Raw genomic sequence first — 71835 nt, 5'->3', positions numbered from 1 at the left:
ATCTCCTTCGTTAGAAGACTCTATTGAATGAGTCTTTTTAGTTCTTTTGAACTTTTTTTGACATTTTTATCTCCCTAAAGGGAACTTATATTTAATATTGATTATGTCTAGCTAAAGCTCATCACCTCATATTAAAATAAAGAAGAAAAGTATTTTATGCATATAAAAAATAATGAATATGATTTTAAATGAGGTTTAGCAAAGAGTGTGAAGCTAAAGCTCAGTAAAGCATATTATTAAAGAAAAGAAAAATAGAGTCGATATATTTAGGGTTGTAAATTCAAAATTATAATTCGACATGCAAGTTTTGTTGTTATTTGCAACCTGAAAAATGTTTTTTTAACATTTTTTGTTCATTCTTCAGGAGAGAATATCTAAGTATCGTGTAATTAAGTGTGAGTGTTCATAAAAAACAGCGAGTAACACTAATAATTTGTCAGGGAGTTATTTTCCATATTTTTAAAGCAAATTGTGTCTCTTTGTCGAGGCCTAATTAACTCAGCAGTGCTAAGTAGTACTGCTAGTATCAATAGAAGGATACATGAGTAAAAGAGATGAAGGGAGCTTAAATAGAATGATGATGTCATCATTATTTGACATTTTCCTAGATATATTATAAGATTTAAAAATAAATTTGAATTATAAAGTTTATGTTGGAATTCAGAGATTCAAAATGTCCTTTGACTAATACAGATCGTTCTGAATTTAAAGATTTAGCAAAATACAAAGAATTATGATAACAAAAAAACGTATTTATTATTTCACCCCGTAATTTTTTTAGGCAAATTTCTCGAATTTATGATTTAAAAACATAAATGTATAAAATATAATTAATTATTGTTTTTTAGATGTATTAGTGACGACTTCAAGCCAGCAATTGTTTGTATAAATGAAACATCCATTGACGATCAAAGCAATGGTAAAATTGTCTTGACTAATTACAACCTTATCTCCCGATAAGATGAGTCAGTGTGAGGGCCTTTTGCTCTGAAGATCTCAGTTATTCTTCAGTTAGAGAGATCTCTGAACTTTACAACCATTGTATAAATTTTATATATTACTCTCCTAGTACCAAGCATTATGAAGACCAAATACCAAAAATAATCCATTAAATAGGTTTGAAAGAGTTGGAAGTGCAGTAAATTTTTGTCTATTTTAATACTTCAATGTGACATTCACTGATTAAAATTTAAGAAATGAATAATCCAAACAGCACGTTAGAATAAATATATGCAGCAGCCATTTATTATATTTGTATATCACAATTTAATTTATATTTGCATAATAATATTTATCTTATCTAATTTTCAAAATGCTACAAAATAAAAAGTAGTTTTTGTTTGTTGGAATGATTTGTTTTTATTTATTGATGACTTCCAAAAAAGGTAAGTATATGATGTTTCAATATTCGTGTTTTCCTTTTTTTCCTCCAGATCATTATCATATCCATCATAACTTTAACTAACCTTATCATAACAACAATGGACTGCCCATCACTTATCTTAAAATATCTTGGATACAATTCTTGAATATGAATATACTTTTGTTTTATAGTAAATGATTGTATGTACATAAAAATAATGGATTGAATTCGGACAATATTTCAAATGGAAAGGTCAAATTGAGTTTTTATAAGGAATATATTACGTAATGAAGAAGTTAAGTAGTAGGAAAGGGATTCGGGACACTTCAAGATTATCAAGGTCCTCTAAAATATATGGGTTTTCAAGTAATCAAAAATTTATAAAAAGGTTATAAAAAAGTTGATAATAACTTATCTCTTAAACCTACCGATGCAACTTTTCGAGGGAAAACTTTTCGATGTGCGTATATTTTTCTAGACAATAATAAACGGTTTGAACTTTTATTATTTTATAAATCATGTTCCTTTTTGTTATGAAAAAGTGCATACTTTTATTTAATATAGCCATTTCGATATCTGTATATCAAAGTTCCTCGATCTGGCACAGAAGATTTGTATCCTTCTTTGTTAAGTACCGCTCAATAAAATCACTTATTTTTCACTTAAAAAAACTCTTTTCTAAATATTGTCTTGCTTTTTTAAAAAAAAAAGTGTGCGCTATATACGGTACAACGATATTTTATTTCTCATTTTATTACAGAAAATAATATTTTAGGAGATAACTATAAAAACAAGCTTGGAAGAATGTTATAAATCTAAAATAGATGTATGTCGGCATAAATTTTAGGTAAAGAGTCTATTATTTTTTAAAAAGAACTATAAAAGTTCAAAATTTTATAGACTGTGCGCAACAACTAAGCAACAATAAACATAAATTTTATTTCTTTATTTATTACCTAGATAAAAAATTTTCACCATGTACATTTGTTGAACCTGTCTAATGTATATGAAAAATTGCAAAACACAATGAAACACTATTCGGATTTATTCATCAATTTAAGGAGTACCTTTGCAATTAATACTTTTTCTAAAAATACATTTTATTTACGTATGTGTATTTTGTATATCAATAAGTTTTAATTTCGAACAAAAGTTGATGATTTATAATTTCTCAAGAATCTTTGTTCCACGTTTCTACAAATAAGCAACTTTAAAATACCATCTAGCCCAGACAATCCTTTTTTTTCTTTATTTGAATTAAATATTTTCTTCTTCGACTAATTGTCGTTAATTTCTAACAAAAAAAGTGAAAGTCACCCATTTGTTCAAAGTAACTTCCAGATCTTGGAAAACAATATTTTAAACTCTAAAAAAGTTGTAACCAAATTTTTGAAACATTGTTAGTACCATGTTATCAATTATGTATGACACACTTGAATAAATATTTAACTGAGTAATAGTGTTGTCACAATTCAACACAGTTTTTTTTGAGTTCTTAATAATATATTTAGTAATTGGAAAAGTCCTAAAATATTAATTTTTGTAATTAATTTATTCTTTTTTTACTAATTATTAGTAAAAGTGACTAATGCAGGGGGGAACTAGAATTATTGTCATTTTTAACAATTTTGAAATCATTTTACTGGCTGGCCTATTTAAGATAAGATTAAGTTGCATTTTACCCCCAAAACAAAATAAATTTGATACCTTTATTTTAAATGAATCGATGCAGTATTTCTTTTTAAAACAAATCCTTGTTATTCCTATAGTTTTTATTTTGAAAATAAACTTTTATGAAATTTTTATTAATTTATGCATTTTTGGGAATATAATTACTTTAGATGAGGTTGTGTGTATTACATAAATTAGTAACTATTATATTATGTCTTTGTAGCTATCCTTGTACGCCTGCTGGGGTAGATTTTTTTAATTAACAAAAAATATATTACAAGACTAGCTACCGTATGTTTTTTTTCAAAAATTTAATTTCACTATTAATGGTCGAGGTGGAGATTGGATAAGAAAGTTAGTCGTGCTCAGTCATCACATTTAAAAAAGAAGAAGACTCCCAGTTTTAACAATTATTAAAAACCTGTCATTTCAACTTATTTTCCTGTAATTTTTGGTAAGCAAATTGAATCAAAAATTACCTTAACTTTTTTAAATTGTGGTCAGCAAGTTAATCTTAAGCTATAGTCGTGTTATTACCAATTTATTTTTATTTGTAATTATGTTTATTTATATAAATGCATATTTACAATAATTTTTCATTGGCTAACATTTATTTCTTGAAGAGAAAAATGTATTTAAAACATTCTTCATTAATAATAAATAATAAAGATTCTTATTGAATACATCAACATTTGTAAGTGGATCCATTTAAGCAGGTTTATTCCTCGTTTAGACGCGAAACTTTATAAATCTGAATAAAATAAATAAAGAAGTGATTTGAAAACGTTGCCGTGTTATCTGTTTTTAACGAGTTGTAAGTAAATAATCGTCTTTTATGAATAGTTGTCAAGACTTTGTATCTTTTTTCTTATTTGATAAAATTTGATTATCAATTGACGACCTTTGCTCGTGTGGCATCATTACAATAACCAGATGATTTGATTTGTTTATTAATACCTTGTATAATAGCATAGAAGCGTTATAAAGCTGAAGCATATAATTTTAAATCTTAGAATAGGATTTGAATAACCCTTTGGCAATCAAAACAAATATTTTTTTGAGATTTAAATAACTTTTTTAAGAAATATAATATCATTTCCTTTATGATGATGTTGTAGGCACATTGCTCCTTCTGTTTACTAATAGTAATAATTTTAATTTATGTTGTTGTCATAAAATCTTCCTACATTTCTTCCATTGCCATAATCATCAAAAAATCCTCTTCCAATAAACTTTTTTAATGAAAAACTAACAGAATTTGTAATGATAATAATGCCGTAACATTTTCACTATTGAAGATAGAATTATAGTCAATATCATAAAGCGTGATTATATTCTTAGATAATGCGGTCCATTCTAACTTTTTTGGGTCTATGACATTTTTAAATAAAAAATTTTAATAGCTATTTTGTTTTTCAATGCCGTTTGTAGAAGAGGGTAAAAAGACTAGACTGATTTTTTACCATGTTATAGTACCAATTTTTACGCAAAAGTTCAATTAAAAAAAATTGATATAGTATATATGATACTAGAATGGACTCTCGCCTAAAACTTCAGTCAGATTTGTTATTGTCCTAAGCAAAAAAAGTATTTGTGCAAAGCGGGAAAAATGTTTACCCACAAATGGGACAGTTTACTTTATTTTTATAAATTTGACTTACTCTAATTTCAACATCAGTAAATGACACAATTCTTAATCAATTATGTTCAAAATCCAATAGTATTAATTTTAAATATTCTCATTCGACTAATTTCAATTTCAAAGTGCTTTAAAATATTATTTAGATAAAGGACCTCTCAAAAAATTGCTTGTAATAATTTCTTACACCAATATTTCAAGCCAATTTCAAGTATGTGGCGGAGCAGTGCAGAAAATTAAAGTTACGAAATTAATATGGTTATTTGTTAGACACAACTTTTCTGGATAAATAAAGAAAAAAACTCATAAGCTCCAGAAACTCAACTATAACATGGTAAAAAATCAGTCTAGTCTTTTTACCCTCTTCTACAAACGGCATTGAAAAACAAAATAGTTATTAAAATTTTTTATTTAAAAATGTCATAGACCCAAAAAAGTTAGAATGGACCGCATTATCTAAGAATATAATCACGCTTTATGATATTGACTATAATTCTATCTTCAATAGTGGAAAGTTTTTCTTTCCACTGAAAAGAGCTGCAATCATTTATCTCACTCCAATTCTGTGGCACTTAAGGATGAATTTTCCCTCCAACTCTGAAGAAAAGACAAATTAAATCTATGATGGATACTTTCCTTTTCTTGAATTTACCTAAAACCTGGAAGAAGAGGATCACGAGTTCCATACCTAAAATCAGGGATGGAAAAATTTACTGTCCAATTTCAAATATAATCGGGTTGTCAATTTTTAAAACCCTCTGTATGAACTATGGTAAAATGTTCAACACTGTTATGCGTGCGTTTGCGAGTTGCCTGGCACTCTAGATCTTGAGAGATTTTATAACACTGAACATTGCTGGAATTACAGATAAATTTATAACGCCTTTAATTTTATTTGGTCTCTCCTTATAAATTCAAACTACAACAACAAAAACAAAAGCTATGCTGTTTGCCTTATCAAGATATAAAAGCATAATTGCAGGGAAGTTGGCAATAGACGAGCCTATCCGAGTCGATTAAATCGCAGCTATTTTGATCGCAGCTTCAGCCCGATATTCTGCCTTCTCTGATACGATTTTAACGGTGCATCAGTATTCATGGAACTATGCTGGGGACATATTGTACTACTACCACTCATTGTCGGATAAAAACTTAAAATTCTTCCGCCGTTTAATGCACAATTATAAGAAATTTAAAAGCTATTCCGGGTCTATATAATAATAATTATTTTATCCTTTTATTTAAATATTATGTAATTATAGCTCATTCTTTTTTATAAAATTTTAGGTATTTTGTGGCCTTTTTTGTTTATTTATTCAATTACTAATTTTATTGAAGGAACTTTTTGTTGAAAATGAATTGTTAACTAATACTATATATAACAACTTCTTTGGATGTCTGAATTTGTTTTAGGGAATTAATTTAAAACTAGAATGTTTAAATTTATGTATATTTTTGTATGAAACTTGTCTATAATAATAAAGTTATAAAAAATCAGTTTGGGAATTCAACCGGTTAAGTATCTATTCAAAATTTCAATGCGTAACCTAGTAAATTCATAACTAAAATTATGAAATGATACTATTTTCTTTTAGAGATAGAATTCAATTTGTTTTGTGTTGTGTAAGGAATTGCCTCAGTACTGAGCCTTAAAATAATGACTACATCATCTATTTAGATAAAAGTTATAAAATATATAATTAATTTATTTACAGCTTCACATTGTGTATATGTTCTAAAGAGAGACTTAAGATAATTTATCTATTCTTAAAATGTTATTTTTTACATAAAAGTTATTTATAAAAAAAAATATTTAAATTCAATATCCATCTGTTACTATCCTACTTTCCCATCCAAACTATATTTTTATAGTTTTCTAAAGCTGTTTCCATTATTATTTCGTTCTTGAAAAGGGGACATATATTTATAGAGTGTAACACAGGTGTGTTTGATCCTGAATGACGTAAAAACACTGAGGAGTTAAAAGTGTACATATGTCCTTGTTAGACTTATAGTATAATTAATGATCGAAAAGGAAGTAATTCCTACTATATCTTTGCTGTATATGGAGTGCGACTGGTGGTCTCTTCATTTCACAGCTCATTGCAGCTAATTTGAATCCTATTTGAATCCTTCATAATTGATTTTTTAATAACTCAGGAACTAATCAATTTTGATACCCGAAATATTTCAATACTAAAAGTATAAGTAGATTTAGAATTTACCTTAAAGGGGAGGCAAAAAAATTTCTTTTGGGTTGATTAAAACTCCAAAAAAGTAAAAGAAGGGGGGTAGATGAATATTTCACTTTTTTAATAGTAAATCCATCCTTTTTTTCTCTGCCAATTTTATACACAGTCATCCAAGTGTGAATATCACTTACGTTGGCGGTAACTACTCTGTGCTATCAATAAATTGTATGGGTAGAGATATTCAAATTGTATTTATTTACGAGCCTTATAAGAATGATCCGCCATTTTATGTTTCTGTCTTCAAAATAATGATGATTTTATTTTAATGGGAGATTTTAATCTGGCTTTAGATCAGGAAAGGGATACATTAAATATAAGAATCCTTATAATAAGAATGCAAACTAATAATTAAAAACTATATTGAGTAAAAAAATCTTGAGAACCTAGCCACAAAGTTTAAAAAAACTACTCAACATTCCTTTTCTATTATAAGTGGGGAGTATGTAAGTAAGAGTTCAAGGGTTGTATTTGAGGATTTATTTCCGATTATATATGATTATAGTCACCGGGATGTCTAATCAATTAAGTAAACTAAGTTACATTACAACATTCCAATAATCATTGGAAATCGAATACGAGCTTACTAAATGATGATATCAATCATTCGAAAATGTAATATATTATCAAAGGTATTCGTTACCAATTAAGCATAAATAGGATAAATCTCCGTCATATGCATTAAAATTATTTCTAAAATGCTCTAGAAGATAATATATTAAATTAGGTCTTAGATTGAGCGAGGAAATGAAAATGAGGCATGATAACCGTACTCCTAGTCAAGGCATGAAATATAGGTAGTGGAGACACAGTTGCGAATAAAGAATTAAAACAAATTATTATAACTTATTCTCAGGGGAATTTTATTAGGTCTTGTCTTAATTGTGTTACAACAGAGTAGGTACTTCTCAATAAGATAAAACAAATTGAACAATGTGGAATGGCCAGAAAAAATGTGAGTGTAGTTTTGGATGTATTTGGTAGAGTGGAAATGAATCCGAGGAAAGTGACCAAAGTGTTAAATAAATATTATCAAGAAATGTATAGGTGCAGAAACAGAAAAGTCATTCTTAAAACGTACTTTCAACTCAGCATACTTTGCTAGTGATTTATATATTTAATGTAACAAAAATGAATGAGTCTTTTAACAAGTCGTTAGAAGAGAACATTGGTGTTGAAGAAATTAGAGACGTCATTACGTTGTATAAAAAGATCCCTTGGAACAGATGGCTTTCCAATGGAATATTATAAGAAATATACTGCGCTTCTTTCCCCATTGTTTGAAAAAATTTTCAACAAAGGTATTTCTAACGGATTTTTCAATAGGAAAACTAATTCTCCAAGATCTATAGAGAAACTTCAAGGCTCAAGGTGTCGTATAAAATTCAATTCCACAAACTTCCTCTATATAAGCAAAAAAAAAAAAAAAAAAAAAAAAAAAAAAAAGGATACTTAGCAAAAGCATGAACATAGTCATTTCAAATTGGGCAGTACATTTCCTGCCATTGGCAATTCCTTTAGCTGAATTTATTATATCGCCTGTCCAATCTTCCTTCAAACGGAGATATTTTCTACAAATCGTGATGGCTTCGGTTAATACTTTTTTAAATGAACCCATTTTCATAGGACAAGGAGTCATCATACAGTGTGTTGCTGTTTTCCTTTGCAAAGGAAATAAAAAATTCCTTTTCGAGAAAATATCATGAATTGAAATAACGTTATTATACAATGCTTCCCTTTCCATGCTTATCGGATTTTCATGTTTTTTTTTTAAAAGAAATACCTCTTTCCCCTATTATTATGTATGAGATCTATTGTCGAGTTCGAGTCAAAAACCACAATGTTTAACCACAAAGTTCTATGAGCTGCTCCAATACTGTCATTAAGTGCCTTGTTTCCTCTTCATGTGGAAAAACGTGTACTTCTTGCCTTCGTAGTTGTTTAAGCTATTTCTACGCTGACTCAGCAGTAAATCGGGGAGTCCTTACGTGTATTTCAAGATAGTTAAATGTTCCAAATTGTGACCAAGAATTTCAAGGAAAAAGTGAACGGCATTAGATTTTAATTACTTCGGCAACAACACAATTGTTTTTAATCAACGCAAATAGTCTGAGTGAGTGAAAATTGACTTTTTTTCAAGCCATAAGGGAAATTCTTGCCCCCTTACTATTGTTGGAGATATGAATGTGGATTTATATATGATTAGTAGACAAACTTGAAAATTTTAAACAAGTTAATGTTGGAGATGAATATGGTTGATCTGTTTAGGAAAATTTCACTGAATGAAAATATTTCATGGAGAACAGGAAACAAGACTTCAAAAATAGAGTTAGTATTGGTTTTATGTAGTTTTATTGATAAAATTACGAATGCAAAATACATCCCAGAGCCCACATCTGACCAAAATATCTTACAATGGGTTTTCAAGTTGAATATAAATTGAACAATTCAAAATGTCTCGCTGAATCTTGGAGGATGAATATTTTAACAAAGTCTTCAACGTAGGCTGACAGTAAATAATTTTTTAAATACATCGATTATGTTTAGTTGACGTATCAATTTAAATAAAATAGAATCATTCGGATAAGATTCCAGTTTGGTGTTTAGGCTAACATTAAGGTCTCCAATTAACATTATTGGATTCGAATCACTTTGAAATTGTTATTGATCGATTGATAAAACGCAAAAGACATTACGTTTGGACCGTAGACATTAATGACATTAAAACATGACGATTTTGAAGTTACCTTTAACCAGTGTTTTATCACTATCACTTTTAGAAGAAGAATTCTTCATAGATTGTGATTTCCCTAAAGATTTGAAAACGAATGTGAATATACACCTACGAAGGTTGGTTCTACTATATTCATGAGATTAATTTGTTGGAATACAAAAGGATAAAGAAATAGTGCAAGAGGACGCGACTATTGCACGTACGTCCTGTAGACAAGTTAATGGTTAATATTTTCTTCATAATAGCTTGCCTGGATTTACGTTCTCTTCCATCTCTGGTATTCAGAGAAACAATTTGTTCATGCCCATGTTTCTCTTGATATCATCTTGCTCTTATGTTCGTGAATATTACCTAATAGACAACTTGGAAAAAATACAATTTGTGATTTGATTGGATTGTAGTCTTGGATAAGAACCCATGGTCGTTGAGGATTGACGTCGTTTCGAACAAATAATTTAATTTACAATTAAATGGGTCTGAATTTAGAATTTAATTATTTGTTTACGTGTTCATTTAATTCACTTTTATTTATTATTATTCTTTATTTGTATATGTATGTGTAGATTATACATCAAAGCTTTACATAAATTATATTCTATTAGGTATTTATTTATTGTATTATGGCTCTGTCTAAAAAGATAGAGGCATGTCTTGCTGTTCTGAGCAAAAATTAGGATGCTTATTTAGAGGCACTTAATAATATAGAAAGTGAAATTAAATCAAAACATGATGATTTCTATCAAATTGGTCTATTAATTGATTTATTATTTCTTACTTATGAAGGTACATATAGTACAATGGAAGAATTGACAAGTACGAAGATTGTTCAGGACGCTGTAGATGAACATATGGAATTGTTTCCGTAATATATATATGAAGTTGCTTAAGGTGTCAAAAAGAGCTATTAAGTTGATTGAAGCAAAATCAATTAAAGATGAACGAGAAGCAGAGTTGAAACATGCATGGGAACTTTCATCTATTCAGTCAACGAATTATCGTAATGAGAGCTCCGTACTTAATTCTGTTGCAAGGTTTCAGTTGGTTTCATTCGATAGAACGTTGACTGAATTTTCGTGTTGGAGATATTCCTTTGAAGTATTACTTAATTCGTGTAATATGGATCCTTTTGAAGGTCTCGTATTTGAAGAGTTTTTTAAAGGGAGAACCTTTGGGAAAATTAGTTTTGCTACTTATCAATAAGAAATGATATGACGAGGCTATGAAGCTATTGGAACATTTGTATGGTAGAAGCAGATCGGTCATCAACCAGTGCATTCACAAATTCACTGATTTACCTCCTTATAAGAATAACTTTAGAGATCTTAGTCAGTTTTATGACAGTGCATCATTTGTAAAAAGATATTTAGAAACAAATGGTATACATGACGTACTCATTGACGAGGAGAACACCAGAAGAATTCTGATTCTAATTATTGAAAAACAACTCCCAAGCACATTAAAAGAAGGGTGGGAGCATTTTTTTTTTATCTCCAATGATTGTTTTTACTGTATCATACATAAACTCATGGAGAATTTGGTAATTGTAGTCAGAGTTGGTGAGACTGAAGCCAAACGTGAAATTTTGTTCAAAAAGAACGTGTTACATGTCAATGTAAATGATAAAGTTTGTTTTTTATGTTTTGGAGGATCTCATATTCTTTGAAAATGTAGTTCATTTAAGAGTAAATTTTAAAAAAGAGCATCTTAAGATTACCCATTCTGGAAATCTTTGTTATAATTGTCTTCATGCAGGTCACAGATATTATGGTTGTAAGTTTGGCTCATGTAAATACTCTAGGAAGAACCATCATTATTTGGTTCTGGTCGTTAATAATCCGAAGTTTTCAAAGGGAGAGTTCTAATTGGTCATAGTCTAGTATGGGAGTTACAAATGAAAATCCTACTTGTTCTTCTATTTTAATGTCAGCCAGAACGATGGTCGTTAAAAAGAGATATTCTGCTTCTGCACGAGTAATCTTTGACGAATGTTCACAGATAAGTTTGATATCTTCTAACATAGCAAGAACATTAAAAACCCAAGGTGTCGAAAAGAGATTTGCAATTATTGGTGTTGAAAAATTGGAGCCATCATCGCCATGACATATCTCTAAGGTTTGACAATTCTTTGATACCCATATCGGCCTTTGAAGTAGAGAGAATATCAGATTACTCTCACCATACACCAGTATATATACTTAAGTTCACCATGCGCAGGGTTTAAAATTGGGGGATAGTGTAAGCTTGGTAGCTAGTTTTGACGTTTTGACTGGCATTGAAATACTTTTTAGATACCATTCTTATCAAACTTGGAAATATCTACTAGCAATTTGCAAAACATACTGGTTGGGCTGCGTAATTCGGGGGAGGGTCAGTGATAAATTTTTTAAGGGAAATAAGGTTCTTGCTATTGCAGTGGTAGAAGAAATAAAAGACATTCCGTAATTTTGGAAAATGTTGAGTATTAGTGCATCAATTCAAACTCATATCTCTAAATCGGAGTCTGAGGCCCATAAGACATTTGATGAGCAAGTTAATAATAACACGAAAGGTTCCACTGAGGCTCCACTACCAACAACACAGTCTCCATTGAATTTATTTTCGACCCGTGATATAGCCTTGAAGAGATTCAAAAATTTGGAAGCTAAACTTCATAAAGATCCTAATTATGGGAGTATGTAAATAAAGTCAATGAAAGATAATTTTATCAATGGTTTTATTGAGAAAGTACCTGAAAATAGAAGTAATACTTGAGAGGATTTATGTTATCTTCCTCCTCATAGATTCTATTAATAGAATCTTCAACTACAACCAAACTTATAATAGTATTTGATGCATCAGAGAAATTTAGTCATTGTAAATCTTTTAAGATTATTTGAATGTGGGGCCAAAACTTCACCATCACCTTCATGACATTTTATAGGCAGTTGGTCTTTTTAAAAAATTGTGATTGAAAAATGTATAATCATGTGTCTGTTCCAGAATATCAGATAAATATTTTATTATTATTGAATGTAGACATAGGTGACAAGTTTTTTTACTTCATGTGCCGCACGTTCCTGAGTCGCTGACCTTCAATGGAATGCCCGATGTCTTGGTGTTTCGAAGTATATCCTTGACCTTATAAATAACAATATGTAGGATGATGATCTTGTGTCACGAGCTAACTCTTAGGAGAATGCTAAATAGTTGGTTCATGAGTTGAACAAGATTAATTTAAAGGGAAACTTTGTACTAACGTTCCTTCATTTGTTATATATGGGACCCCAAGAGTGATTGTATATCCATTTGTGTGAATTTATTGAAAGGAAATACTTATCCTACTAAACCTATTGTTTTGTCTGATTCAGCGAAATGTTTGAATCCTCCCAGATAATTTTCTCAAATATTTTTTCTGGCAAGGGTTATATTTCAGGATATTTGGAAGTTAATGTTAGGATGAGATGAGGCCTTGCCAGAAAAACTTGCATATGGAAGGAAGTGTTGGAGGGAAAATTTGCATACTTCTAGAAATTTTTGTTCTCGCAATAAGTTGTAGGTGTGAGAGATGACGATGTTCAATATGAATTTTGTATTTTTTGTGACTCATCCAACAAAGGATGGGGTGCAGTCCTGTATTTAAGATCCGTTTTTCTTGATGTTGAGATCAAATTAACCTGTCGGTACCACGTACAAAAGTCAAGCCTTTGAAGGATATGATGATCCCTGGAATGGAGCTTGATGCCAAGTTATTAGTGTTACGCATGATTGCCCATTTTATTTCTATTACTCCAGTTGTGATATCAAGAATTCTTGCTTGAACAGATTCTAATAAGGGATGGTATTGGCTACAAAAGGAAAAGTGAGTTGGGAAAATATATGTCGCTAACAGAACTCAGCAGATAAAGGATAACATGCCAATCGTTTTGTGGTTACACATTTCTGGTAAAAAAAACCCAGGCCGATTGGTCTGAGGGACCGAATTGGTTTTGTCAATATCAAAATGAATGCCCCAAAGGTATTTCGGGCTCGTGTGATACATCTTGTTATATTTTTAGTGAAAGAAAAATTGTCTTAAGATGTACAATTATTCTTTCGACAGAGATGTGATATGACTATTATTTTATTTTTCATATAGTAAACTTAAGAGATATGTTGCATGGATCATATGTTTTATTAAATGAAAATATAAGTAGGAGGCAAGAAGTTGAAGGCCCATTGACGGCATTGGAATTACAAAAATCGACCAAGGTTAATAGAAATACATGGTTATACCGGAAAAAAATTCTTACAAATGTTTAATTTCCACCACGCTTTTTAGTAGTGATGTCATAGATAATAAATGTTACGAAGAGTAGCTATATATCACCCTCCTTGTACTGTTAGAATACCGCTCTTAGTCTCTATTTCGTCAAAACCTGTGTGTCTTGCCTAGTGGCCAGTGCAATACATCAAATTGAAAATTCTATCAAGCCCGATTACATGATGGTCTAATTTTGTATTTCTATTAACCTTGAAGGCAACGATTTTCCTATTTTGACATCAAAAAAAGGCAATTTTTTCCTCTTCAATACAAGCTGGTGAAGTCTGGAAAATCTCTGGCCTTCATGGACAGTATTTGCTTATTACATCCAATTGGGGATGATAACGAAGAAGCTATGCGTGGCGGTGGGAGATAACAAGCTGGTCATTACATTCCCTCCAATGTTAAACATCCATTAATTTTATCAAATAAGTATCCCATGAGTTTTTTATTAGTTTACTATGAACACATAAGATTACTCCACGCTGGCTCATCAACAGTTTTGGCTTCTTGTAGAAGTCATTTCAGATTATTTTCGGTAGGAGGGCTGTTTCTTCTCAATTTCCTAAGTGAATAAAATATCGTACTGTACTATCAGGTACAATTCCCCAAAAGATAGGCAATTTACTGGAATGTAGGGCTTCTTTGGAACCAGCTTTTCCTTATGTAATAGTTGATTATGTTGGAACAATTCTAACATACAGCAACAATAGCCTTTCTGTCACTAACAAGACATACATTTGTCTGTTTACAAATATGCCCACTTGAGTTGTCAAGATGATTGAGAGTGGAAATTTTTTGATTACGATTCGCAGATTTATCGGTCTTTGGGGCATTTCTAAGGTATTTTGAAGTGATAATGGTAGAATTTCGTAGGATGTTCATAGATACTTAAGAAATTTATGAAGTCCGAAAAGAGTACATTAATAAAATGGGCTACTGAGAGAGCCATTGAATATAACTTTATTCCCCCCTAAGGCTCCTAATATGGCAGGGCTTGGGAATCTAGGATTAAGTTGACGAAAATCTATTTGATAGGCTATATAGGAATGTAAAGCTTTCGCATGAGCAGTTAGAAACTTGCCTAATTGAGATTGAGTGTGTTATAAATAGTAGACCCCTAGTGTCTTTATCATCTAATATAAGTCTGTTAATTACGTTTTGTCCCCTTCAATGCTGATATCGAGATTCAATAGTATTCCAGATAATTTTGGTCGAGAAGTCTATTATCCTTATAATAGATGGAGAAAAATCAAAACGTTACTCGCATCTATTCAGAAACGATTGATGAGAAAGTATGTTCAAGATCAGGACAGGAGGTCGAAGTGGAGGAATCTTCGTGTATATGATGTAGTGGTAGTAGTAAATAAAGTATTGGGGAAACCAGAGTAGACTCTAGGGATAGTTATTACTGTTAATGTGAGTAAGGATGGGCTTATTAGAACCGTTCTTATCCGAGTCTCTAATGGTCGGACATTTACATGACCAGTTTGGAAGGTCACATTGGTTATGCCTTACGAATTAGTATTGATTTAATGAATTAATAATTGATATGTATATTATAATTAAGTAATTCATAGCTGGAAGTGTTACTTATTATTATGCTATTATCTTCTATGTACCCTACCTTATATATTTGTATTTTCTCGTATCTTCTCGTTGATTTGTATTTTTTGATATTATCTTATTATAAAAAGTAGAGTAATTGTATTGTTGTATTAGAAAAAATAAAGACACTTTGTTTTTTTTTGGCGTATAATTAAATCTAATGTGTAGTTATTTTGTCCCTTATCGTTGGTTATCTTTATGTGGAGGCGACAATTCAAAAGTATCAGTGTTAGCGATTGGTTTTATGAAGGCATTTGTCAGTATATCACACAAATGGATTGTAAAAGTTTTAAAGGCACAGGGGCTGGGAGATAAGTTTATAAGAATGGTGGCAGTAAGTCTTTGTGACCTTATTACCTTTTACAAAAGTGAAGAGTATAATTTCTATGTGAATAACGGTTGCCGTCAAGGAAAACTTATTTCTCCAGCTCTATTTCTTATTGCCTTAAATCTATTATGATTTTGATTTCATTAAAATGATCTTAAACAAAACTATATTATTTTAGAGAAATCAATAAACTTCTGCTCGCATTCACGATGAAAAACTCTGATAGTAATAATAAATATCAATATGTAATTAAAATGTCATCCGTTCTACGTATTTTATATAAGTTTCCATATAATTGGGTAAAAAACAAAATGCATAGTTATAAATTATAACAGTAATTACTATATATCCTAGAACACAACAAAACCTAATAGAAAATATTTACCTAATGGACAATATTATAAGAATTATTTAATTGTTTGTCAGTGTATGACTATAGATAGGGTGAGATCGGGAAACTTGGAAAACTTTTTGTTTAAGGCTCAATTACTTCAAGTTGTTTTTAGTTAGACTTTCAAAATTGAAAGAAACCATATCTACATCAATATGTGCTATTTATTAAATTTTTTTATCAGTCAATAGTTTTGACATAACCGGCATTAGAATACATCTCTTTCAATGTTGCAATTGTCCCGAAAGTCTTGATTGTAACAATTAAGAAACATTAAATTAGAGTTACCCAAATATTATTTTTCAATAAATAAATTACTAGACTTTTCATTATATTGAAGTACGCTATGTAAACGTATTTTCACTCGCCGGCTAAAAATTACTTTGTTTAAGCTATTGAATATGAAAATGACAAATTTTCAATTGCAGTAGGGTTGGCTTTTAAAGCTCCTTTTCTAAATCATGTTTTAAGTATAATTTCGACTTATAACCATATTTGATATGAAATTACTATATACATAAATGAAATTTAAAGAAATAACAATTGATAAAAAAACATTTTAGCTTATTTATTTATCAAGTTATCTTGTATGTTACTCCTGCAAAAATCTGAAGTGACCTTTAAAGTTAAAATTATAGCACACATGTTCTAATGAGGGCAATTTAAGTAAATTAAGTATGATAAGAGTAATAATTTTATTACTGAATTTGCAGAGTTTTATTAATTGCATCTTCAGGAGAAAATGTTTCCATTTGGAAAATGGTGTTTAAGATTTGGACCTTTTACTTCTTTATACCCGGACATCAAAATAGATTTATGATAATTTATTTCATTAATAGATATGACATATACTTAACATCAATACTTTTATGAATGTGATAAGGAAAGTATAAAATCTTTAACAAAGTGCAAAGGACAATTTATGCTTCAAAAAACAATATTTGCCCTATCTGAACGGGGCTTCAAAGTATGTGATTACTTGTCCAGAGGTCTTGATTGATCTCCCTCTACCAAAGTAAGGCTAAGTAATAGCTCAGTGTTTTTTTCCCCTCTATTCTCTATTGACAGAAACTACAACACCAATACCAGTTCATCTTTTAATCCTGTATACAGAATGCCCCTGGCTTGTTCTTCTTTTTAAAGAAAAAAAGGAATAATGATTTGGAATGGGGGAAACCATAAAAAATCAAATAAAAGATGATATTTTATATTAAAAGAAGAATAAAAAAGATTGTTTTTACCCTTGTTGCAGAACGTATATTTGTAATAATTTATTAAATATTATAACCGTTTGGTTACCTTTTTTATTTTTATCATTTTTCATTTGGTTTATGTACTATAAATAACATACATATTTAAATAAACAGGAGCATTTGCGTTGATTATTAATTTTTTTTTTTAAATTAAACATATATTTTGCTTCATATATGTCTATTGCATATTAAATAATGATATGATAACTACAAATTGAGTCAAAAGAAATAAGATATTATGGAAAAGAAATAGCAAGAGAGATAATAACTTACAAAATGATAAAATGGATCCCAGTTGAAAAAAACTCAGTGTTATCATAAAAGGATAATTTAGATAAATTTGCCCATTTCTCCAGGTAAAATGAAGGCAAGCTCATCGTTAAAAATATATATAAATTCATTAATAATAGTAATACATAACCGTGTATATTTATATGAACCTTTGTTTTTTAGAGAATCTAAGTATATTTAAGACTAATTTATATGAAAAGAAAGTATTAAAAGAAAGCATTAAAGAATAAAATATTGAAAAAACATGACAACTACATTAATTCAATTAAAACCCCCATTTTACTATTATATCGTACATAAGTGCGTACCATGAAGGGTGTACCGTGTTTTGTACCAAAACGTGGGTTCAGCTTACCGTCCCAACCCTAATATATACCATCTTGTTGTATTTATTACAAGTCTGTATGTGCATTATAATTAAATAAGAATTAGAAAAAAGAGGAAGCAAGCTTTGTATATCGTTAAAAGATTCTACTTGAACGTACGTTTAATATTTTAGAACTCCAAAACTACTAAATCTAAGAAATAACAATATAGGAACAACGTGTGTATATAAAGCTCACCGCGCCTTACAAAAAGGGAGAATACATTTCTACATTGTTGAAGCAAAGTTTGTATATTCATCGACACCTAATACCTCCAAGCAAACCAGGTTACCCCCCCAACCCCTAGTTACAATAAAAATATCTTAGTCACTCCTGCTGGATCTTGCACGTGACAAAATCAGTGGCTGTTAATGTGTTGTCCGATAGTTCTAAATGATTAGCAGTATTCAATATTATTTCAAATTTTATAATTTTTGGTGGATAAGTCATTAGCAGTGTAAATCACTTTTGCCAAGTCATTTCATTGATTTTAATTTATTAATAAAAACAAATAAGTTGCTAAATTAGTTTACTAATAACTTCATTTATTAACTTTTTTTTCGTCTTTTAATGTTTTTAGTAATATAAATCTACGAAAAAATGCAAAATAATATAAAAGGTATATCATTCTGGTTTTTACACTGGTATTACAAAAATTATTCTTAGATAAAAAATTGAGGTAAGTGTAAAATTTTCCAAAGTACTAAAATGTTTTTCGCAAAAAATAGGTAAATATAAGAGAAAATAAAATTGACAGACAAGAGTACAAGACATTTTAGTACTGCAGTCCAGGTACCCAAATGTTTCCCTTTACCTTCATTGTACTGGACAATCTTGATACTTTGATAATAAAATATATAAAAAGTATTATTCAAAAAGATTTATATATTGGTTTAATGTCTCTTTTGGCATTCAATGGGATGTTTTATCTATACATTTAGTCCAAAAACTTTAAAAAATAATCAAAAATGTATTTTGGAAAAACTTTAAGGCCGATAAGGCAGGGTATAAGACATACTTAGATCCCTAAAAAAATTATTTGCGAGCTTCTCACATCTGTAAGCACATATCAAAATTCAAAAAGTACTTTTTTGGATAGGTCTAAGTGTTCAAAAAAAGGGTTAATGAAGGCTACTGAGTGAAGTGAAGGCGAGGGTCTGGCTTTTCTTGATGTCTCCAGGAGCTGACGAGTGCATGAAGATAGCCACACTTATTACTGGGTTTCTTTTTAATATTTACAGATTTTTGCTTCAAAGTATTGTTTTTGTAAATTATAAATGCCACGGAGTCCAGTTAAACAATTCAGTAATACTGGAATGGCTTAATGAAGAAATGCGTGCACGCACACTGCTACGTCAATCCTGTCACAAGTATTGACAATTTTTTTTTTATCATCATTCAGTGTTCTTCTTCTCTTCTCTTCTGTTTTTTTTTCCCTTTTATATAATAATTAAATAATCTGCTTATCTCCTTAGGAGAAGGAGAGAAGTGAGGGAACAAAAAACCTTATAGAATTTTTACATATAAAGACATGGAATACTTTAGTACTAGAGTGTGAAATATATCTTAGCCAAAAAAATCCAGAAGTTGTTACGATTTTGTTTCAATAATAATTGGTATGATGTATTTAAATTTCAATTTATTAAATATTATGGCCATTTTAAAGTTAGATGAGACGGAGTTAAAATTATTTGTGGGTAAAATGTAGTAGTAAATTCAATAAAGCTTAAACAAATTTTAACTTAATATTCGTGATTTATCTGAAGTTATTTTTAAAATTTCATCGTTTTAATAGTAAATACAGGGCTGCCACATCTTCTAATACATTCCCTATAATGTTGAATAAAAATAAAACAAAACTAATGAATTTTGATTAATTTTTTTATATAAACAAGTTGCTCAATCTACAATTTTACATATCGTATAAACTTATTTTGGCGGTTTTCCAACTTTAGTTATTCCTCATGAAGCAATACACTTTTAAATGGCGATAAATTAATTAATATTGTACAAAATTTTAGGAAAGCAATAAATATCATGTCTTATAAAAGGATCATTAAAGCAATATGTGTAAATCCTTAACATGTTATAAGTACCTTTATTAATATCTTACACGTATTAGATCACACAAACTACTAAATATATACCCATATTCATAACAAAGACAACAACACCCTCGCACCTTTTGAGGAGTCAGTTCTAAATATCTAAGGATTAATAGTAATAATATAATTAAATATATGTGCTTTTTGTCTTCATATAAAAAGGATTTGCATATATTCATCTCTCAATGAAAGGTATAGGGGTCACGCACTGTCTAACCATATATTTTAAGAGTCGAACACACAAAAGTTTTGCGGTAAGATAATATCATTTTTTTTTATTTTCGTGAAACCACACACAAAATTTAAAAAGAACTTTGGTATCATTTTTAAATTAAAAAAAAAAAATCTCTTTCTGCTGGGGTAAAGGTTTATATAAATCTGTATACTTTAAATATATGCTTATATATACAAGTATATATAGCTTTTTTCTTAGAATTTAAAGATTTTTAAAATAAATAATAGAAATAAATGACTATCAATTGTTATATTATTTGAGTTTATTTTTTCTTAAAGAATTCCATTTTAAACATTCTTCTATTTTTAAAGTTTAATATATGTTTTACATGAGTTTCACAGCCTTTTCTGCATTTTTGTTCGATCCGGCAATGTTGTTAAGCGATTTGTCACATTGATAACAGAGTTTGAGGCTTTTTATTGCTTTATCACATAGAATCAAGCGAAGGAAGTTTAACAATTTCATAATTATTGATTTATTTTAATTTTGAATACAAACAAATAATCTGACCAATAATTTGAGATGAAATCACATCTTATAATTAAGAAAGTACAACTGTATGGCAAAAGAAAAAAGAAAAGTTTATAAATTACATGTGAATTCCATCGTGTTTGATGTAAGTTTGAATATTTATTCGATTGGACTCAAATCATAAGTTCTTTTATAAGGACGATAGGTCTAGCATAATTCATTGAATTACTTTAAATTATATCTCCATAGATAATTTTTGGTTATGCTTACATCATCCATTGGAATTTGGTTATAATTTTTTAGAAGGGACGCGTAGTTAACTGATATATTTTAATAAATAAGTAACTCAATTCCGTATGTTCCGTCCCTTCAAATCCTAACCCAAGTACATTTCTGGGTATTTAGGAATACCCTTCATGAAAATGCATATTTAAGTAATATAACATTATATTTGCCTTATTCATGGTTAGAAATGATACATAGGTATGTGAATATTGTCTAAATATCGGTGAGTATATTTTTTTTTCTGCTCCTAGGTTGATTTGACATTTCTTGGTTGTAAAATTCAAATCACTATTTAGTATAAATAAGGAAGTTTTTGAAATAAAAATTGAAACTAATATATTAATTTTTAATTGACTTCCCTTTTTCTGAGCTCTTTATAATATTACATGTATTAAAATATTTCTCAAATACAAACTTACATAAACAAATACTTAATTGTTTTTAATAAAATAATATTTGAAAGTAAGTACTACTTACAAAACATTAGAACAACAACTTAAAATAAAGATACGTAGTCCGTAGTTTATTTCTTGTACGTCTCATACCGAAGTGAAATCGATGTAAAGTATTATATTAATTCTGCGATGAGTATTGTGGTTGAAGAATCATCATGGTTAAAGCTATGCGATGTATTAGTGGTTACCTATATAAGATAGTCATCATATTTCTTCAGTGAATCTCTGTATCTACTGTGTTTATACTCTTCTCTAGGACATGTTTTAGGGTGAGCAGGGCTGAGGGCAAAGATAAATCTGTGAAAACAAAAAAAAAAGATTTAAAAAAAGATTTTTACTTTTTTCAGCATTAAATGCAGGTCCCTTTTTTAGCAATTTTTATTTATTAAAGTAGCTTTTTTTTTTTTTTTTTTTTTTTAATTTTTCGATCATTTTTATATATAATATTTTCTTTTAACTTTTATAACTAGCAATAGTAGGCGTTACTGGGGTAAAGTAAGGTTTCTTATTCTATTATAGCCATGTAGCCAAATTTTTCACACTAAATTTACTTTCATGTTGTCTATTAAAAATTTGAAGCACTTATTTTCATCAAAAACAAAAATATTGAATGTTAGAGGTAGTTTTAATTTTTCCCTTAAAGTAATAAACGTTTATAGATGGCTGTTGTATCTTTAACCAATATCCTTAAAAAATAAATATGAAAAAAAACTTTAGCCTTAATAAATTATATGCTAAGTTATTAGTTCTTTCTAAAAAAATCATTTGAAAGTTGTTTTAAAAGGAAAAAAAAAATCCTCTTCAGGATTTGGAAGACCATTATAATAAAAGATATGATGTATAAATTTTTAAGTTAAACACGATATATATTTCTAAAGAGATAAATTTAATCATATACTTTACGCATCGTTGTTTAATAAGTAATTTTAATTTTATGGTGTGGTTATTGTTTAACAAAAATACTTCTCAACAATTTTTTGTTATTGTATTGAGATGGTGTGCTCCTGATTAGCTGTTCTTAAAAAACATAAAAAATCACATTTGTATCCAAAAAAATATATTTTAACAGAACACAATATTTTAAAGACTATCAATAAATCTTTATATCTTCATAAATATTTTTTCAAGCATCAAATCTTAAATAACTGATTGTATCTACCCCAAATATGAATATGACCCTTTTAACTGACCAAAGTATCTGCTTTTATTGTCTACGAAGAGCAACATTTACTATATTATGATGAACATTTTTACCTTAATAAATATACAAAATATTTTTTCAAGCCACAAATTTTATATAACTTTGAAAATATTTTTTTAGGGATAATATTTTTTGTTATGTTTTTATATTTCAGCTAAATGTAATTGCACTTTTATGGGGATTTACCACATTTATCGTGCGTTTACACGTCTAAGCGTCTATATGTAGGTATATATACGTACATATATATATACATGATATCGAAATATATACAGGAAGAAGTATACACACACAATTGATGTGGTAACCTGCCATATGCAAGAAAATAAATATAAATACGTAATAGAGCGGTAATCTTCATAGAGGAGTTACCCATTCCAAGTTGCGATGATCTTTTTCTTTTGTATGGCTGCTGTTACTTTACAAATTAATAAGCTTTGTAAAATCGTTGTGTCCATTAAAAAGAAAAGAAAATTTTTATTTTTTGGAAATTGAATTAATTAGTTTCTGAGTTATTAACAAATACTGGAATTATTTATCAAAGTTCCAAATAATTTCATATTTTGTATACGTAGAACAGGTTTGTTATAGTATAAAGGGAGCGGGGATCAAATTGTCGCCAAAATATTTTTCTACAAAAAACAACACAAAATATACATTTTTTACCTATTTTATTGAAAATCAAAACTATGACCAGCATATAGGTATAGAGTAGCCATTCATTCGATATAATCACCGTTGGAATCAATAAAAGCCTCAATACGGCCTCAGAACCGGCCGCAGGCTCTTCTGACCATCTCATTGTCCATGTTGCCGAATACCTCCTTGATGGAGTCCATCAGGCTGGCCTTGGTGCTATGGGGATGTCTGTTGGTATGTCTCTCGACATAGCCCCAGACAAAATAGTCCAAAGGATTAAGGTCGGGAGAGTTAGGAGGCCACAAATCCTTGGTTACGGCGTCATAACAGTTCTCGGTTAACCCCTGCATGGAGATTTTTGGACACATGGTAGAGTGCTGAGTCCTGTTGCCACACCCAGGGCCTGTCTCCGGCCTTCATAAACCTGGTAGGGTCATCCTCAACCATCTTTTTCACCTTGTCGACAAAGTCGGTGTCCCTGACCTTCCTGTCGGCGCCTTCCTCCTTGGGTGCCCTCTTTATGGTGGCATCAACATCCCAGGTGTCCTCTAGCTTCTTACGGATACGCTGAACAGTCCGGAAATTCACTCCTAAGGTTGAAACAATTGTTGAATTGGAGATTTCACCTCCATTATTAACCAATGCCATGACTACGGCGGACCTCGAAAGCTCCTCGTTCCACTTATAGCTCTTTATCTCCTCATATGATGATGGCAGGATGCTAACTGAACTACGTATCGTCAGCTGACAAGAATAGCTTTCCTATTTTGTAACCGGATTTTTATTTGATAATGTTGTCTTCAAGTTATTAAGGTTTAAAGTAGGCGCCAATTTGATCCCCGCTCCCTGTAACTTATTTTCTTATAAATATTCATTTTTATCACATCTAAAATAAGACAACATATGGTATTTACTGTCTTAATATATAAAAAACAATTTATAATCACTGTTAATTTAAAATGATAAAATATAATAATAAATTATTAAATAATATTTTGAAATAAAACATGAATAATATTAAATATTAAAAATTCAGTTTTATATAACATTTCGTGTCAAAAAATTGATTCTCATAAGAGAAGAGAACGAAGAAGGGGAAATGTAATGCTCCAACTTTTTTATCCTACGCTTGATAAATAAGTTCTTATTAGTGTAATCTAGTTCTAAGTATTCACACCGGTAAATATAGTTTATTACATTTACTTCCTCTCGCCCTATCCAATATAAATAATGACAAGGTATTTTAAAGAACCTATTTTAATGAAAATTTTATTAATACACAAGTCCAATTCTGTGACGTCAATTATATAAAATATCTAAATTTTTTAAAGATAAATAATCATTTTTAGTTTTTTTCGTAGCAAATTTCACTTTTTAATTATAATTTGATCAGAATACTCCTTATAGCTAATGATTCTATTAATTATTCGCATAAATGACTTTTATGTGGGACTACATCTTATGTGTTCATGAGAAACGTTCATTTGCAAGGAAGGTTTTCGATATTTGTTTTCTTGCCTCTATTTCTTCGTATAGAGTTTGACAATTTTTCTTCTTAATAAAGTCACGATGAATTTAATCATTGAAGTATGATTACTTGATAGCTATTTAACAAATGCAACAACAACAGACAATATCTATTTACACTTTCTCTTCATAAAATTCATAGCAATCATATTAATATGTCTATCAAAACCCTCGGTTCTCTTTCCGATAGAAGGAAATATGAATGTTTCGACAATTTATTGTAAATTTCCAAGCATTCATGAATTATACTAATACTTCTTATCAAACTGATATTTTTTTTTCTTTATAAAATGGGAATATTTTAATACATATATGATGATATTCAGATGATTCTTGAAATCTCCTTCGAGCTATTAAAATAATTTTTTTATATTGAAATTTATTTTAATTTATTACATTTAGTTTAAATTTTTTTCTATTAATTTAGAATTGCTATTATTTATTATTAGATTCCATGGGTTGGGATTTATTTCAAATTAGTTGATTTAAGTTTGTTCATTAACTTTTTTTTAAGTATTACAATATTTTATTAGATTAGGTAGAATTATGTCGCCGTTATATTTGATTTTTACAGTATTTCATAATTTAGCAAAATAAAGTGCATAAAGAAAAGTGATTTTTATGATTCAAGTAGTTATTCAGATTTTTGATAAAAATAACAATAGGATTATTTTGAACCTACGTGACTGGGATGAACTAAATGATAAAAATATTAAAATGATTAACAGAATGACTTACCCACCACGAAAATATGGTTTAGTGTTAGTTCTTATCGTATATTCAACATTCGCAATTTCATAAACAATAAAAAAACAGCTCAAAACAAATATTTTTTTTAATGTTAACTGCAGAATTGTAAGTAGTGCTTAATATCATGAATGAAATAGGAAAGTAATAAAAAGTAGTGAACACTTATAGAACCTTTTATATATATGTGTATTTATGAAAAAGTCCAGACCTAGGGGAGAAAGCTTGTAATTTAGAAATATTTGAAGTATATCCTTGGTTGCACGTTGTTCCCGAAGGTGGCTTAAGGCAACCTTCATACCTACTAATGAAAGCTTATAAAAATTGTGAAAAATTATTTCTATTATTTCACGGAGGGAAAAAAATGAAATCAAAAAACGAAATGATATTTTTACAATCTTTAAATGTAAAACAAAATACTTTCAAATTTCCACCCTACGTTTGACTTAGATAAGCAAGACTAAAAACTTTCACTCGGATAATTAGTAATAATTTTTTTGATTCCCCCATTAATATAATTGATAATGGTATTTTCCACATTGTAAATATATATTAAAAAAGTAAAAGTATGAAGACATTATTATTATTGCCTTATTTTATAGATCGATGTTGAATCCAGTTCCATTGTTATTTGTAAAATAGCTTTTGGGAGGGATGGCCTCTGGATAAAAAGGAGTGGACCAAAAGCTATTTACAATTCATTGACAGACCTACCCATTTCATATATGACATATTAATAAACAGAGAAGTATAAATCATTCTAGAATTATTTGCAGAGGATAATGGATATCGTTCATAAGATTTATAAACTCTTGATGATTATTATTGGTTACCTTACGGCTTTTCATAGTCAACATGAGATGAACCAAAGCTATATCTATATCTTATGAGTCTGAGTGCAAATATTCCACGTTAATATGCTTCCAGATTTCATGACAAATTTCCATTTGAAGTTCTCAAATCCAAATGAACCATTCCTTCCTCATTCAAGGTATTCATCTTCTTATCATTGGAATGAAATATATACATATGAGAGTAGTTATCTTGTGTTAAGAACAAGGACAAACATTTTTCATCCTCATCACACCCTTAATATGACAGAGCAAGGCTAAATCTATCCCCTAAGTAAATAATTTGCAAAAAAAAGGAAGCTTCCTCGTCTACTTAGAAACACTCTTTGGGTTCTCAAACACAGGTAAATATCACAACTTATAAAACTATTGCACATATTTGATATTAGGATATTTCTCTTACACCTATTGACTATTGAAATTATTAGTAACTAAAATTTATATCATTCATGAACTTGTAAATAGCTGACAATATTATCTTTTATTCAGTTAGGGAGCAGTTTTATTCATGGTAGTAGGTAAAAACGTCAACTGACAGAAGGTAAACACTAAATATCTAATGGAGAAAACGTCGAATGGACAAAATGTCGACTGAAGAAAAAGTCGACAGGAAAAAATTACTTTTCAAAATAAGAAAAACGGTATCTAAAACATTTCACCCTTACTGACAGTTTATATAGGAGTGGTGGTGGTTGGGGTATATTTTAAGAGGGTTTATGTCTGAATAGAATATATCGCAACAACATTTGGAGGATACTTTTATTTATATTCTACGGTAGACATTATGTTAGTCGACTTTTTGTTGATCAACACTTAGTCTGGTCGATGTTCTGCCTGTCGACGTTTTGTCCACACAAATTTATTTATCCCTTTGACGTCATATCTGCCTGGTGCGCTTAAAAGAAGGATGACTGACCTCCCTTGACTCTAAGTATCTTGAGCCTATCCTTTAATTACTACAGGGTTGGATGAACAGAAAATATAAAGGTCAACCAAACCTCAGAAGCTTACCTTTTTTATAATACAAATCAGATAACTATGTAAACTCCTTAGTAGTCCTTTGTAAAAACATTGATGATTGAAAAAAAGAAATAGTCCTTTTTATAATTTTCAAACACTTGAATTACCTTAAAGTCTTACATTGAAATACTTTGGATTTAAAAAAATAATATAAATGTAACCAAATCCGTCGCCATAATATGTAGCGGCACTTACAATAAATGACCTCCCCCCTTAGAATGAGGTCTTGTGACTATTAGTATCTGTATTAATCTTCTTAATTAAATTTTTTAAATTAGTAGCTTTTATTAAAGAACTAAATACCATTGTGTGAAACAAGAAAAGTTGCTGGAAAATACGTTAAAGAGCATAAAGAAGCTTCGTTTTATCGATTTTCTTGCAAAAATGGCTAGTTTTCAGCAAAATAGAAATCTATCATATCTCAAAGTTAGATGGTTAGTAAGACTATTTTGATACTTGACTTAATTTTTCTTATAATTAGACTCTTTATATATTATATACATAGAATCGAATTAGATTTAAAAGGCTAATCTTACTTGAAAAAATCCATTAAAAATTCAAGAAACATAACAACTCTAATGAACTTGTAATACAGGTAAATTAATTGGTGATTTTATATATTTTTAATGACCATTATATAAGCATAACACAGTAGTATGAAGTTCAATGTAGTCAAATCTTTACTTTTGTAGTACTTTAAGTAAATTGAATAAAATCAAACAATACAACAACTCAAATGGAAAAAGTTATTATACTTGTTCGTCAATCCATGAGTAATTTCCAATATGAATATCAAATGATAATTAATTGATAACAAAAAAGTGATCCTCCGTCGAGTTGATGTCGTATTTGTTTATTTTTTAATTTACTCAAGTACTACAACAGTAAAGATTCGAACAACATTAAACCAAATACAACTATGTTGTGTTTATAAAGCCCATCCTACTATATATAGTAGTAAATGTCTTTAACCTTGTAGACTAAGCAAAAATCCTTTTTTGATTTGTCTAGAGATACATGTGGCGAGTCAACTAGAAATGATACTAAAAGGGTTTTTTGTATCAAAAAATTTATGAAAAATTTATATTCTTCATCTTCCATCTATTTTTTAAATTATTTTGATTAGCTCAACAGAGGACCCGTTAATCCTACTTCAAGATTACAAAAATTTACTAACATCATAAACTAAAATAAACAAATATATTGTCCCCAATTTAATTTTCTCTTGACATAGAAAAAAATCCTAATTTCTTTTTTTTACTTTAATTTTCATTTTTGATAAACAAATTTATTTATCTTTCTTAATGCAGAGAAATGAACCGCTTAAACAAGCAATATTAAACATAAATCCAAGATAAGGAAAAAAATCCTGGAAATTAATGATCATTTTTGATAAATAATTATATTATCTTACCGAATCAATAGTAGGATTTAATAATGCAGAAATGCCTTGAACCGCTAATCTTCAATGAAACATCTAATATGGAAATGTTTGAAGAATTAATTCCTTCTCATTATTTCATTTGAATTTCGCAGTCGATAGTGAGAAGCTTCTTCGACTATTGTCTACTTCAATTTACAACTTAAAATACAAATAATAATACGAATTCTTGACTTTTTTGTCCCTCTTTTCCCAATGCCCTCCATTATTTCAAATAAATCCTTTGAATTCCTTCATATCAATATCTGTGCTGGCTTTCGACGAATATAATTTTATTATTTATGAGAAGAATATAAAATATGAGTTGGGATCTATGCCATAAATCGCACCTTGGAGGATAAGGAAGAGACCAATTCCTTATTTTAAGAACGTAATAAGTGTTCGATGAACCATTTGAGAGAAATGAAGGAGTGGTCTAATAGTAAAGAAATAATATCGTTAAGGTTATTAAAGAATCGCATTTCATCAATCCTTTCTGCATCCATAATTTTCTTGATGTCCTCAGGGTTGTATAATTCATTATATAATTACAGTTTTTTTATATTAGAGAAAGTTTTTTTCTCACTCCTTATGATACACATAGCTGCCAATATTAAGGACGGAATGAAGTCTAAATTTGGAGTTGAAGGGAAGAAGAAAATGGATGTAACGGGAAGAAAGTGATTTTTGAGCTCCTTTATTTGAGTAATTTCAAGAAATGAACGATTATAATTTGGATTTTATTGGGAAATACTTCTTCGTAATCATACGTTTGATGCTATGTCTTCCTCACTATAAACTTAATGAAATATATATTAGTTGTGAGTCATCGATCTTTTCCTTAATCGAATATGAAAATTAATATTAAACATTCAGATTTTATAGCGTTCAAAGTGATTTGATAAACTTTGCAATAGGATAAGTTATTTGGAGATATTTTGTTTTTGTGTCTCTTTCATCACAATGTATTACACAGATTTTAATTTTGAACAAATAAGAATTCTTTTTAAACAAATAAGAATTCGTTTTAAACAAATAAAATTTAGGATCGAGATAACAGTTATATAACTATTTATTAATGTTTCTGTCAAATCCATGACTGCTTTAAATTTGCTAATGCAAATTAAAAATATCAAATGATAATTAATTGATAACGTTTAAAAAGTGACCTCCAATCGAGTTGATGTCGTATTTGTTTATTTTTTAATTTACTCAAGTTTACAACAGTAAAGATTCGAACAACATTCCAACCAAATACAACTATGTTGTGTTTATACTGCCCATTTAATATATATAGTAGTAAATGATTCAAAATTTAAGGGGCTTGTAGTTAAAAACGTAAGCAAAAATCCTTTTTTGATTTTGTCTAGAGATACAGTTTGTGGCGAGGAAACAGAAATGATACTAAAAGGGTTTTTGTATCAAAAAATTTATGAAAAATTTATATTCTTCATCTTCCATCTATTTTTTAAATTATTTTGATTAGGGAAGAGGACCCGTAGAAATCCTACTTCAAGATTATAAATATTTACTAACATCATAAACTAAAATAAACAAATTATTGTCAATTTAATTTTCAAGGTCTTGACATATTTGGTCGTTCAACAAACAATTTAAACATAAAGGTTAAGATAAGCAAAAAAAGTGCTACTTTCCCTTTTTTTTACTTTAATTAATGATCATTTTTGATAAAGTATAAATATTCGAATATATATATTATCTTACCGAATCAATAGAAAGCGATTTAATAATTAAGAAATTTCTTTACTTGAACCGCTAATCTTCAATGAAACATCTAAAATGAAATGTTTGAAGAATAAATACCTAATCATTATTTCATTTAATATTGCTAAAGTCGATGTCGAAAATATTTTTCCAATTGAACCATTTAACTTCCATCTTATTTTGTCAATTTTGGAGACGTATTATTTACAACTTCAAAATATAAATAAAAATACTTTGTAAATTTTAAAAATTTTTTCAATGCTCTTTTCCCAAGTTTCTCCTCCATTATTTCAAATAAATTTTTATTCCTTCAGTATTGCAATATGCTTTGCATACTTTGCGACGAATATAATTTTATTATTTATGACCAAGAATATAAAATATGAGTTGGGATCTAATGCCAAAATCGCACCTTGAGGATAAGGAAGTAAAAGACCAATTCCTTATTTTAAGAATAATAAGTGTTCGATGAACCATTTGAGAGAAATGAAAAGTGGTCTAAAGTAAAGAAATAATATCGTTAAGGTTATTAATCAAATAAATTTATTAATATAAAGATGCTGAATCGCATTTCATCAATCCTTTCTGCATCCATAATTTTCTTGATCTTCAGGGTCAAATAATTTATTATATAAAGATTTTTATTTTTACTAATTTTTTTTTTCTCTAAATCAGACTGTATGATAACTTTATACCCTTAATATTAAGGCATGTGTACAATTACACTCACATATATTTTGATTGAAAAAGTTGTTCTATTTTTTAATGTTTAAAATTTTTGTTAACGGGAAAAATGATTTTTAGCTCCTTTATTTCGTAATTGAAATGAAGATTATAATTTGGCACATTTTAAAGCGTTGAAATAGACACTTCTGTAATCAACGTTTGATGCAACATTCTTCCTGAAGAATGAAACTGAATAGCTCAAAGATCCAGTTTTAGTTGCAGTCAAGATCGATCTTTCTTTGACAAAAGGTGGAATATTGAGTTCTTGTAATGGTTAAACATTCAGATTTTATAGCGTGCAGTGGAAATAGTCTTGATAAACTATCATACCACTAGGAAGGGTTATTTGGAGAATTTTGTTTTTGTGAACTCTTTCATCACAATGTTACTACACGTGTATGATTTACAGATTTTAATTTTGAACAAATGATTCTTTTTAAACAAATAAAATCGTTTTAAACAAATAAAAAGGCTCGAGATAACAGTTATATAACTATTTATTAATGTAGCAAATGCATTTTTACACGACTGCTTTAAATGTTCTAATGCAAATTAAAAACATCCATATTTTAGCACTTTTCTATTTAAATTTAACGTTTACATCATTAACTTTTCATTTCAATTAATCAAATTAAAAAATTTAAAAAGATGATGATGGAAGAAATGATAGATTTAATATAGGGAGGGCTAGAGGTAGGAAATGGATTCAAAATAGGAGAGGGCCCTGTTTAAAAACGGTTGAAAGGTTGAAAAAGGCTTGAGTCATGAAATTGATTTATGGTAGGAGCTGAGTTTGAAAAAATATTAAACAGACTTTAATAGGTAGGCAACCGTCTGATTAAGGTTAAAATGACTGTTCAAATGGAAAGAAAAACAAAATACTTCAGGTAGTAGTTGAGCTTAGAGTAGGTAGATCACTTGAGGCAGGGCATTATTAAAGAAGGGAAGAGAGCTAGCAGTAGAAACTTGATAAGATGTAGATAACATATTTAAGGTAGGAAAGTTAATTGTAGAGTTTGCAATTTCAATGAAGGTAAGATTAATGATCGAGTTATAAAACGGATTCAAGGTGGAAGGATATTCAGCGCGTAGACAAACATATTTAAAGTAGACAAGGTTAATGTCCTCCCAAAGGGTTTGAAGAGTGCTACTTAAAGTCTTCCAACATTAGGCAATTTTTCCTCTTGTTATCACAATTAGAAAAAAAATGAGCCATATTTCTTTCTACATATTTTTATTTTCTTATATTAGAAGAACTTGCTCACATAAATAATTCTCAAGACTTTTTATTAATTCCTAAGATGAAATGCGATTCTTTAATAACCTTAACGATATTATTGATTTACTATTAGAAAAACTGTTCTTCATTTTTACAATTCCAAAATGATCAGTGGAAAACATAAATACCTAATATTTTTTTATTCATTTAATAATGCTAAAGTATTCGAATAATATTTTTCCAATTGAACCATTTAACTCCATCTTATTTTGTAGACAATTTTGGAGACGTATTATTTACTACTTCAATTACCGTCAAATAAATAAAATCTATACTTTGTAAATCTTTTTTTGTTTTTTATTTCAAAGCTGCAATCAAACAAAGTTTCGATCCATCAGCCAAATTTGATTAAACTCTTCCGCGCCAGTAGGTTTCAGGAGATAATTGACAATGACTATCCAGCACTACTGTATTCAAGGTCCAGAAGCTAGTCAAGGAGGGAAAAGATCTGAAAGACCTGTTCATACCTCTGGAATGACTCAGGATTGGCTCGCTGCCAACATGCCATTTTGGAACAAAAACATTTGGCCACCTCAATCATTTGATTTGAATCCCCTTGACTACAGTGTGTAGTGGCAAATTGAGAAGAAGGCCTGTGCTACCTACCACCCGAATGTGTACTCATTGAAGGTCAGCGTCAATGAACAATTGGCAGCCATGGAAGACCATTACATCATCAATGTGTACAAGGCCTTCCGCGCGCGCTTAGAGGGTGTCATAGCAGCTGATGTCGGTTATATTCAGTAATTATACTAAATTTTATACCAGAATAAATTCTCTATTATATAATTTTCAAAAAATATTCGTCATACGAATTTTATTACACATTTAATCATTTGCCATAAATAGTCCGCGTATTTATGCAACTACCGGTAAGTCGTAACTGGCTAACATACCAAATATAGAAACTACTTTACCTATATGATAAATATAATCTATCAAAAATTATACTTCTTTCGATTATTTTACATAAATTTTACATGATAGAAATACAAAAGTTGGTTTAAAAAAATTGGGCATTAAAGGGGTAAAGAATATAACCCCCCATTTTAAATGGAATTAAAGTATAAAACCCTATAATTATATTAATATACTGGACATCAACAAAATTTCTTTCGGCAAATAGACTTTTGGAAAAAAAAATTTCGCCCAATAATTCACTCACGATAAAATATCCAAGTAAAAAAGTTTTCAATATGATATTAAATTGTACAATATAAAACAACTAATAAAAACAAATATTTTGCTTAAGTATGCATTTTAATGGTTAGCGTTTCTAAAAAACTCTTAAACATTATATGTATATATACATATTTACAATATAATTACTTCCTCAAACAATGTATCTATCAATAAAGCTTAGCAATCAGTAACATATTTGTATTATACTAATATTTCAAAAATATTTAAGTATGTCATATATAAATTATCAAATTTATGAAAATATTTTGTATGTAATAAATAAAAACTTAATAATGTTTAAGTAAGGGATTCTTGAGTGAAGAGGTCTTGCCTTCTTCGACTTGAGTTCTCACTCCTTTGAGTTGTAGTGAGACTCATTTATTGCCTAATCCTTATTGTTGTAGCTAAAGGATGCAAAAGTATGAGAAGTTGGAAAAGATTGGCGAAGGGACGTATGGAACTGTCTTCAAAGCGAAAAGCAAGGAATCTCAGGAGATTGTTGCCCTGAAACGCGTTCGACTGGATGACGATGACGAAGGAGTTCCCTCCTCTGCTCTAAGAGAGATTTGCCTCATAATCTCATTTCATAGATTATGGAAAGCATTGAGACAACTCAATATTCTTTTCTGCAATTACTATTTTAGTATTTGAATTCAAGGGTTTGAAGTATAATAGTTATCAAGTATTCTATTTTCTTACTAATGCTTTTTATATCATATGCATAGGTGTAGTACTTTCCATGGAATCGAACTTTACGTGCACTCAGAACCATATTTATATAAACTTGCAATAGAATCAGGGATATTTGAATTTAAAATCGCAGTCATTTGGCTTTGAAGCTCAAAGTTGCTTTGGAAGAGCTCTCATTATAATACATAAATGTTGTGATGAATTCATTTTTGTATTATTTTTATGCAGTTAGAGTTGTAGTAATTGAGTCTGGATTCTGGCTAGACTTTGAATGGAATAAATTTGGAAAAAAGTGGACTCGGAAGGTGAATATGATCATAACTAACAGTTATTAATGGCAAATTAATTTTCGTATTGCTGAGATATTTATTTAATTATTGGGCTCGTAAAACACAACAGGAAATAATTTCTGTTTGGATTGAAAGAAAAGTGTTGGAACGGTAATGATGATTAATTAAAAAAAAAGTTATTTTGTATTACTCCTAGTTAATACTTTTTCTATCTCATTATTTAACAAAGTTTTAAGTTCAACCCTTCTAGCCTTTATTTTTTGGCTTGAAAATAATATCGTTAGGTGGAAAACGTTTTATAGAAGTTGTATAACGCGAACAAAAGGTTTTCCAATTTTTTTTTCAAATTACTGTTTAATAATTTTCTAAAAACTTAGTGTGTTTTCCGATGCGAATATTAACTTAGAATTAGCAACACTTGCAATTTGACACTTTTTGTTGAATATTATCCAAAAGGCATTTTTTGGTATGCTGCGTATTTGCTACAATAAAAATTTGAGTTTAAACAGTAGGTCTCGGACTGATGTCTTCAAAATTCCAGTCATTGAATAGTTATAGTTAAATAAATACTTAAAATTACACTTTTTTAGTTTTACCAGTTTGTATTAGGAATATATTTTTATATAAAAGTAAATTAATGAGTAATGCCCAAAAAAATCTTAACATATTTCTTTTTGGCTTATACTATATAGATGTGTATGCAATGTCTAAAAAGTGTGGATAACTGCAATGAGGAAAATACTGATTCTTATAGAAGGGAAGGTTTTTAGTTGCAAACCTTGCACCAGAAAACATCTTGGCAAACATTATTGCAGCTTTGTCGTGGAACATTGTTGCAAACTTGCTGAGGAACGTTTTTGCATGACTGTCTTGGAACATTTCTGCATGATTGTCTTGGCACGCTGCGGCATGACTGTCTTGGCACATTGTTACAAACTTGTTCAGGAACATTTCTGCAGGATTGTCTTGGGACATTGTTGCATACTTGTCGTGGAACGTTGTTGCAAACTTCTTGAGGAACGTTTCTGCATGATTGACGAGGTACATTGGTACATTGTTGTCTTGGAACATTTCTGCATTGTTGCTTTGGAACACTTCTGCATGATTGTCTTGGGACATTACTGCATTGTTCCTCTGGTACGTTGCGGCATGATTGTCTGGGAACGGAACGGCATGATTGTCTTGGAACAGATCTGCATTGCTGTTTGGGAACATTTGTACACTGTTGACGTGAGACAGTTCTTGGAACATTGGAGCATTGTTGACGTGGAACATTAGTACATTGCTGTCTTGGAACAGATCTGCATTGTTGCTTAGGAACGCTGCGGCATGATTGTCTTGGTACAGATCGGCATGATTGTCTTGGTACAGAGCGGCATTGTTGTTTTGGAACAGATCGGCATTGTTGCTTGGGGACATTGGAGCATTGTTGACGGGGAATAGTACTGCAAACTTGTCTGGGGTTAGTGCGACAGCTTTGACGTGGGACAGATCTACATTGTTGTCTTGGAACATTTTTGCATTGTTGTCTTGGAACGGAAGTGGCGACATTTCTGCATTGTTGAGATGGTACGTTAACACATTGTTGTCTTGGAACAGATCGGCATCCTCCACGGCCTCCACGACCATAAGTTCTTCCATCTCTTCTGTTTCCTTTATTTTTCTTGCCAAAGAAGATAGGAGATCTCTTGTATCGTCCGTAGCCTCCATTGGAACAAACTGTTTCATAAGTAGTTGAACATTTTTGTTGATTAACTGTGGAACATTGTTGACGGTTGACAGTAGAGTAAGTAGTGGAGCATTGTTGTTCGTTAACAGTGGAGCATTGTTGTTCATTGACAGTGGAACATTGTTGTTCGTTGACAGTTCTGCATTGTTGTTCGTTAACGGTAGAGCATTGTCTTTCGTTTACTGTGGAACATTCTTGGCTTGTGGTGGTGGAGCATTGCTGTTCATTGACAGTGGAGCATTGTTGGTCGGTTGTTGTTGAACACTGTTGTTCCGTCGTTGTTGAGCATTGTTGTTCATTGACAGTAGAGCATTGACGTTCATTGACGGTGGTACACTTGTTCTCATTGACTACTTCATTAACATTCGAGCATTGACGTTCAGTAGTTGTTGAGCATTGTTGTTCGTTAACGGTTGAACATTGTTGTTCGTTGACTGTAGAGCATTGCTGCTTGTTAACTGTGGAGCATTGACGTTCATTGACGGTAGAACATTGTTGTTCAGTTGTCGTTGAGCATTTTTGTTCATTGACAGTAGAGCATTGACGTTCATTGACAGTAGAACACTGTTGTTTATTGACAGTGTTACATTGTCGTTCATTGACAGTGTTACATTTTCGCTCATTGACTGTTGAGCACTGTTGTTTATTGACAGTGGAGCACTGCTGTTCATTGACTGTAGAACACTGGTTCTCATTGACTGTTGAGCATTGTTGCTCATTTACAGTGGAGCACTGTTGTTTATTGACAGTGGAGCACTGTTGTTCATTGACAGTATTACATTGTTGGTTACATTCAGGTTCATTGAAACATTGTCCAGTGTTGGTAGATGATCTAACAATATTACAATTTTTTCCTGGCTCAGCAAATGGATGAGGGATTGCCAATGCAAAGTTGAGCAATAAACAGCTTATAATAGTCACCTAAATTTATAAATAAACGATTCTATATTTCTTTAAGTAAACAAATGACTGAAAATCTTACCCGGAGCATTTTAATACTAAAAAGCTTCAAGAGTATCAAGATTGTAAGAGTCTACAGAAGTTTTTTAAGATATAGAAAATAAAAACTGCTGTTTTATTTTTAAATCTTAAGAAATTGTATTTATATGATGTTGTTGATTAATGTAGACTCTACTTTATAAGTTGAACTCCTTGCTTGACTTGATTTGCTAGATGAATGAGTGATACAACAAAGTTGTTGCCTGGTTTTATAGGTATTTTTTGTCTAAAAAAAATATCATCCCCACATATCTTTGTGTTTTTTTTTATTCAAATACATATAGGGTATAGCATAGGCGCGCTTCTATTGTTGCCTCAATTTTTTTAAGCAACATATTTAAGTCATATATAAAACGGTGATTGGCATGAGAGTGCGTAAATATATTCTTAATTTCCGTTAATTCCACTGTCCGTCCGATAAGATAGAAGAAAAGAAAAATGCAAAACCACTCTCATTTTGTTTATAGTTTGAAGAATGATAATTTTATTTAGTTAGTTATGAGAATCGAAGACTTGAAAATAGATTTATAAACTTCATGAAATGATTTTATCACTTCAAAATTTTTAACTTATTATTATAATGATTCTTACGTGATTATTAACAATATATGTATATGTGATTTGTGAATATTGACTTTCAGAACTAGTTACTTATATCCAAATAATTTTATTATTGACAAAGCCACAATATTTCATTTAATTTTGTACATACTTCATCACTAGATATGTCAAAATTCTCCAAAGCATACATGTAAAAAAGAGTACAGCTGATTAATTTACAACATATTACAGAACATATTAGTTAATTATTCCTCATTAAAGCTTTTAAAAATATAGCAAAGTGCGTTTGTTAGCTTAAGTGGATTCCTTGTCATACTGATACATTTTTTGCTACGTAAGATGTCATTTCTTATGAAACCAGAGATGAAGTCATTTTTTCTAATTTTCCTCATTACTTATTCAACTTGTCAAATCATGCAAGAACTTTGAATAGAATGCTTTTTATTGACCAAAATATGTCAATGAAATATTCAGCTGTATGTAACTTGCAAAAAAAAGTTTGGAACAAAATGGAATTTCTCTTATTTTTCTAACTAACTATGACTTTATCATCAGGTAACACAGTAAATAGGCTATTAAAATGAAGAAAAACTAAGGTTCGACCTGGGAATAAATATTTATTTGCAAAAAATCGAAAGTATTTTTGTTAAAATTTAAACTTCATCAAATAATCCTCCCTTTGCCACTTTAACTACATTACATACTTTTGACATACTTGCCCTTAGTTTTTTCAAGATAGGCAGATGTGATATCACTCCAACAAAATGTTCCACTTACTCATGGGCACTTTTCTCGAACTTTTCTGTAGAGATGTTCCCACAATAGCTCTATTGGGTTCAAATCAGGAGATTGAGCTGGCCATTGCATAACAGATATAATGCGAGAGGATTTTTTTCTTTCCAAATATGTTTTTGCAGAGCTTGGATATTTGTTTTGGGTCGTTGTCTTTTTTTTTTAATCCTTTGAATTAATCTGTGTCCAGAAAGAGTGGATTGCGTCTTCAATATAGAATGATAACCATACTGAAGGAATTAACTACTAATTTCTCATACTTGCCAGAAAAAAACAGTACATATGAAATTAAGCCTGTCCTAAACACCTGGATTTTTATAGACAAATGATATAAAAATATTTAAAAATCTATTTTTATCATAATAATTTTCATCGGTTTTAAAGTAAAAAATATTATTAAAGTCATAAACAGTGATCTTGTGACCCTTTGGAAAATAAAAAGTCCAGTAAGTCCGCTGTCTTTATCAGGGGTTGCCCATCCCATCCAGGCTTCCTCTTGAGACTATTTTAATCGTCCTTCGACTTTATCGATTCGGGAGATCTCGTCATAACGCATTCTTGCGTCAAAAAGCCCTGATGGGACACGCTGTTTGATGTAAACAATAATACAACATTGATACTATTTATTTACAAAATAGAGTGTAGCTATTCAGCGTATTTGTTGCGTCCTCATAAGACTATCATCAACAAAAATCAAGAAAAGGTACAAATCCAAATGTAATTTTTTTCTTATATACTTATAGATACAGCCCAATATTTCTTATACGCATTTGAGTCAATTATAGGATTTGTGTGTTTGATTGTCTAGTAGAACTCATTTTTAATAACAAGCGTGTGTAGCTCAAGGCGTAAAATTAAAAAAGAAAATAAGAATATTTAATTTAGAGTCGTAAATCATAAGCATTTTTTAGCAAATGAGTGTATTATTGTAAATTGGAGAGTAACATTGTGGATTTCTGGGGGAGTTATTTTTTAAATTATAAGTTCTCTAACTATTTCGAGTTTGCCCCTTAAAATAAGTGGCTAGGCAATGGGTGACCCTTACAACTCCCTTTGAGAGATGAATATATAATTTTTAGTGCAGTTTTTGCAAATATATGACTTAAGGGGAATATATTAACACTATAAAATTCTACTTTGATGCAAATAATATAAGTTATTTGGCTATATTGATCAAAAATAAAGATTTTAAATCTACATAGATAGAAAAATATAAAAATACAATCAAGAAATACAGCAATATAAATATTCCTTAGGATCATTTATACATTCTCAATTATCTTTTAACTCAAAATGGATACTCACAAACAAATAGCATTACAAATTGTGGATGTGCAATCAGGATTATACACGAATTGCGGTCTTTATTTGACAGATGTGCACTGTGCATTGATCAAAGATGGTCCATTCTGGCTTTAATTTTGGACACATCAACACGAAAATATCCTCCACGCTAAGCCGTGATCTCTATTTTTTTATATAAGTAAATAAGGAAAAGGTCTTTCCTGATAAATAAGTGGAACCAAATGGTATAGGTAAATCTAAAGCTACTTTAGCCAATAGTGAGTACTCATTCATTGCAGGAATCCATTTCCAGTTATGCTTTGGTGGAGCATTATCTTCTGTGAAATACTTTTTAAAATGATCCAGAAGAGACGCATAAGAAATATGTACATTCATTATATTCAAATTTTGATGCCACTCAAGGTAATGTCAATTTAAACTATGGAAATCATCTTGCAACCCCATATTTGGGAACAACTTTAATATCTGCTTCTAGTTAACTTACCTGTCTCTTTTTCATATTTAGAATTAAATTTCAAGAATAAATGTTATTCAATCTTTGAAACATCGACATTAAATTTCAAAATTTATGTATAGCTCAGTACCAATTGACTTCAACCCTAAAAAAAAGGGATAGAGGAAGTATGTGAAAGTATATACAAAATATCAAGAGACTTAAATATATTTTCAAACATTTCTGCGTATATCAAATAGTAATAATGTCACTATACCAAAATTCCAGTAACAAGATGGGTATTGGTACTTCTGTACTTTTTCGACTAAAAATATATAAGAAAAATGTTGTTAAAATAATTTAGAAAACGTCCCAGATTTTGTTAAGGGGGGCTAGCTCATAAATTCGATGAGTTAATTTATAATAAATAATAATAAAATTTGTCAATATATTAACAATTAATATAAATGACCAAAAAAAAAAAAAACCATATAAAACAAAAGTTCTTTTTTAAAAATAGTAGGGAATATTTTTTCTTAAAAAAACATGAACATTATTGTTGTTAAAAAAAGGCTTCACTTTGACTATAAAAAAGTCAATCTTTGTTTTTACCTCTAAAAAAAAATTTATTAACACCAAATTTAAAAAAAAGAAAAAGAAGGGACTCCATAGATACAAAACTCTTGCGAGAGTTAATTCATTTTTACATAGCAGCTTTTATACTTCATTCAAAGTAAACATATGATGTAAATGCATATAAATTATGATATACATATAAGAGAGAGCAATAACAAAAACAAAACAGAAATTGTGCTCTTTTTATACATTGCACACGCCCGCAATATTTCATTTATAAGCCTACATTGTTATTTCTTAAATATAAATACATCAGGGTGCACTATATGCAATGCACCCGGTGACTTTTTTCAGACATACATAGAGATAAACTTTTCTTTATTTATAAGGTTATTATAGCTGTTTGTTTAATATAATTAAATAAATCCGTATCATTCACAAAATAGACCGCAATAAAATGTTGTTTTGATAAAATAAAAGATTCAAATTATCATAATATTTTAGTTTTAGAGTTTAGGTATCGGTTGTTTTTAATAAAACCTTGCTTATTTTTTGATGATTTTTTATTGTAAAAATTTCATTTGCCCATCTTCTAATCTCTGAAAATGTAGCATTGCATTTAAAAAGATCCTTATGAATTTGCTGAAATAGTGAAGCAAGCACTGTCCAATATAAACATCATAGACACTGTTAAAGATGTCAGGATGTTATGTTATGTTTTTTTTGCATATATAGTAAAGTCCATTATAACAGGCAAAAAATGTCATGAATGTTATAAACTACAATCATTGATTAGCTTCACCTTCAAATATTATTTATTTATCTTGTGTCTTCGCTATAAAACTTTGCATGCAAATTATGAACGATGATCAAACAAGGGCATTATTATTTTTACTCAATTAAATGGCATACCCTCAAACGTATATATATATATCTAATTAAAGAAGAAAAAAGAGTTCAGTTTCATATTAACAATTGTATGTGATGAGAATCATTCTTTTGTAGAATTCTTACATTTTGTCGTCATAAATTTTTAGTATGTCTTTAAATATATCTAGTCAAACTCAATGCATTTTTTAACTCTGGCAACGAAGTTGTACATAAATTATGGTTTTACCTGGATTTAAGAAGTGTAATTTAAGTAATGGCAACTGGGTATCATGTCACAAATTCACTGAGGACAAAGTAAAGGTTTTAAGATATACTGTTTTGTTCAAGTTTGAAGAGAAATTTCCCTAAGGGAAATTATCTATGAACTTTGGATGAGACATCCTTTCAGATATACACCAAAGCCAAAAAGTTTTTTACAAAAAACATTTGCCTCTTTTTTATGGCAAGTCCATCTAGAACCACACTCATATAATTTCAATCTTCTGGTCATAATTTTGGATATATTTAAAAATCTTATGAGAGTTTCAGTATCTGAAGGATATTCTTTGCCTTGTTTGTAGCAAAGTTTATATTGTGATCTGTGTGAGATATATCTATCAAGAGAAGAATCCCCAGGTATCATGGATCTTCCAGTCTTGCAAATGTCATCAAAATGTTTTATAACCCCGTGATTAAAAAATATATAAATATTAAAATTTTAAGGTTCTTAAATTAATATTTTTCCCAAAAAAATTTACATATAAAATTTTGGCATTTTAGGTATTTATTATAAGTGAAGTAAATATTGATTATTTCTAAGCTTATTTTATTTTAAAATAGGATAATATTAATAAATATAATAAAAACTGAATAAAAAATAAACGTGTACACTAGTCATGAACATCAATAAATTAAATTTAACTCAAGTTGTTTTATATCTAAAGTCTAATATTATATTCCATTGACATACAAACACAAAAACATAGCATATACTAACAGTAGGTTTAATTAAACCATTTAATATTGTTACATCTATTTGCATAAAATCAAATCTATAATAAAATATTTAGTGAGCTATAAAAGTGTCTCATAAATTAAATGTTAATTACTTTGCTTATTTTTACAACAAATTTTCACTTTTTTTTGTTGTTAATCTATTGTTATTCTTCTTTTTTATTTTTAATAAACTATATTTCATATTTTAACATGATTCGTCAAATGTGAGTTTTAAATATTTTACAGCTACAGAATATCATCAATTTTACATATTTGAAAAAAAAAAAAAAGAACTCTATTTCACTTTTTATTTTTAAGCAAATGTTCTGTTATTCAAATACATAAAAATTTAAGTTTCAATGTATTTATCGCGATTTGTGTTTGATTTCTTGGGAACAGTAATTCCGAGTGTTTTTTAGTATGGGTTTTTCTTTCAAATATATCTCCCTTAAGATTTTTGAATAACTTAGAGGTAAAATAATAAAAAATATTTGGTTTTTACGCCAAACTACTACAAACTACTATCAAACTTTTGTGAAATAGAATATAAAATAAAAATATTAAATTATATAATAAAAATGAAAAATGAATAATTATTTCATACTTTTTATGGGCACAGCAATGTTTCACCAAAAGGGAAAATTGATAATTTTTTAATTATTTGAAAATCAATTTCACCGAAAAAAATAGGTTTGAAACAGTTAGAAGTACAGTAAATTGTTGTATATTTTAAGAGTTGTATTCACACATTACAATTTAATTAATGAATAATCCAAACAGCACGTTAGAATAGAATAAATATATGCAATGTCCATTAAATATTTTCTTTTATCCGAATTAGTGAACTTAATTTATATTTACACTATAATATTTGTTTTATCTAATTTATAAATAATACAAAATGAAAAGTAGTTTTTGTTTGTTTGGAATGACTTGCTTTTGTTTATTGATGACTTCCAAAATAGGTAAGTATACGATGTTTCAATATTTATGCTTTAATTTTTTCCCTCCTGATCATCCTCCTATTGATCATAATTTTTACTAACATTATCATAACAACAATGAATTGACCATAAATTATCTCAAAAGAGCTTGGAGACAATTCTTGAATAACAATATAAATTTCTTTTTTTGATTGTATGTACATAAAAGTAATGAATGTATATGGGCAATATTTGAAATTGAAAGGTCAAATTGAGTTTTTATCAGGCATATATTAATTAATTAAGAAGTTAAGGTTTAGGAAAGGGATTCTCAACCAGGCACTTCGAAATTACCAAGGTCTTCCAAAAATATCTGTATTTTAGAGTTATCAAAAATTCCCAAAAAATGTCATTTTAAAAAAAAAAGTAATAATAAAAGTATAAAACAATACTTAGACCGAAATATTTGTGCCAAATTGGCTCTTTCAACACCACAATAAACCTACTTAGGGTCTTCACACTAACGAGAAGGTTTGGTATCACTAACGTAGGATATTCAATTATTAAAGGAGAGCAACATCAGTTATCTCTACGGGGAAATTTTTGTAGGAAAAATATACTACTGATAAGTGTACATTTTATTAGTTAATAATAATGGTTTTGCACTTTTAATCTTTAATAAAACCATGTATACTTTTTGTTATATTGTTGTTGTGAAAACATTTTCATCCAAAAGTAGAATTAAAAACTCTTAGAATTAAGATTTAAACTTTTTTGAAGAGTATTTTTCAAATGAAAAAGTGCATACTTTTATTTAATATAGTTTTTTTTATATCAATATATATAAACGTGCGTAGATCTGGCAATGATAAGTAGTATTTCTCATGTTGAAGTACCGCTCAACAAGATAAGAGGCAATACTATAAAACCTTATAAAATATCACCTCTTCTCTTTATATTATATATTACTCGTCTAATGACAAAAAAAAAATACTTCTTTCCATTTTATTATATTATTATTAATATTTTTCTTCTCAAAAAAATACTCTTTTTCACTTTAAAAAAAACTCTTGTCATATTTTTTTTTACTTTTTATAAAAAAGTGACCTCTATTCGCAGTACAACAAAAAATTTCATTTGTCATTTTATCACAAAATAAGAAAATACTATAAAACACTTTTGGAAAGATTGTTATGTATCTAAATTAGTTCTATTTTGCCATAAGTTTCAGATAAATAATCTTTTTTTTTAAAAAGAATTATGAAAGTTCAAAACTTCAAAAGCCGTGCAAAATCTCTAAACAACCATAAAAGCTACTAAAACTTTACATTTCATTATTTTTTACCAAGATAAACAATTTACGGAATGCTCCTGAACATTTCGGGAAAAATCGTTAGAAAAACCAGTCTAATGTATATCAAAAATTAGATGCATACGTCGATGATATTAATCTATATGCTCAAGTAAACTCAGATAGACAACAAATCAGGAGTATTGAAGTTATTCAGAATGTGCTTGGGAATTACTCAGACAGATCTGCCCTAAAAATTAATACAGATGAGATTGTTATCCTCCCGATAAAAAAAATAGATACTGTCCTATTTTTGACCAAAATGTAGTTTTGGGCATTGAATGGCAGAGAAACGGTGAAACACAAGCCAACTAGATGTCACTAAATTCTACTATCTACTAAAAAGTAAAAGAATGGAAAAGTTTTAATATTCTCAGACAGAATGATTTTTACAATATCCACCTTGTTCTCTTGGTCTTATATAAAGATCATTTGTTACCCTTCTTGGCTGAATAAGCAATTAAGGAAGAAAATGTGTGGCTAAAACCCTTTTTCATCATAAATATATCTCCAATCTCGTACAGCTCTCTACACATATTTTATGATGGAAAATATCCACATCATGGGGTGCTACTCATTGTATCCTTTGGTTTGGAACACCATATATGATTCCAATAGAACGATTGACATAATTCCCTGGAAACATCAAAAAAAATATTTTTTCCAAAACATTAAATTTATAGAAACAAATATCAAAAAATAAATTTTCTAGTATAAAGCAAAAAAATTTTAATTTGGGATGGTTTTTTTTTTTTTTTTCATATATTGGAAAAGTAATATATAGTTAAATACCAATTTTAAACAATAAGAATCAAAATGGCACATTAAAAATTTTATTCCAGATGCCATTTCCAGAAAAAAACACCCGATTCTCCGAATCCCGATTCCAATTTATCTTCCCATCACTCATCGTAATCACTTCAATACAGCCGATTCCACATATACATCTCAGTACTTAATTACTTTTCTATTTTTATGAATTTAATTATATCAAGTAGTCGAGAAATAAAAGAAGCTGAGGATTATAGTATATACTAATCTAGTTTTAAGCCGTCATTCTTTATCCAAAATCGCATTTATTTTGTTATTGAAAGTCTTTAACAATAGAATTACAAATTACATTTATTGACAAGAATATTATTTTTACAGGGTTTTTTTTTACCACAGATACCTCTTAGATGTTAAACTAAAAATTGAAGAAAAAATAATATAATCCAGTCCCCTACTTGTAGATCTCATAGACTTAAACATAGACTATGCCTTTCCATCGCGCTCTACAAAATATAACCCCTACCTATATGTTATAAGTGATATGTATAGCTATGAAATTCTTGAGACCTTGATAATCACGCATATTTTTTTATATTTTTTTTAAACATAAGGGTTAAGTGATTTGTTGAAAAAATGTCCGTGTCATTTATTACTTATCCGATTTGATCTAGATGAAATTTAATACAATTGGTCAAATTTATAGTCAAAGTTAATATATATGAGCTTATATAAAAACAAATCCAGAAAAACATTATTTAAGTATTTTTGGTTTTCAGAAATACTTTTGTTGCTTGAAATTGAGTCACAGTTTGAAAGAGTTACAATTATATTGACTTGTCGATTAAGGTGATCCAAAAAATCAATTGGTTATTTTTACTTGTCCTTTCCTGTCATTTTGTCCTCTTCCCATTAAAACTTTTACTGAGTGCAATATTTTTGATTTTAACAAATATTGATTCGTGGTCCTCGCTTCTTAATGTTTTACCCTGTATTGTTTAGTATTTTTTAAAGTTTCAAAATTCAATTTTTTAAAATATCAATTAGAATTAACTAATATTTTTGTAATATAAATTACTTTACCGAACAAAACGAAACATTACTTGGTTCACTCTTCTGTTCTTGATAGTAGTAAAGATTTAATTTATTCTAAGTTTCATTTGTGTTTCAAAATAATAATGGCAGCAAATGTTAAGAAATTTAAAATTTAGTCAACAGTTTAAGAGCCAACAGCTGAATGTCTCTCAAATTTTACCGTTATGATAAAGAAATATCAGTATAATAATAAACTATCAGTAGTACCCATATGACCCCAAGTAATTAGGCGTGGGACACAAGACAAACATTGCTTTAATATCGTAGAATAACTCTCTATTTTTCATCAGCACACCCACACTTAACTACTCAATACAATAATACTTATACAAATTCATAGGAGGTGTTCTCTTCTCAAAAATGATAAATTAAAAGGCAGAGAGTTAAAGAAATTAACACAATATGATCGGAAAACTGATGAGTACTTTAGTTTTTAGAGCACTCACTAACGAAAAAATCATTTTAACATATCAGCGTATATATTTAATTCAAATGTACATGTCTTCAATATTTCATAAATCAAAAATATAAATATCAGGAATCACTATATACAGTGTACCATGTAAATACAAACTTTGCTTTATTAAAAACACAGGGCAACATTCATTTTGTACAAATGAATTCCATCCAAAAAAAAAAAAATTATCTTTGATCGCTGAATCCAAAACTGATCTCAGTTTTTCTCTCAGTAATCTGAATTCTGAAATATCAGGAATTATATTATTTTCGGAATTTTTTTAATTCAGAGTCATATTTAACCCTTTAAACAATCCTTAAATTATTAGTAGGATTTATAAAACTTATTTCAAATTATTTTTTATGATTAAAAAGTGTTTTTATTGATTCTGTATCTTGCTCTGAACTCGATATATTTACATTTTTAGGTTGAAAATGATAAGAAACGACCCTCTTATAAACCTTATAAATTATTCATAATACAGAGTGATGAGGCATATCATAGCTTATAATATAGAAAAATATTCAATCTATAAATTCAAAATATGATCTATTAAAAAACTTTATATCTAAATCTTTTCACCAAAAATAAACATATTAGAAGGCTATAATCAATAAGTAAGAAGCAAATTCTTCCCAACGAGGAAGAATGATTAAAATATTGTTGTACAATGTAGTCAGCAAAACATTAGGTAGTTCAGATTGTTCAGCCAATCAATGTTCAAAACTCTTACAAGGGCAAAATTGACAGAAAAAGAAAGCCAACAACATAATATTGTAATTTATAGTGATGTCACGGTACCAATATTTTTGTACCGTTTCTGTTGCTAAATATAGTATCGCTATTTCGATGCTTATTTGAATAAAAATATCGATCTTGCCCAATCACATGACTTTTCAGTGATGTTCGCAGGATTTTTGGTGCAGGTACGCCATTGGATAGACAATTTGTATATCATGTAATGGCGCTGTAAGGACCGGTTCTAATATCCTTTTAGTTTAGCCGTGTTTTAAAAGCGTCCGTACCCTGGGTATAATGCCAGAAACAGACTCAATCATATATTAAACGCGATGATTAATTTGGATCATTCTCTAATTAAGAATGTCCATGAATTATATATTTTTGCCGTCAAATCTTCATTAAACTATGTATATACTATACCACCTAAATGAACAATTACATATTTCTCTGATGGTTTATTCAATTACGTTATCATTAAAAACCAATAATTTTTTTTCTTCTTCCTTAATTCAATAATGGGTTTGTAATTTATTTAATTAATTGTGTCATTAGTGTCATTAATCCAAGGAATACTCTTCACATAAAATATACACTTTTTTGTGATCAAGCATGGTCTATTTTTTAAAATAGAATAATAATGAAATTAAAGGAATAATTCAATTAAGACAATGGTATAATGAATGAATTAACCTTATAACGGCAACTAGGTTATTGTGCTATAATAGTTCTTTATAAATATATTATTGTCCATTTCTATACACCAAATACCTCTATTTTTTAACCGGCCAAACGTTTTTTTTAAATTTTAGGTTAGAGATTGAGACAATTCTTTTCATATTAAATGACTAATTATTCTTACTGATGCTTATAAAAAATTAATGATTTTCTTAGTATAACATATCTACAATTAGAATTTTTATTATTTTAGACTACTTTTTGTGATGATGGAATAAGTTTGTAGTACTTGGAGGTCATAAGTAAGAAATTTGAAGGATCTTTTCTATACAATGATTATTTAACTATATACATATTTGTAATTACATTCATAAAGTTATTATTCTAAAAAGTTTGTCAAACTACTCAAATTAGTAGTCCAAAGCATTGTATCAAATATGATACGTATGACGTTATAATAGGAAGAAATTAAAATAATTTTATATTGGATTTATTTATTTTATGCTATTACTTCAATAACAAATAAATAAAAATAATTTTATTAAAAAATGTATTTTCTCTCAAAAGTTGCATATTGATATGAAATTATAAAAAAAAATTAGTAATACATATTAAAAAGTGGACTCAAGCCTATAAATAGATTAAAAATATTTAAAAGAAACAACAAATTGACAAAAACCAGATTTTTCATCAGTTAGCTAAGTATTACTAGAAATGAATATTAAGTATAAAATATTTCTTGTTTGTTCATTACCATCAAAAAGGCTGTAATATTCTTTAACCTAATTTATTTATGAGTTAAACTAGGTACTAGGAAAATTTGTCCAAGGAGGAAAATTGCCAAAAGTGGAACACATACAAATTTCTCCAAATATGGCTTTCGAAAAAAAAAAAAAAATCTGAAGAAAGAAAAAAAAAGCATATATTTTGCTTTTTAAAGACGAATATATCTTTGTTTCAAATTTTTCTTCTTTCCAAGGCCCTCTATCGATAAAATTTTTAATTTTTGAAAAAAATAAGAAGAAGTACTTTCATAAATTCTTTTGAAACACAGAAACTTTTTTTAACAAAGAAAGTCTTAGAACTTAAGAACAATTGAGATGCAGGTATTTAGGTATTAGTTTTTCCATTCTATGTATTTTTTAAATAGTCCAAAATATATTAATGAAACTTGATTCTTTTACAAATTTGTGAGTGACAATAGAGGTGAAATTGTTCTTGTCAAAGGTTAATGAAAATGATGAATTGTAACCATTCTCTTTTATTTTTAAACAAACGCTATTCAAAAGGGCAAATACTAAGGAATTAAAAGGATTAATTTTGTAAATTAAGCCTTTTAATTATAAAAGTCAATGAAGCAAGTACTTTTTCAAAAACTAAAATGTCTTTACCACAAAATTTTGCTGAGTTTTAGCGATTTCAAGAGTTTCATAGGTTTAGTTATAAGTGACTTTGTATCTTCAATCCTAATTAAAAAATATGCTTTTTGACGACAATATTTCGCCTTATGCAATTTCTGTTTCGGTCAGTTATCCTTCCGTCATTTTTGGTCCTTGGACAATTTTTGTATATACTTAAATTTATTGCTTTTTGTTTGAAATTGACCATAATGACTGTATAACAAGTGTCTATAATATAACTACAAAATGACACTAATTCGAGTTTCATTTATCTTCATTCCTTCCAAAATTAGAATCAAAAATGCATTTTTAATGTTTAGTGTGACATTTCTTAAAATTTGATCTTACAAAATTATATGAGTTCTCACTGCAAAGAAAGTTTTTTTTTTTTTTTTTTCAAAACCCGTACGTAACTGTTTCTGCAATGTTGCAGACAATATACAAACCAAAGGAAACATAAAAACTTTGTTGGTGAAAGTAAATAGTAACGAAATTTTTTGGCTCAAAAATGTTAAAAAAGATGCAAGGTAAAGTATTCTACAAATTTGACTTATTATATATGAATTATATACAAAAATAGCTAATAAAGTTTATACTAGTTGCATTTACATCCAAAAATTAGTGAAAATGGTTATAATTCGAATTATTTAACTTAATATTGCTTAATTGGGAAGTGGTTTATGGTTTAAAATATTGTGTTTGTCTTAATAGAAGTTATTCTTAAGCAAATTTTGTTATTATTAAATCACAAGAGTTTAAACTATATCAAATACAATACTTTGCAGATGATAACTAAGGAAATTCAATCTGACATGAATATTATAAATTTTCCAGTAAATTTGTACTGAACAACATATGTATATGATCATAAAATTATTATATGCACCTTGCAGTCAAGGAAAATGTAATATACACATCTTTGAAAAAATTTATATTAATTTTTCTATACTTTTAGCCTTCTACATCATAGCTTGCTGAGAAAAATACCGAAAAACCTTATATCATGCTAAAAATATACTGCATATGAACTAATCTTGATATGCCGACGAAGAAGAAGTTAATATAATTTCTGTAAAGTACATTTGTAACATGAAAAAAAACTGCTTCAACAATCCCGACAATTTTTGGTTTATTAGTGGTTAATTGACATTCCATTCGAATTATTGTTGAAGGCTGAAGAGGGATCTTTCCAGACTAAAACACAGACGAAAGTACAAGCTATATAAATCATAGTCATATAAATTATATTATATTTATGTAAATATACAAATATTTATATACATTTACCTGAATTTCTTCAGACTTAAACAAATTTCACCATAAAGCTTAAACGCAGCAACTCAATATAGCCTTTTCACGTGACGTCAACATTGTTATGTCAGCAATTTAGGGGGCTTAAATAGCCAATTATATTCTTTTATAATTATAATAATAAATTCAAATATCAATGTTTATCTTTGGCATCAAGTAGTATTCAATGAAGATATTAAGTTTTTTTATTTTTAAAGCTATTTGATGTAGTTTCATCGAGGTTTATTTGAAATTTATCCATTCTATATAATAAAAGTATCAACTTTGAGCCCTCAAAATGGTATGTCCTTCAATTATGAGGTCAGTGAAAAGGTTCTATAGAAGTTGATATCGAAGTGGATCCTCCAACATTCTTATCTTTATAAGTAAGAGCCGTTCTTAGAAAATTTTGTTATCATATATCAAGGGTTCCTTCTCCCATAATGATTAGATGTCTCCATATTGATATGCTAAAGGAAGTATACGTTACAATTTCCGTAGCATAACTCCATCCATCAGCACAGACCCAAATTTAAACTCAGAAAATAAATTGATCATTTACCCTTTACTCTAAAATTCACTAGTTTGAGTTCATGCATCCTTATTTCAAGCTTCAAACACACAAGGTGACACATTGCAGACCCATAGTGAGTAAGAGATTCCAAAAGAAGGCCTTTCGACAGAGTCTTTGGAGCAGACCCTCAAATATAAAATCATAGCTGCCAGGAACAGTGCACAAAATGTTTTATAGCTTAAATCCAAACTTCTTCATCGATGAATACCGATCAATAATTCGGGATCCTACTCTAAAAAGTGATTTTGTTTCACACTTTAAATCCTCCCCTACTTTTTTTTTCTTTTTTCTCTCTCTCTTTCTTTCAGCTATAACTTGCAAATATATTTACTTTTCTTATGATATCAATTCAAAAATGACTTTTATCCTTGAAATATTGTCGTGGCCTTATCTCAAATTGACAATAATATAGAGTAGTGTTTTTGGGGAGGCTCTTTTTTTAAAAATGAAATACCTTTAAACTTTTTGAATATATTTGTCTTTAAGCTATGAACCTTGAATAAAAAAACCTATTTTCAACTTTAAAAACTAATAACTCAAGTTATAAGTAAGATACGGATATTTTTAAAATAGTTTCAGAATTTTTCAACGTTGGAGTTTAAAATATATTCACATAATGTACCTATATCCTCAACACTAAGCTCTTACAAAAGCTTTGAACCTTAAAAAGGGCAAAAAAAAAAAAAAAAAAGCACTCTTTATGAGGTCCACGAGGCTAGCAAATATAACATATATAGCTAGTAAAATAACGCCATATTTTGAATTAAGGGATCAAACTCTATTAAACTGAGGACATACTGTTTTCGTACTTTTTTTGTTGTTGGACAGTGTAATCCGATGGTCAATACTTCATTAAAATTTATAAACGGAGCATATGTATAACATATTATTTCATTTATTCATCCAAATTAGGAAATAACCAGGACATATTTTAAAAAGACAAAGAAATTCACAGCTGAAAACAAAATACATCTTCTTATATATGTATGTTTTCGCTGCGTAAAGAATCTTCAATTTTTACTTCAATGTTAACTCTATTTCCTTCACATACATTAATTGTCTTAAAAGGAAGGTTTTCAGGTGTTTATGTTAGTTGTTGAACAAAAAGGACCTTCATGTATCATTATACTAATAGGACAAAGAACTATGCCGCGAGATATGGAAATAAAGTGATGAAAACCCCATTTAGATTAAAATCAATGGTAGTTAGGGTGTGCTAGGTAAATAAATATCATCTTACCCAATTCTTATTCCACTAAAGTGACTAATTAAATTATAATACAAATATATGTTACTTCAATACTAGAAGAATAGTTAGTTATAATATCATTTAAATTATTGTTATCAAATGTGCAATTTTTTGCTTGCAAAAAAAAAAAAAAAAAAATAATAAAATATTTTCTAAATTTAGAATAGAAGAAGGTTGGTTGAAAAAATTAATTAATTTATTAAAAAACTTATTTTTAATTGATATTCGGAACATACATATTTAATAGATCTATGGAAGACTGTATTTATTTTATCATGATCAGTAGATTTTCATCTTGGATTGAAATGGTGTTTCCTTCATTGATTTTACCTCTAGACATATGAAAGTTACCTAAAAATTTTATTTTATTTTTACTTTGTGACCTAAAGAGAACAACTTTAATGTAGCATCCATAAATCTTGTTAGTTTAATAAATACACAAAAAAATAATGAACAAAATTTAATTAACATCAATGAAAATCATTTTTTATTTTAGTTATAATTTCTTCAGATAATTCAATTTTTAATTATAAATACTGTGAATCATAAAATATATATTCTAAGAATCAACAAATAACTTGCAATCAAGGTTCCACAACAAAGCTTTGATCTAACACTCATTTCAGCAAAAATAACGTTTATGGAAACTAATAGTTTATTAATATATAAATTATAAATTGTCTTAGACAAAAGTTCAAATTTATATAATATATATATATAAATCGTGTTCCTAACGACTCTAATGATCCAACACTACAGCAGGGAAAAATAGCAAACAATTATAAAGCTAATATTTTAGTCTTAATTATAATTATAAATCATGGAATCAATTTATATAATCATAATTTAATGTAAGGAATTAAATTTGTGCCTTGAGTATGTACCTTAACTTTATATTTGTCACTTTTCTCAAAATATGGGGGTGACATAAAAAGTCATACTTTCATTGTATTTTCTGCGATTGGCAATATCCAGCCTTTAAATTAATTCAAATAAAGTTGGAAAAGTAATAATTCCTCTCAAACAACAGAAGTATTTTATGGACAAAGGATATTTGTCTTTGGATTTGGAAATTTTGATGTGATCAAAAAATTGAAAAAATTTAACCAAAATAAGTCAGAAACTTATTAAAAGATATCTCCGACAAATTCATCGGAGCATCGTTCAATACAATTTCCGCAGGCCTTGAAGTTGATATTATGTAAAGAGGAAAATATCATGAAATTGCAACTCTTGTTCTTTCGTTTGAATATTAAAAGAAAAATATAAATCAATTAGAAGCAATAAATAATTATAAATTATTCTACAAGTTTTATAATTAATGACATTTTTAATATTGAGCAATTTACTTTTAACAAGGAATATGGTTTCTATTCAAAGAAAAGTATAGGATAAATTTGTCAAAATTCATTTTATGAGGAAATGTACTTTATACTTAAATGTTCTCCCTCCAAGAATTAAAGAATAATCACAATAATTTTGGAAAAAAAAACTCTTTATATTGCTTACTAAAAAAATCTCCTAGGTGTTAAAGTCATATTCTTTCGGGTGTTTTTTTAACGCAAACCGGGAATATTTTGTTTTTCACATCTTTTGTTTGTCAATTTATGACAACTTATATTAGACGTGAAGGGTTTCATGTAGATGATACTAAAGAGACGCTAAGGAAAGAGGCGATAAGCATATTAGTGGTAAAAATAATACTTTGAATTATTTTATGTTTTAAAAGTGTTACTGACCTGTCTAAATATGGACTTGTATTATTTTTGGGGATGGGATTATTGTAATAAGCAAGTTGAAGCTTTATTATCGTCGTGCTACTCAAAAATCATAATCATAGTCCTTGTTACTAATTTAGATTGCATCATTAGGTTAATATAATGTTTCTTTTTTTCAAGAGCTTTTTACCTCTTTCCTAAGAGTCTCTTTAGATAATAGCTAAATAAATTTCAAGAAGCTCTAAAAATTTACTTCATGCTCGATTAAATCATGTCATGTACACTATTTCAAAATTTCTGGTTAATTTGTCTCCAAAAACTTGAATGTTGAAGAATTTTAGCATATCCATGGGGATTGGAAAGGCTTAAGAGCCCTCATAATGCATCATTATTAGTCATTCAATCTTAATTCTATCTTTTAAATTATCTGATATTTCTATATACTATAATGACCAATAACCATCCCCAAAAATAACTTAACTATTTGTTTCAAAAATGAATCATGAATGATTGATAAATACAATAAGTGTAAGTGCACTAGAGGAAATAAGTATTTGATCTCTCGCCCACAGACAAAGAACAAAGCGGTCGAAATTGAGATATACAGGCTCGTTCACGTAAATCCAGACCAACTTTAATAATGGAAGCAAGTAGAGGTTTGAAATTTTATTTACAAGTTCTAATAATACACTACAAAAAATTTATCAATGTGTAAGTCATCTTCACCAATCATTTTCTCGATACGAAGCCTAAGAATTTACAGTCCTTGACCACGTCTGCAATGGAAACTTTATCCCACTACTTGAGGATGGAGGTCTTCAAGGAGTCAATTCTGGTGTATTCATTGGCAGATACACTCCTTTCTAACTCCTTCTAAATTAAAGAATCCATGGGATTCATATCGGGGACTTAGAAGACCATGTCAGGGGGTCCCGAAATGACACCTTCTCTTCTTTCAACAAGTTTTTGATGTTGTGGGCTTTGTAAGAGAAGTTTTTTTTGAAACAGGAACTCAGCACAATAGACCTCAGCCTTCATCCAATGTATCACTTGGTAAGACAGTGGTTCACAGTACCTGGCTGCACCTACCCTCTCTTTTGTCTAAAAAAAGGAGGGAGCATTACACTGGCGTTGCTCCCAATGATAATGATGCACCCGTTAACTTAATTTCAAAGACGTGAGGGACATTAGCTCTCTCTGTGGCTCACCATCTGTCGTTCCAGATGTTGTGGGATCTGTCAACAGTCCATTGGTTCTCATCCGAATAGAAGATGATTTAGTTACCAAGGGACTTCAAATAGTTCTGCAATTTTTTTCGTGGGTAGCCCCAGGTGGCCTGCATTTCGTCTGTAAGAATATGTCTTTTATAGGGGCAGAATTACGTCCTCTTTAGGTCAGTGTTGATGGACCTGGAGACTATTTCATGGCTTACTTGGCGTTTTTTGGAAGAAATATTAATTGAGTCCGAAGGGATGCCTTTTTGGACTATTTCAGGCCTACGAAGAATCTGGGAGTGGGGTTTTTATCCCACCCAAGTTTTTGGGCTTTACTCATATACCCTCCCTTTTCCTTCCAGTGGCTGTAGACTTCATATACTAAGCTCTTTGGATATCTGAGCATCTTCTTGATATGCTCTAGGCGGTACCCTGCCTAAACCAATTCGATAATGGTGTTTCTGGGTCTCCTCCATCTTAAATATATTGAATTATAAGTTGTGCAACTAATTTAAAGCTAACCCTCAACCTCTCACTTTAAAATTAAAATAACCGAAAGAAATGCTTACCTTAATGTTCAAGATGTCGTTAAAGATGGTCCAGATTTATCTGAACCACCATGTACTCTACATGATTGTGTATTACAATTGTAACAAACTTTGATCTAATTTAGATACTGAACGAATGTATCGTTACAAGAAATTTGGTTTCATTTAATACCATATTTATTTTTAATATGACCTCCATGGGCTTCAATTATCCCACAGGGTAATTTACTTAATCTAGAAAAATATTAATCTTGCATAAATAGTCCAAGAGTTGATATTATTAATTTATAGTGCAATCATGGTTTTATAGTAGATGTTTTAAATATACACAGTTTGTAATAGAAAAGTTATGTATTATTTGGCCTAGCTATCTATTTTTCTTTTTGTAGCATTTTTTTCTGGGAATATATGCTTAATGAAAAAAAATAAAAAATAAAAAAACTGTAATTGAATACAGTAGGCTTGCAGTACCCTTTGAAGAGGTTGTTATGGCTTACATTTTGTTCTATTTTAACTTTCATATGTAAATATCAGCATATAAATGAATTTATGAAGTATAAACGATTCTTACCATTTTATTTCATTAAAGTACATTATAACTTTTCATAAACGGTCCCTCAATATGTTCTAACACCCAATTTGAACAATCTATTAAATCTTTTTAATCATATAAAAACCGATAGTTTCAATTATATCACTTAAACATAATTCGTTCTAGAGTTATTCGAGTGGAAATAATTTTAAAAATTTGAAATTAGCAAAACACTACTTCATGAGTAATCGTGTTTCTCCATCTCAACTACTGTCTAAAAATGTAAACAACCATAAATACATTTATGAGTTACATCAACTTTTTTGTGAGAAGGGAAACACGTGGTCGTATTACACTCATTGGGGATCTGGATAAAGTCAAATTTTATTCCAATTTTAGTGCACGAGCTTGTATATAATCATATTTATCTATGAGGGGATATCATTTTGTTGTGTTTATTTTATTTTATGAAATATTTATTGAAACAAATTCTTAATATATTTGACAACTCAAAATATGAAAAACACAAGTCTTTTAGTAGTTTTTTCCATATTTTATATAATTATATATATGTATATATATATTTGACAAGGTCAGCCTCCTTAAAGATAAGTAAATATTATATGAAATATAGAAATCATGTTTTTTAAAGCCACAAAACCAGTTATGATGATGAATACTGGTATAAGGTCCAAATGACCTGAAGCAAAGTGTGAATTCTATAAAAGCCTATTATTATGTAGGCAGTGGAACATTTGTTCATGGGTATTTAAAAAATATAGTTTCCTGTTATTCATTTATATTATCCATATCTGAAACCGTATATATATATATACTTGTATATATCTATTGAAGAATATAAAAATTGATGATTTTTAGAGTAGCAGTGTCAAGTTGTTTATCTTTAAAGTAAATTTATTAATATATCCTCACATTCAAAGTTAAACTACGTAATTCAAAAGGTCAAGGTTAAATTATAAAAATTCCCAATTTCTAGAATGCAATTCCATCCAATCAGTGGTGGAGAAACATGACTATTTTTTTTTCTTAACACACATTTTTCGATATAGTTTTACTCAAATAGATCTTTGTCAAATTATTGATCCTGAAATACTCTTTATTTAAGACATTTTAGCAAGTTTCTTTTAAATTCAATTTGTAAATACATTAACTTTTAGTTCATGTATTTTCTCATCATAAAAAACATAAATATCATTTCTTTGTCCAAAACTTTACCTGTTTAAAACTTTGTAGCATAGACTTTCATGCATATTCATTTTTTGGATCAAAAGTTTTGTGCAATGTTTATGTAAATAAATATTACGTTTTATATATCTTCGTAGTTCAAAATATAATGTTTTTTCAGTTACAATGCTCAAAATCTGGATCAATAAAAAAGGTCCATAATTAGTCTACATTATAATATTTATTATAATATTTATTTGTCTACTTGTATCTTGAATTTTATAAAAGAAAATATCATTAATACTAGTCGGGTCTAAATTACCCGTAAGGTAGAAACATTTCAATTATTAAAAATATCAATAGAATGCATTTTTTGTAGTATAAAGTTGTTGAAAGCGGGGTAACTTGACCCGTAAGACAACACAATACTTAAAAAACCTATTTTTCATTGAAGAAAAATGTATCAATATTGTAAGTTTTGTATGCTTCTAAGACGGTTGATGGAATAACAATGTCGCATTAATAAATTTTATAGGAAAAAACAAATAAAAAAAAGGCGAGATATTAATTTATATATAATCTAAACATTTTCACAAATCATATGCAAAAAAGTTAAAAAAACCATAAGTAATTGTAGATCTTAAATAATCTGTTTCCTCTACAAATAACTCCACTATGTTACCAGGAGAAAATAAATATGGCAATACGTAATTATTCGAACAACACAACTAGTATAATGAGAAATACAACAATTTGCTTATGTTCATAATTCATTAAGATTCACGTTGAGCTACTATCTCACTTACATAAGAATTTTACAATGTACTTTGTTGCCAGCTGTCAATTCCTTTGCTTTTCTTGACAGATAAGTTGGAAAAAAGTATATTTACTAGAAGAACAACTTGAGTCTCAACTCTTTGCTTACAAGTGTCCGAGTCGAGTTCTTGAATATTGTCATCGAGTGCTCAAATTTCATTCATGTTCATTTCAGTTGCCGTAATATCAAGCTTCTCATGAGTTCAGTAAAAATCCAAGGACAAGATTTTACTTCAGGAGATGAATGATTACGAATTACTTTTCCCCTATAATAGAGACATCATATTATTATTTCAATCTAAACTTGAAATACTATTTTCAATTTGAATGTCCTTAATTGGATGAGTATATATGTAATACATTGGGAAAATAGTTGACATAGTTTTTATTAAAGAATGACTCAAGTTATTCAATAATATTGTGCTTAACCCTAAATCACGATGCGTACCATATTTAGGAGATGATTTTTGAATCCTCATTTGGATATTTTTTTATTTGTATTTACAATTATTTAGTCTATGGATCATTAGAGTGGGGGAAGGTTTAAAGTTATTATTTTTAACCTTCAATTATTGCAAACATATTGTGTCATCAAAAAAGTACTAAAACCACTTGTATTGCGAAAAATTACAAATTTAGTTATATAAGTGTTCTCTTTAATAAGAAAAGCATTCGTTTTTTAAATAAACAAAAACAAGAACAATTGTTCAGCTACTTCCAAGAAAAAAGGAGGTGGTGTGGTGGTCTTTTGCTCTGAAGATCTCAGCTGTTCTTCAATTCGGGAGATCTCTGTAGTATACTTCCAAATATGCGAAGTCCAATGTGATAATCATAGGATCCTTTCTATGTATCGCTCTTCTAGTACCAAGCATAAATAAGACCAATTACTTTTTATTTTTCTAAGATCAATTCGTTCTGACACAATCATCTATGGGGATTTCAATCTTCCAAATATTGATTGGGTATATTGGATCCCCTTCTCGTCTACTGGTAGGCTGTATACAGAAGTCTTTAAAGATCTTTTCCTGGAGCAAAGAGTTCGTGAAGCTACTCACTCTCGGGGCAATATTTTGGATATGGTGCTCCCCCCTCCAATTCTACTGTTAACACTAAAATTTTGAATGATATTAATTTATCCGATCATTATCCAATCTTAATTTCCACTACTAAAACTATTAACTTATTTGTGTTTTTGTCTTTTATACCTTAATATTTGTATTAAATGCATCACTTTTATTAAAAACGATAATTTTTATATTTTAATAAACCCAAGCGCTCTGTTTGCTTTTCTAACAATATTATAAATGTACGTGCTAAATTTCATATAAAATATGGAATTTCCAAAAAACTTTGAGCTACAAAAATGTGCTTCATAAAAAAATACAATCATAAAAATGGTATCATTTAAAAGATTTTACTTAAAATAGTTATACAGCGTCTAGTAAGTGCATGAAGAAATCTATACAAGATGGTTATTTTACTTCAACTAATTTTTGAGACATATTCACACGGTATAAGCAAGAAGAGCTCCAAGAGGTTCTTCAGTGCTCCCCCTAGATTCTACGCCAAGCTAAACGAACCAATAAATTTAAAACATTAATAGATGATTACTTGCTGATAAAAAGACATTGATAAATGAGATCATTCAAATAAAAACTTAAAATGAGAAAAATTCGAATAAATACGTAAAATAAGAAAGTTGAAATAAAAGCGTAAAATAAAAGTTTTTCAAAGCCGGGAGAATGTTCTGACCAACAAAAGCAGGCTTCAAACGTCGACCGATACCGATGTCCCAGGTCTATTTTGAAAGTGGTGTGGGAATTAAATAATTCTTTGAATGGGCCAAGGTACGTAAGAGACAAAGCTGGCTTGATCAGCCTATTTTTATTTCAACACACGTGACTTGCCTTTTTCAGCGCATCTAAAGAATTATGGACTCAGATAGAAGGCTGAGAAATAATTCTCCTTTAAATATGCTTCATATTTCTCAATTTATTGAAAAGGACCTTGTCTATCACAGCATCAGAGAAATCATCCAACCACATCGGTAGGTGGGGAGCTGATCCCAACAAACGGTACATTAGCGAAAATGAAGCTCTGTTTATGATGGGATGGATGGCCTTATGCTCATGAGCATAAACGGAAGCGCCTTAAACCACGGCTTGCCCTCTTAGTCCATCCTTGCAGCCAAGGCTACTTAAAGAGTTCTATGAAATCTTTCCAGTATTCTATTCCACTCGTGATGATCCCTAAACCAGCCAGAACACGACTTCCAAACTTCCTAGTAACAAGAGACCACACTTAAAAATCCAAGCTACGTGGGTTGTTTGAAGTCTAGTCCTGTAAAATATCTTCAAGTAGGGGAAACATTTCAGATCTGGGTAGAGCCATCAGTCTTGACAAGGTGTCAGCCACGAGGTCCTCTTTCCCCGACTTTCGGCACCCTATCAAACGCCTAGTACTTTTGTTGCGCAGGAGTCAACGATTTGGACAAAAAATCTAATTGTGTCTAAGCTTTTCCTGTCTATTGCTCTAAAAAAAGCTCCCATTCTCATCAACGAACCGTCTGTTGTCAGTGCCAAAGGGGCTAACCTCTCAAAAGACCAATAGAGTCCGTCCAGAAAGAGTCTTTTTAATCTTTTAAAAGGCTTCCTGCTGCTTTTCTTCCCTTTCAAACTTGCCATGTTTTTGCAATAGGAGATACATTGTTCCTCTGTTGTAGATCTAGTCTATGTCCTTACAATACGATTAGTAAGATTTGTGCTTATTATATTTTTCTCATAACTAATTGTATCTCTCGTTACAATAGCAGTCAATAAATTAAGCAAACAATGTAATTTTTTGCTAAAATTACTTCGTAGACTTTCTATATTATCAGAGGGTTTTAAACCCTCTGATAAAAAGCGTACTAATTTCTCGTTTTAAACTTATAATATATATGTGGGGGGTCAACATAAAAACAATCTTGAACAAAAATAAAGGAAAGGAGAAATCTCCAATATGCAGCCCTATGTTTCATAGACACATTTAAGTCAGTCAGTTATAAACATTGTATTCAAATTTGTGTAATGACTCTAGATACTTTAGAACTTTACCTAAAGCTTATAATATTTATTGATGGGGCATAATTAGATTAGTCTTTATATAGCCTATCAAATAAAAACTGTCACTCCCTTACTATTTCATTTTGACGATTGATGTTGGCTAATTTAAGTGGAATTTACAGGGCCTCCACAGTATTACTAATTATAATTTGTTAATAGAAAATTGACCATCATTCGTCAAAGAATACAACGTAATTCACACTTATTCTAGCTTACTTTTGTGATGACGGGTCATATATATTGTTTACAAAATAAATCTACCTATATATAATTATTCTACAATACACTATGCTATATTCATTTCTACAATCATGAAAAGAAGGATATTGAAAGAATAAAAAAAGCCGCAGATTACTTATGGAGATATTCAATGACACGACAATTTTTATCTTTCTTGTATTTATCTACAAAAATGGTCATGTTTTGTTAATTGAGTTATCCTTATCACATTTTGAAGAAATAACACGAGATGTGTGCCGTGCTATAATGAATAAAAGGTATTTGATAATTAGGTATTTTATCCATTGCTACACAGAAAAACGACCGACTACTTTTTTCAAAAAATCATTTAGATTTAAACAGTACAAAGTAAAGTATATCTTTATATTAATTTGATTAAAATATAGGATAAATATGTACATATTAGTTAGGCTCTTAAATTTGTGATTTATTCAGAAATGCTTATGAAATATCTTCATAAAGGGTTTTTTATTATAAAGAATGAAAAAATTACAGTTTGAACCATATGAAAAATAATATCTTATCTGATACATAATTTTTGGTAAACCTGTTTTTAAAGTTGACATTCTTGTTAGGAAAAAAGAGTGTAAGGATAAGGCGGGAGCAAGACATATGGTATTAAGACCCTTACTAATAGAATGAACTACTCCTATGAAGAGGAGAGCATTTCAAATTGATAATAGGACTATTAAAATTATATTTTAAATCATACGTATTAATTTGACTATACATTTTCAAAACAATTGACACCAAGGAAAGACAAGAATGCTCACTTCAGTGGGAAAAGTTAACAATATAACGACCTATTAAATAATGAACAAAAAAGAATAAAACGCATTCGTAATAACTGTTTTTCATTTCTTCATTTTTAAACGTAATTTTTCATTACAAACGTAACAACTTTACCTTTTACCTTTATTGTTTTTGTATCATCTTTCAAGAAGAAATCGAGTTTTAAGGCAAAAAGGCAAAGTTTTTTTTGGAAAAAAAAGATTTTCTTAATTTTTTATTATTAATTTTACTCTGCATTATCATTTGATTGACTAAAAAAATAACCAGAGAATGAAAATTGAATTAGAATAAGCAATCAGTATAACCCAAATTTCTTACTAAAACGTTTTTGTTACCTTGGCCTATTAAAATTTAATTTGATTTAATTATGCCAATTAGCTCAAGAGGTATGGTCAATTTTGTAGTTTTAACATTCTGAGGACTTTCCTAGACATCTCAAAATTTACTGGCCTTTTACTGTTAATATATGTATGCAATCTTCTTTTAAAATTTATTGAAATAGGAACGTAACTTTTTTCCAAAATCCAGATTGCAACAAACCAATCGATATCAAAGCATAAACTCTGTTCAATTTCGTTGGCCAATGTGAACTTTAACAAAATATTGAACAAGAGTAAATATATTATTATTATATCACAGTTTTTTCTGTTTTTCTGCTAAAGTATAATACCTCTGAGCAATGCCAGGTTGATAAGTTGATTGCTAGTCTTCAAACCTTATTTCTTCATTTTTTATCAATTTTTCTGAAACATTAAAAAAAAAAAGAAAATTAAGAGCCAGTCTAATATATTTATATACCCATATACAAATTGAAGGAAGGAACAACCTTCAGTAGTTACAAATTTACCTATAATAAAATATGTTATACATGCTATATGATATGTAATTGCTCGAACCATTTATTCTCAGAATTTATTTAGTTAGTAAAATGTTGGTGGATCTAATTAAGTTTATAATAAGTGTAAAAACCAAGGCTTTGAATACCCCCATGCCCAAAAATGGGTATGCTTGAAAAAAATATCATCAAATTTCAATTGTTCTTCATTTATCAAAAATAACAACTCAAATATGAAAGGAGAGTATCTATGTATTGTGCTAAAACAATTCAATTTAATTATAAATGATACTTTGATAAATATTTGTTGTTCAAATACTAAATATCGCATATAAAATGAAATGAAATAGGGTTTATTGCCAAAAAAAAAAATTTATTGAATATATTCATTAATTATCATGATATAAACACAACACAGTAGTATGTGGTACGAATGCATTTCGAATATTTACTATTGTAGTTCTTTTATAAATTAAATAACTAACAAAAGCAAAATGGATTCGGATAGAAGAAGTCCTACTAACATCTCCGTTATCAATTAATGATCTTGCAACATGATGGATTATTTACATTTGAAAATACTCATGGATTGACAAACGCGTATAAAATCAGGAAAGAGCAGCATAGAGTTGGCCTCAACCATAGGTCCTCCCATCACTATGAATTTTCATCTGAAATTTGTTTTCTAGATATACCTTACTGGCATTTTTAACTAATGATAAAATGTTTTAAGTTTTGTTCTTAATAGAATCAATTTATTGGTAACACAATTTTAAATTTTGTATTTTCGAATAAATATTGTGTTACTTTCAACTTTATGCATCAAGAGAAGATCAATAATATTTAATGTTTCTAACAAAAAAAAAATGATTTCCTTATCATTAATACCTAATATGTAGTTAATTTTCATAAAATAAAGTAAGATAATTTTGTTTTCACTATATAGTGAATAAAAAGTCATCCTCACAAAAACAATCAATTATATGAAAAGATAAAGATTTAAAAATGCATATACATTTGGATGCCTCTTTGAACTCATTTACACAATTTTTTCCAACAGATAATCCATTTTCAAAATTCAAATAGCTCAATTAAACCTATAAAACGACTCACTTTAATTTATACGCTGAAAAAATATCTGTTATGTTAGTAGAAATGTAGCAAAAATTGGTTTTGTTGTTAAACAACTTTTAGTTTGTTTTTATACATGGGCCCATTTTATATGAAATTGCTCGTAATCCCCCTAAAAAAGAGAATTTTGCACTCAAGTATCTCAGATTTCGATGAAATTGTAGAAATAAATCTTCAATTTTCAAATGTATATTTTTAGTCTTTCAATTTTGTCATTTTGACAAAAAATGTAATGGACTCAAAATAAAAATAAATGCATCTTATGCATCTGTGGTTTAATTTCTATAAATAAACAATGTTTGGAAATATGTAAAATCAAGTTTATTTAAAAAAAAAAAAATATTGTATTAGCTTGTTTTGGGGCCATAATCTTAAATAATTACCTTTTACCTTGAATTTGACCTTGTTGATGATGTGCTTATCCTGATTAGATTGTGATTATTTTTTTTAACATTTAATGTCATTAACAATGTATATTTTACGGAGGGTATTTTTATTTTATTTAGACATAATTTTGATATGAATAGAAATGAAAAAAATACTTTAGTGTACCTATAAGTTGATCTAAAATTAGAGTCCCAACAACTTTTACGTCATTAAATTAAAAGTATTATAAGTAAAGATTTCTTACTGCAAGTCAGAAATATTGACACACCTTTTTGGAAGAAAAAAAGTTAGAGTGTGGCAAACCAACCCTCTAATGAAATGCAACAATGTTGCAAATACAATAATAACATGTTTGTCCCCCTCTGTACATGGTCTTAACCCTTTTGACTTATCAATGTAATTTATGACATCGATCAAATATGGTTATGCTTTAGATCTGTTGAAATTTTTATAATGGTAAATATAGAAAAAAGGTTTTTTCAAACGAAGATTACAACGGAGCACTATCGTTTTAATATTTTCTCAGGCGTAACAATAGTTTGATTATGGAACCAGAAAATTTCGTAATGACAACAGACAACAAATTTTTTCTATGTACATAATTCACAATCGGACGTTGTCGAAAAGATAAAGGGGATACATGACAATGTTTGTACTTTCAAAGTGAAAACAAGGAAACGCAATACTTTTGTATGGCCTATTCAGAATGTTCATTTTCAAAAAAAGTCTGATTTATAGTTTTGATATAATTATTTCCGATGGTCTCAATGCTTATGATCAGCTAATTAAATATAATTTTAAATATACATCATTATGATTTTGATTATAATTTCTGTTTTATATTTTTACTTATATTTGATTTAATTTCTCCCGAGTGCATTGTTCATTGAGATAAGTCGATTCCATTTTGTTCGTTCTATTATTAAGTTTTAAAGCTTGTAGACAAAGTTTGTGCGCAAGTTTTAAGAATTTTTTATATATCTTGTTTGCAATTACAACCCCCCCGCCTTTTACTTTATTTTTCAAACAAAAGAAAAATGCTCTGGCTATACGAAACATACAAAAATGTTTTGTTTCGTCTCGCAATCAACATGCATAGAGTATTTTTTGACGAATACATTTCATTTAAGTCATTAACACTGTACCTGTGTAAACCATTTGTATATATCTTTTAGAATTGCATTTTGGTCAAAGACCCTGTAATAAAGAAAAATGTGGAAATCAGAAGCACATAAGTATTTAAACCATTCCTTTGCACATGTGTATCGAAAAATTGTTCTAAACATTGAATATTAAAGCAAAAATATAAAAATGTAACCCTTTTTATCATATTTTATATGAGCAGTTATATTTATAGAATCTTGGGGTTGCAATTTATAAAATAGAAATAAATTTAACACATTTTACTTTAGTTTGTTATTTTAATTTCGTAAGTAAATCAATAAAATGGGGTTCATTGTTTTATTTATTTCGAAAGACTTATGTATGACAATTATTAATTTTAATTAAGACATACATAATTAATTTATTGTTCTTAGTAAAAAAGATATTTATGTTGACCTCAAGATAGTCGATATAAATCCATATTATTATCAAGTAAAATTTGTACCCATGGACGGCCTCTACACCCAATTGACATACATTATTATGATGTAACTTAATAAAATATATATATTTTTTTTGAAAATTTAGTGATCAACCTGTGATAAATAATGTATGACCTCCATATATTACATTTCCTCATTGCTTTGATAACTATACCTCTTTTTAGAGCAAGTCTTTCTGGTGCCATCCATATCTTATCTCAATACTCTGAGTGTGAAGTGTTTAGGGGGAGGTCAAGGCTATTAAGACCTCTAACTATAATAAAAATGAGTTTAAAGTCAAAATCATTGAGCACTGCAACTAAATGCTCAAGGAATGAATACAGAAGATATGTAACATTTTCTCTTATTGGGCTGAGAAAGTGATTATTTCAAAGGGTGTCATATTAATTGATGCTATATACTACATTAATGAACATTTTTTGTTAAAGTATATTTCAATAAAAAACAATTATATTTATACATTGCATATTTTTGTCAAATGATTAAATTTTGGAACCATTTGTTCCTTCTAACTGTATGTACATTAGACATAGAAATGATCAAAATTTGGAATCTGGTATAGCCGGATATTATATGAAAGAAAATAACCATTAAACGTCGAAAAAAATGGTCCGTCACTAACTGAATTCAAATCAATAATTTAAAAGAAACAATATAAAAATTTCCTTTTTTTCAACATTTTACAACCTTTCAAACCATAATGCATCCATAAAGTACCATTTTTTTGGACCTTAAATGGTTATTTTCTTGTTTAGAGGAATAAAATTCAAAATAAAAAATATCAAGCATACCAGTTTCCACCTTTTGTCATTACAGTACACCCTAATGTTCATTTTACATATATTCCAAGGTTCTAGGACTTTTTGCCGAAAAAAATGATTAACATATTTGATGATGATTCATTAAAAAATAAAATGCGTAACTATTTTCCACAAATGTAAACTATGAAGTGAATTTCTTCCCCCTGTTCATGAAATCAATATAAAACCCGGGTTGCTTAATGTTTACAGTTATAGAGAATTTTGACATTGAAATTTTTGACACTAAAAGTAAACATTTTGGGTAAGTGTTTATTCATAGATAGTTCTATTATAAAGAATGAATATCATATCTATAATTAAATATCATAGGCTAGCATGTTGTTCAATTAATTAACATGTTTATTCCAGTTGTAAAATGTCGAATCCTACCCTATACCATGTCTCCTTCTATCTTGTATCGGGTCTCCTCCTGGTGCATCAAGTATCCTACTTTAGCTTGGCTTCTAAAGAAATGATAAGCGATTATTATTTATTAGACTACAACAAAAATACTCTGGAATTATTTGTCTTAGGTAACTACCTATTCCATGTGGCCGGGCGTTGAATTATCTTTTAAATTGTGAAACTTATATCCGTTTCAAAAACTATATGATTTTTTGTAATATGTATCCTCACTCTCCCCTACTTTGATGTTGTTGTTTTTCTAGAAAATCTTTGATAACAATTCATACTTTGATGATAATAAACACGCTTCAGTTAGCAAAAAATTAAATCATATTATAATGAATTCAATTAAATCAAAAAGTACAACTTATCAAAGATATTTTATTCTGTTATTGAGTCGGTTCAAGTTGTATCATAAAATAAATTTACTATTTTTTTGGAAACGTGTCTACACCAAATTTTAAAAAAGGATTTTTAAACGAAAAAAACAACTCAAATGTTATTAACCGCTGTTCATAGATACGTTCATTTCAACAACAATAAAAGTATTAACATACCAAATATACATATGCTATAACTCTTTCCTTCCATGCAAATATGTTAACCATCCTACTTATAATATTTGGAAGGAATTATGATATAAAAACAATTATTATATACTTCACTATGTTGACTTCTTTATTCTTGTAGAATTTTATACTATTTCGTTGAATCTGATATATTTTATACAAGCTTTATAAAAATATTATTTTTGAAAGAAATGTCAAGATATTTTGTAGGTAATTTGTGACCTATAAAGCTGGTTAAAAGGTCAAAATAATGGTTTGTATTTATTGGATCTAGTTGTTTTTTTTCTGTATTTTTTAAAATTATTTCTTTGATTTTTATAAATTTTGCTGACATAACTAAATTACATTTTATATTCTATAAAATCTAAATATATTAATAATTAAACTTAACACTTGGGATGAAAAGTACGGGGCTTAATAAAGAAAACACGCTTTTTTGTACAAAATTGGGATTTAATGTTTTATTTGCTTGATGGAGTGGAGTCCCAAAACACTTTTTAAGCAATTGCTTATCTTAAATGGATTTTTTTTACATCAAGAATTCATTTAAAATTAAAACACAAAATTGGTTTTTGTTTTGGCAAATAAAAAAAAGCAACATCACTTTTGGTATAGTAAAGAAAAACTAAAAATAAACTAATGAACAGATTTTGATGAAATTTTGACAGGTGTCTCTTGAAAATTGGTACTAATGGAAAATAAGGCGAATTTTTAAAATAAGTAGCATCATGTATTTGCAAAGCCCAGGACTTTTCATGCCATGTGCTACATGGCTATCCATATTTATAAAAGAGTATTAAATACAATAAAACTACGCAACTTGACCACGTCATTACTCAACATATTTGGAGATTGACCCAAAATGGCAAAATAAATATATTATAAATTCAAACGAAACTACGGAATCTGACATAAATCCTGTAACTTTTGCAAACCCAAAAACGGTAAAATTTATCAATTTTAGTATCAAAATAGCAACACTAGAAAAACAAATCTGACTGAATAAAGCGAATTAATCCCTTCTTCTTTTATTTCTTATAAACAATATAGATACAAAATTTGTCTGGATTGCTTCTTCATGCCCCTTCTAGAAATAATAAAATTGTTTTGTAGGGTTTTATTATATGTAAAAGTGCTGTTTGTATTTTTAAAATCAAATGAAATTAATTTAAAAAAAGTTATAAATTCAAAAGTCAACAAAATTTCCCCGTTGCTAGAAACGATTGCCCAGTTAAAAATTTCCAACTTGTATTTTAAAATTTAGAAAATTAGCCCATTGGATATTTTTAAGGAAAAAAAGAAAAAAAATCTTTCAAAATATTGAATTATTAACTTTCAGAGTATTATAGTACAACTAAGATCATATAGGATATCTAAATATACATATCTAAGATGGGGTTGCTGTTGCATAGTTAAATATTGATCATCTAAGCTAAGCAATGTATGGTTGCATTTTAAATTTCCCAAAATTAAATCCCTTTAACCCCCTACTCGTCTGTTTGGTAAAAATATATTTTCTTTTAGTTCAATGAAGAAAAAATCATGCACATTCTTTAGAATTCACTTCTACCATGAATCAACATCTGAACGGTTTGTTAGAGGCCTATAAAAAATTTGTGTGGGCTGTTAAAAAAATATCATTGATGGTTTCGTTTTTGGCAAGGACGTTAGAGGGGTAAGTCAATTATTTGGCTAGTTCTAATAATTAATTACATTTTAGAGGCAAGATGATTCACTTTAATTTAAAAGTGATTCATATTAAATGTATTTTATTATCATTGTTCATATATAAACTCCGGAACTTCTTTCACATAACTTAAAATTGCTTATTTATTAAATATTCGATTAGAAAATCAAAAGTTAAACAGTAAAAATAAATCTAAATCTACAATTTTTAAATCTTTTTGTAATATTAGATTTCTTCTTTAACTTTTGCAGAAATATAAAAAATTGAAACAAATATTAGCTGCCATATATGAACCTTCATTTTACTGCATTTTTTTTATGCTTAGAGTAATATTGTAGGCACTGTGTTCAAGATAACTGTATCAATAACTTATCTTTCAAATGCTGAAATGTTTTTATCAATTGTGAATACCTTTCATATTCATATATATTTTATTTCACTTCGAAATTTGGTTATGAATCG

At 28.9% G+C, this 71835-nt stretch overlaps 1 protein-coding gene across 1 annotated transcript; it reads right to left on the bottom strand.

Moving 5' to 3' along the window:
- Positions 1-35595: 35595 nt before the first annotated feature.
- LOC121116969 (uncharacterized) lies at positions 35596-37931 on the bottom strand. The gene is made up of 2 exons (XM_040711288.2): positions 37731-37931; positions 35596-37669 (listed from the first exon to the last, which is right to left on the bottom strand). Exons 1-2 carry the CDS (start codon positions 37737-37739, stop codon positions 35786-35788), a joined length of 1893 nt encoding a protein of 630 aa, XP_040567222.1. The 5' UTR covers positions 37740-37931; the 3' UTR covers positions 35596-35785.
- Between the last annotated feature and the right edge of the window lie 33904 nt (positions 37932-71835).

Source organism: Lepeophtheirus salmonis, chromosome 4, assembly GCF_016086655.4.
Source record: "Lepeophtheirus salmonis chromosome 4, UVic_Lsal_1.4, whole genome shotgun sequence".
In the NCBI taxonomy this organism is placed as follows: Eukaryota; Metazoa; Arthropoda; class Copepoda; order Siphonostomatoida; family Caligidae; genus Lepeophtheirus; species Lepeophtheirus salmonis.
The sequence above is the reverse complement of the archived record's forward strand: the minus strand, read 5'-3'. Positions and strand labels throughout refer to the sequence as shown.